Source organism: Phyllobates terribilis, unplaced genomic scaffold, assembly GCF_046119375.1.
Source record: "Phyllobates terribilis strain yellow unplaced genomic scaffold, ASM4611937v1 Scaffold_10__3_contigs__length_209671492, whole genome shotgun sequence".
Classification (NCBI taxonomy): domain Eukaryota; kingdom Metazoa; phylum Chordata; class Amphibia; order Anura; family Dendrobatidae; genus Phyllobates; species Phyllobates terribilis.
In genome coordinates, this window is record NW_027362770.1 from 21,720,616 (window position 1) to 21,792,010 (window position 71,395).

Consider the following 71,395-nt stretch of genomic DNA (forward strand, 5'->3'; position numbering starts at 1 on the left):
TAGGACAACTAGGGTTAGCGTCAGGACAACTAGGGTTAGCGTCAGGACAACTAGGGTTAGCGTCAGGACAACTAGGGTTAGCGTCAGGACAACTAGAGTTAGCGTCAGGACAACTAGGGTTAGCGTCAGGACAACTAGGGTTAGCGTCAGGACAAGTAGGGTTAGCGTCATTACAAGTAGGGTTAGCATCAGGACAACTAGGGTTAGCGTCAGGACAACTAGGGTTAGCGTCAGGACGACTAGGGTTAGCGTCAGGACAGCTAGGGTTAGCGTCAGGACAACTAGGGTTAGCGTCAGGACAACTAGGGTTAGCATCAGGACAACTAGGGTTAGCGTCAGGACAACTAGGGTTAGCGTCAGGACAAGTAGGGTTAGCATCAGGACAACTAGGGTTAGCGTCAGGACAACTAGGGTTAGCGTCAGGACAAGTAGTGTTAGCGTCAGGACAACTAGGGTTAGCGTCAGGACAACTAGGGTTAGCGTCAGGACAACTAGGGTTAGCGTCAGGACAAGTAGGGTTAGCGTCAGAACAAGTAGGGTTAGCGTCAGGACAAGTAGGGTTAGCGTCAGGACAACTAGGGTTAGCGTCAGGACAACTAGGGTTAGCCTCAGGACAAGTAGGGTTAGCATCAGGACAACTAGGGTTAGCGTCAGGACAAGTAGGGTTAGCGTCAGGACATCTAGGGTTAGCGTCAGGACAACTAGGGTTAGCGTCAGGACAACTAGGGTTAGCGTCAGGACAACTAGGGTTAGCGTCAGGACAACTAGGGTTAGCGTCAGGATAACTAGGGTTAGCGTCAGGACAACTAGGGTTAGCGTCAGGACAACTAGGGTTAGCGTCAGGACAACTAGGGTTAGCGTCAGGACGACTAGGGTTAGCGTCAGGACAGCTAGGGCTAGCATCAGGATAACTAGGGTTAGCGTCAGGACAACTAGGGTTAGCATCAGGACAACTAGGGTTAGCGTCAGGACAACTAGGGTTAGCGTCAGGACAAGTAGGGTTAGCATCAGGACAACTAGGGTTAGCGTCAGGACAAGTAGGGTTAGCATCAGGAAAACTAGGGTTAGCGTCAGGACAAGTAGGGTTAGCGTCAGGACAAGTAGGGTTAGCGTCAGGACAAGTAGGGTTAGCGTCAGGACAACTACGGTTAGCGTCAGGACAACTAGTGTTAGCGTCAGGACAAGTAGGGTTAGCGTCAGGACAACTAGGGTTAGCGTCAGGACAACTAGGGTTAGCGTCAGGACAAGTAGGGTTAGCGTCAGGACAAGTAGGGTTAGCGTCAGGACAACTAGGGTTAGCGTCAGGACAAGTAGGGTTAGCGTCAGGACAACTAGGGTAAGCGTCAGGACAGCTAGGGTTAGCGTCAGGACAACTAGGGTTAGCGTCAGGACAACTAGGGTTAGCGTCAGGACAACTAGGGTTAGCGTCAGGACAACTAGTGTTATCGTCAGGACAACTAGGGTTAGCATCAGGCAACTAGAGTTAGCGTCAGGACAACTAGGGTTAGCGTCAGGACAACTCGGGTTAGCGTCAGGACAACTAGGGTTAGCGTCAGGACAACTCGGGTTAGCGTCAGGACAACTCGGGTTAGCGTCAGGACAACTCGGGTTAGCGTCAGGACAACTAGGGTTAGCGTCAGGACAAGTAGGGTTAGCGTCAGGACAAGTAGGGTTAGCGTCAGGACAAGTAGGGTTAGCATCAGGACAAGTAGGGTTAGCGTCTGGACAACTAGGGTTAGCGTCAGGACAACTAGGGTTAGCGTCAGGACAAGTAGGGTTAGCGTCAGGACAAGTAGGGTTAGCGTCAGGACAACTAGGGTTAGCGTCAGGACAACTAGGGTTAGCGTCAGGACAACTAGGGTTAGCGTCAGGACAACTCGGGTTAGCGTCAGGACAACTAGGGTTAGCGTCAGGACAACTCGGGTTAGCGTCAGGACAACTCGTGTTAGCATCAGGACAACTCGGGTTGGCGTCAGGACAACTCGGGTTAGCGTCAGGACAACTCGGGTTAGCGTCAGGACAACTAGGGTTAGCGTCAGGACAACTCGGGTTAGCGTCAGGACAACTCGGGTTAGCGTCAGGACAACTAGGGTTAGCGTCAGGACAACTAGGGTTAGCGTCAGGACAACTCGGGTTAGCGTCAGGACAACTAGGGTTAGCGTCAGGACAACTAGGGTTAGCGTCAGGACAAGTAGGGTTAGCGTCAGGACAACTAGGGTTAGCGTCAGGACAACTAGAGTTAGCGTCAGGACAACTCGGGTTAGCGTCAGGACAACTCGGGTTAGCGTCACGACAACTCGGGTTAGCGTCACGACAACTCGGGTTAGCGTCAGGACAACTCGGGTTAGCGTCTGGACAACTCGGGTTAGCGTCAGGACAACTCGAGTTAGTGTCAGGACAACTTGGGTTAGCGTCAGGACAACTCGGGTTAGCGTCAGGACAACTCGGGTTAGCGTCAGGACAAGTAGGGTTAGCGTCAGGAGAAGTAGGGTTAGCGTCAGGACAACTAGGGTTAGCGTCAGGACAACTAGGGTTAGCGTCAGGACAACTAGGGTTAGCGTCAGGACAACTAGGGTTAGCGACAGGACAACTAGGGTTAGCGTCAGGACAAGTAGGGTTAGCGTCAGGACAAGTAGGGTTAGCGTCAGGACAACTAGGGTTAGCGTCAGGACAAGTAGGGTTAGCGTCAGGACAACTAGGGTTAGCGTCAAGACAACTAGGGTTAGCGTCAGGACAAGTAGGGTTAGCGTCAGGACAACTAGGGTTAGCGTCAGGACAAGTAGGGTTAGCGTCAGGACATCTAGGGTTAGCGTCAAGACAACTAGGGTTAGCGTCAGGACAACTAGGGTTAGCATCAGGACAACTAGGGTTAGCATCAGGACAACTAGGGTTAGCGTCAGGACAACTAGGGTTAGCGTCAGGACAACTAGGGTTAGCGTCAGGACAAGTAGGGTTAGCGTCAGGACAACTAGGGTTAGCTTCAGGACAACTAGGGTTAGCGTCAGGACAAGTAGGGTTAGCGTCAGGACAAGTAGGGTTAGCGTCAGGACAACTAGGGTTAGCGTCAGGACAAGTAGGGTTAGCGTCAGGACAAGTAGGGTTAGCGTCAGGACAACTAGGGTTAGCGTCAGGACAACTCGAGTTAGCGTCAGGACAACTCGGGTTAGCGTCAGGACAACTCGGGTTAGCGTCAGGACAACTCGGGTTAGCGTCAGGACAAGTAGGGTTAGCGTCAGGACAACTAGGGTTAGCGTCAGGACAACTAGGGTTAGTGTCAGGACAACTAGGGTTAGCATCAGGACAACTAGGGTTAGCGTCAGGACAACTAGGGTTAGCGTCAGGACAACTCGGGTTAGCGTCAGGACAACTCGGGTTAGCGTCAGGACAAGTAGGGTTAGCGTCAGGAAAACTAGGGTTAGCGTCAGGACAACTAGGGTTAGCGTCAGGACAAGTAGGGTTAGCGTCAGGACAAGTAGGGTTAGCGTCAGGACAACTAGGGTTAGCGTCAGGACAACTAGGGTTAGCGTCAGGACAAGTAGAGTTAGCGTCAGGACAAGTAGGGTTAGCGTCAGGACAACTAGGGTTAGCGTCAGGACAACTAGGGTTAGCATAAGGACATCTAGGGTTAGCGTCAGGACAACTAGGGTTAGCGTCAGGACAAGTAGGGTTAGCGTCAGGACAACTAGGGTTAGCGTCAGGACAACTAGGGTTAGCGTCAGGACAACTAGGTTTAGCTTCAGGACAAGTAGGGTTAGCGTCAGCACAACTAGGGTTAGCATCAGGACAACTAGGGTTAGCGTTAGGACAACTAGGGTTAGCGTCAGGACAACTAGGGTTAGCGTCAGGACAACTAGGGTTAGCGTCAGGACAACTAGGGTTAGCGTCAGGACAACTAGAGTTAGCGTCAGGACAACTAGGGTTAGCGTCAGGACAACTAGGGTTAGCGTCAGGACAAGTAGGGTTAGCGTCATTACAAGTAGGGTTAGCATCAGGACAACTAGGGTTAGCGTCAGGACAACTAGGGTTAGCGTCAGGACGACTAGGGTTAGCGTCAGGACAGCTAGGGTTAGCGTCAGGACAACTAGGGTTAGCGTCAGGACAACTAGGGTTAGCATCAGGACAACTAGGGTTAGCGTCAGGACAACTAGGGTTAGCGTCAGGACAAGTAGGGTTAGCATCAGGACAACTAGGGTTAGCGTCAGGACAACGAGGGTTAGCATCAGGACAACTAGGGTTAGCGTTAGGACAACTAGGGTTATCGTCAGGACAACTAGGGTTAGCGTCAGGACAACTAGGGTTAGCGTCAGGACAACTGGAGTTAGCGTCAGGACAACTAGGGTTAGCGTCAGGACAACTAGGGTTAGCGTCAGGACAAGTAGGGTTAGCGTCATTACAAGTAGGGTTAGCATCAGGACAACTAGGGTTAGCGTCAGGACAACTAGGGTTAGCGTCAGGACGACTAGGGTTAGCGTCAGGACAGCTAGGGTTAGCGTCAGGACAACTAGGGTTAGCGTCAGGACAACTAGGGTTAGCATCAGGACAACTAGGGTTAGCGTCAGGACAACTAGGGTTAGCGTCAGGACAAGTAGGGTTAGCATCAGGACAACTAGGGTTAGCGTCAGGACAAGTAGGGTTAGCGTCATTACAAGTAGGGTTAGCATCAGGACAACTAGGGTTAGCGTCAGGACAAGTAGTGTTAGCGTCAGGACAACTAGGGTTAGCGTCAGGACAACTAGGGTTAGCGTCAGGACAAGTAGGGTTAGCGTCAGAACAAGTAGGGTTAGCGTCAGGACAAGTAGGGTTAGCGTCAGGACAACTAGGGTTAGCGTCAGGACAACTAGGGTTAGCCTCAGGACAAGAAGGGTTAGCATCAGGACAACTAGGGTTAGCGTCAGGACAAGTAGGGTTAGCGTCAGGACATCTAGGGTTAGCATCAGGACAACTAGGGTTAGCGTCAGGACAACTAGGGTTAGCGTCAGGACAACTAGGGTTAGCGTCAGGACAACTAGGGTTAGCGTCAGGATAACTAGGGTTAGCGTCAGGACAACTAGGGTTAGCGTCAGGACAACTAGGGTTAGCGTCAGGACAACTAGGGTTAGCGTCAGGACGACTAGGGTTAGCGTCAGGACAGCTAGGGCTAGCATCAGGATAACTAGGGTTAGCGTCAGGACAACTAGGGTTAGCATCAGGACAACTAGGGTTAGCGTCAGGACAACTAGGGTTAGCGTCAGGACAAGTAGGGTTAGCATCAGGACAACTAGGGTTAGCGTCAGGACAAGTAGGGTTAGCATCAGGAAAACTAGGGTTAGCGTCAGGACAAGTAGGGTTAGCGTCAGGACAAGTAGGGTTAGCGTCAGGACAAGTAGGGTTAGCGTCAGGACAACTACGGTTAGCGTCAGGACAACTAGTGTTAGCGTCAGGACAAGTAGGGTTAGCGTCAGGACAACTAGGGTTAGCGTCAGGACAACTAGGGTTAGCGTCAGGACAAGTAGGGTTAGCGTCAGGACAAGTAGGGTTAGCGTCAGGACAACTAGGGTTAGCGTCAGGACAAGTAGGGTTAGCGTCAGGACAACTAGGGTAAGCGTCAGGACAGCTAGGGTTAGCGTCAGGACAACTAGGGTTAGCGTCAGGACAACTAGGGTTAGCGTCAGGACAACTAGTGTTATCGTCAGGACAACTAGGGTTAGCATCAGGCAACTAGAGTTAGCGTCAGGACAACTAGGGTTAGCGTCAGGACAACTCGGGTTAGCGTCAGGACAACTAGGGTTAGCGTCAGGACAACTCGGGTTAGCGTCAGGACAACTCGGGTTAGCGTCAGGACAACTCGGGTTAGCGTCAGGACAACTAGGGTTAGCGTCAGGACAAGTAGGGTTAGCGTCAGGACAAGTAGGGTTAGCGTCAGGACAAGTAGGGTTAGCATCAGGACAAGTAGGGTTAGCGTCTGGACAACTAGGGTTAGCGTCAGGACAACTAGGGTTAGCGTCAGGAGAAGTAGGGTTAGCGTCAGGACAAGTAGGGTTAGCGTCAGGACAACTAGGGTTAGCGTCAGGACAACTAGGGTTAGCGTCAGGACAACTAGGGTTAGCGTCAGGACAACTAGGGTTAGCGTCAGGACAACTCGGGTTAGCGTCAGGACAACTAGGGTTAGCGTCAGGACAACTCGGGTTAGCGTCAGGACAACTCGGGTTAGCATCAGGACAACTCGGGTTGGCGTCAGGACAACTCGGGTTAGCGTCAGGACAACTCGGGTTAGCGTCAGGACAACTAGGGTTAGCGTCAGGACAACTCGGGTTAGCGTCAGGACAACTCGGGTTAGCGTCAGGACAACTAGGGTTAGCGTCAGGACAACTAGGGTTAGCGTCAGGACAACTCGGGTTAGCGTCAGGACAACTAGGGTTAGCGTCAGGACAACTAGGGTTAGCGTCAGGACAAGTAGGGTTAGCGTCAGGACAACTAGGGTTAGCGTCAGGACAACTAGAGTTAGCGTCAGGACAACTCGGGTTAGCGTCAGGACAACTCGGGTTAGCGTCACGACAACTCGGGTTAGCGTCAGGACAACTCGGGTTAGCGTCTGGACAACTCGGGTTAGCGTCAGGACAACTCGAGTTAGTGTCAGGACAACTTGGGTTAGCGTCAGGACAACTCGGGTTAGCGTCAGGACAACTCGGGTTAGCGTCAGGACAAGTAGGGTTAGCGTCAGGAGAAGTAGGGTTAGCGTCAGGACAACTAGGGTTAGCGTCAGGACAACTAGGGTTAGCGTCAGGACAACTAGGGTTAGCGTCAGGACAACTAGGGTTAGCGACAGGACAACTAGGGTTAGCGTCAGGACAAGTAGGGTTAGCGTCAGGACAAGTAGGGTTAGCGTCAGGACAACTAGGGTTAGCGTCAGGACAAGTAGGGTTAGCGTCAGGACAACTAGGGTTAGCGTCAAGACAACTAGGGTTAGCGTCAGGACAAGTAGGGTTAGCGTCAGGACAACTAGGGTTAGCGTCAGGACAAGTAGGGTTAGCGTCAGGACATCTAGGGTTAGCGTCAAGACAACTAGGGTTAGCGTCAGGACAACTAGGGTTAGCATCAGGACAACTAGGGTTAGCATCAGGACAACTAGGGTTAGCGTCAGGACAACTAGGGTTAGCGTCAGGACAACTAGGGTTAGCGTCAGGACAACTAGGGTTAGCGTCAGGACAAGTAGGGTTAGCGTCAGGACAACTAGGGTTAGCTTCAGGACAACTAGGGTTAGCGTCAGGACAAGTAGGGTTAGCGTCAGGACAAGTAGGGTTAGCGTCAGGACAACTAGGGTTAGCGTCAGGACAAGTAGGGTTAGCGTCAGGACAAGTAGGGTTAGCGTCAGGACAACTAGGGTTAGCGTCAGGACAACTCGAGTTAGCGTCAGGACAACTCGGGTTAGCGTCAGGACAACTCGGGTTAGCGTCAGGACAACTCAGGTTAGCGTCAGGACAAGTAGGGTTAGCGTCAGGACAACTAGGGTTAGCGTCAGGACAACTAGGGTTAGTGTCAGGACAACTAGGGTTAGCATCAGGACAACTAGGGTTAGCGTCAGGACAACTAGGGTTAGCGTCAGGACAACTCGGGTTAGCGTCAGGACAACTCGGGTTAGCGTCAGGACAAGTAGGGTTAGCGTCAGGAAAACTAGGGTTAGCGTCAGGACAACTAGGGTTAGCATCAGGACAACTAGGGTTAGCGTCAGGACAACTAGGGTTAGCGTCAGGACAACTAGGGTTAGCGTCAGGACAAGTAGGGTTAGCGTCAGGACAAGTAGGGTTAGCGTCAGGACAACTAGGGTTAGCGTCAGGACAACTAGGGTTAGCGTCAGGACAAGTAGAGTTAGCGTCAGGACAAGTAGGGTTAGCGTCAGGACAACTAGGGTTAGCGTCAGGACAACTAGGGTTAGCATAAGGACATCTAGGGTTAGCGTCAGGACAACTAGGGTTAGCGTCAGGACAAGTAGGGTTAGCGTCAGGACAACTAGGGTTAGCGTCAGGACAACTAGGGTTAGCGTCAGGACAACTAGGTTTAGCTTCAGGACAAGTAGGGTTAGCGTCAGGACAACTAGGGTTAGCATCAGGACAACTAGGGTTAGCGTTAGGACAACTAGGGTTAGCGTCAGGACAACTAGGGTTAGCGTCAGGACAACTAGGGTTAGCGTCAGGACAACTAGGGTTAGCGTCAGGACAACTAGAGTTAGCGTCAGGACAACTAGGGTTAGCGTCAGGACAACTAGGGTTAGCGTCAGGACAAGTAGGGTTAGCGTCATTACAAGTAGGGTTAGCATCAGGACAACTAGGGTTAGCGTCAGGACAACTAGGGTTAGCGTCAGGACGACTAGGGTTAGCGTCAGGACAGCTAGGGTTAGCGTCAGGACAACTAGGGTTAGCGTCAGGACAACTAGGGTTAGCATCAGGACAACTAGGGTTAGCGTCAGGACAACTAGGGTTAGCGTCAGGACAAGTAGGGTTAGCATCAGGACAACTAGGGTTAGCGTCAGGACAACGAGGGTTAGCGTCAGGACAAGTAGTGTTAGCGTCAGGACAACTAGGGTTAGCGTCAGGACAACTAGGGTTAGCGTCAGGACAACTAGGGTTAGCGTCAGGACAAGTAGGGTTAGCGTCAGAACAAGTAGGGTTAGCGTCAGGACAAGTAGGGTTAGCGTCAGGACAACTAGGGTTAGCGTCAGGACAACTAGGGTTAGCCTCAGGACAAGTAGGGTTAGCATCAGGACAACTAGGGTTAGCGTCAGGACAAGTAGGGTTAGCGTCAGGACATCTAGGGTTAGCGTCAGGACAACTAGGGTTAGCGTCAGGACAACTAGGGTTAGCGTCAGGACAACTAGGGTTAGCGTCAGGACAACTAGGGTTAGCGTCAGGATAACTAGGGTTAGCGTCAGGACAAGTAGAGTTAGCGTCAGGACAAGTAGGGTTAGCGTCAGGACAACTAGGGTTAGCGTCAGGACAACTAGGGTTAGCATAAGGACATCTAGGGTTAGCGTCAGGACAACTAGGGTTAGCGTCAGGACAAGTAGGGTTAGCGTCAGGACAACTAGGGTTAGCGTCAGGACAACTAGGGTTAGCGTCAGGACAACTAGGTTTAGCTTCAGGACAAGTAGGGTTAGCGTCAGGACAACTAGGGTTAGCATCAGGACAACTAGGGTTAGCGTTAGGACAACTAGGGTTAGCGTCAGGACAACTAGGGTTAGCGTCAGGACAACTAGGGTTAGCGTCAGGACAACTAGGGTTAGCGTCAGGACAACTAGAGTTAGCGTCAGGACAACTAGGGTTAGCGTCAGGACAACTAGGGTTAGCGTCAGGACAAGTAGGGTTAGCGTCATTACAAGTAGGGTTAGCATCAGGACAACTAGGGTTAGCGTCAGGACAACTAGGGTTAGCGTCAGGACGACTAGGGTTAGCGTCAGGACAGCTAGGGTTAGCGTCAGGACAACTAGGGTTAGCGTCAGGACAAGTAGGGTTAGCATCAGGACAACTAGGGTTAGCGTCAGGACAACTAGGGTTAGCGTCAGGACAAGTAGGGTTAGCATCAGGACAACTAGGGTTAGCGTCAGGACAACGAGGGTTAGCGTCAGGACAAGTAGTGTTAGCGTCAGGACAACTAGGGTTAGCGTCAGGACAACTAGGGTTAGCGTCAGGACAACTAGGGTTAGCGTCAGGACAACTAGGTTTAGCTTCAGGACAAGTAGGGTTAGCGTCAGGACAACTAGGGTTAGCATCAGGACAACTAGGGTTAGCGTTAGGACAACTAGGGTTAGCGTCAGGACAACTAGGGTTAGCGTCAGGACAACTAGGGTTAGCGTCAGGACAACTAGGGTTAGCGTCAGGACAACTAGAGTTAGCGTCAGGACAACTAGGGTTAGCGTCAGGACAACTAGGGTTAGCGTCAGGACAAGTAGGGTTAGCGTCATTACAAGTAGGGTTAGCATCAGGACAACTAGGGTTAGCGTCAGGACAACTAGGGTTAGCGTCAGGACGACTAGGGTTAGCGTCAGGACAGCTAGGGCTAGCGTCAGGACAACTAGGGTTAGCGTCAGGACAACTAGGGTTAGCATCAGGACAACTAGGGTTAGCGTCAGGACAACTAGGGTTAGCGTCAGGACAAGTAGGGTTAGCATCAGGACAACTAGGGTTAGCGTCAGGACAACGAGGGTTAGCGTCAGGACAAGTAGTGTTAGCGTCAGGACAACTAGGGTTAGCGTCAGGACAACTAGGGTTAGCGTCAGGACAACTAGGGTTAGCGTCAGGACAAGTAGGGTTAGCGTCAGAACAAGTAGGGTTAGCGTCAGGACAAGTAGGGTTAGCGTCAGGACAACTAGGGTTAGCGTCAGGACAACTAGGGTTAGCCTCAGGACAAGTAGGGTTAGCATCAGGACAACTAGGGTTAGCGTCAGGACAAGTAGGGTTAGCGTCAGGACATCTAGGGTTAGCGTCAGGACAACTAGGGTTAGCGTCAGGACAACTAGGGTTAGCGTCAGGACAACTAGGGTTAGCGTCAGGACAACTAGGGTTAGCGTCAGGACAACTAGGGTTAGCGTCAGGATAACTAGGGTTAGCGTCAGGACAAGTAGAGTTAGCGTCAGGACAAGTAGGGTTAGCGTCAGAACAAGTAGGGTTAGCGTCAGGACAAGTAGGGTTAGCGTCAGGACAACTAGGGTTAGCGTCAGGACAACTAGGGTTAGCCTCAGGACAAGTAGGGTTAGCATCAGGACAACTAGGGTTAGCGTCAGGACAAGTAGGGTTAGCGTCAGGACATCTAGGGTTAGCGTCAGGACAACTAGGGTTAGCGTCAGGACAACTAGGGTTAGCGTCAGGACAACTAGGGTTAGCGTCAGGACAACTAGGGTTAGCGTCAGGATAACTAGGGTTAGCGTCAGGACAAGTAGAGTTAGCGTCAGGACAAGTAGGGTTAGCGTCAGGACAACTAGGGTTAGCGTCAGGACAACTAGGGTTAGCATAAGGACATCTAGGGTTAGCGTCAGGACAACTAGGGTTAGCGTCAGGACAAGTAGGGTTAGCGTCAGGACAACTAGGGTTAGCGTCAGGACAACTAGGGTTAGCGTCAGGACAACTAGGTTTAGCTTCAGGACAAGTAGGGTTAGCGTCAGGACAACTAGGGTTAGCATCAGGACAACTAGGGTTAGCGTTAGGACAACTAGGGTTAGCGTCAGGACAACTAGGGTTAGCGTCAGGACAACTAGGGTTAGCGTCAGGACAACTAGGGTTAGCGTCAGGACAACTAGAGTTAGCGTCAGGACAACTAGGGTTAGCGTCAGGACAACTAGGGTTAGCGTCAGGACAAGTAGGGTTAGCGTCATTACAAGTAGGGTTAGCATCAGGACAACTAGGGTTAGCGTCAGGACAACTAGGGTTAGCGTCAGGACGACTAGGGTTAGCGTCAGGACAGCTAGGGTTAGCGTCAGGACAACTAGGGTTAGCGTCAGGACAAGTAGGGTTAGCATCAGGACAACTAGGGTTAGCGTCAGGACAACTAGGGTTAGCGTCAGGACAAGTAGGGTTAGCATCAGGACAACTAGGGTTAGCGTCAGGACAACGAGGGTTAGCGTCAGGACAAGTAGTGTTAGCGTCAGGACAACTAGGGTTAGCGTCAGGACAACTAGGGTTAGCGTCAGGACAACTAGGGTTAGCGTCAGGACAACTAGGTTTAGCTTCAGGACAAGTAGGGTTAGCGTCAGGACAACTAGGGTTAGCATCAGGACAACTAGGGTTAGCGTTAGGACAACTAGGGTTAGCGTCAGGACAACTAGGGTTAGCGTCAGGACAACTAGGGTTAGCGTCAGGACAACTAGGGTTAGCGTCAGGACAACTAGAGTTAGCGTCAGGACAACTAGGGTTAGCGTCAGGACAACTAGGGTTAGCGTCAGGACAAGTAGGGTTAGCGTCATTACAAGTAGGGTTAGCATCAGGACAACTAGGGTTAGCGTCAGGACAACTAGGGTTAGCGTCAGGACGACTAGGGTTAGCGTCAGGACAGCTAGGGCTAGCGTCAGGACAACTAGGGTTAGCGTCAGGACAACTAGGGTTAGCATCAGGACAACTAGGGTTAGCGTCAGGACAACTAGGGTTAGCGTCAGGACAAGTAGGGTTAGCATCAGGACAACTAGGGTTAGCGTCAGGACAACGAGGGTTAGCGTCAGGACAAGTAGTGTTAGCGTCAGGACAACTAGGGTTAGCGTCAGGACAACTAGGGTTAGCGTCAGGACAACTATGGTTAGCGTCAGGACAAGTAGGGTTAGCGTCAGAACAAGTAGGGTTAGCGTCAGGACAAGTAGGGTTAGCGTCAGGACAACTAGGGTTAGCGTCAGGACAACTAGGGTTAGCCTCAGGACAAGTAGGGTTAGCATCAGGACAACTAGGGTTAGCGTCAGGACAAGTAGGGTTAGCGTCAGGACATCTAGGGTTAGCGTCAGGACAACTAGGGTTAGCGTCAGGACAACTAGGGTTAGCGTCAGGACAACTAGGGTTAGCGTCAGGACAACTAGGGTTAGCGTCAGGACAACTAGGGTTAGCGTCAGGATAACTAGGGTTAGCGTCAGGACAAGTAGAGTTAGCGTCAGGACAAGTAGGGTTAGCGTCAGGACAACTAGGGTTAGCGTCAGGACAACTAGGGTTAGCATAAGGACATCTAGGGTTAGCGTCAGGACAACTAGGGTTAGCGTCAGGACAAGTAGGGTTAGCGTCAGGACAACTAGGGTTAGCGTCAGGACAACTAGGGTTAGCGTCAGGACAACTAGGGTTAGCGTCAGGACAAGTAGGGTTAGCGTCAGGACAAGTAGGGTTAGCGTCAGGACAAGTAGGGTTAGCTTCAGGACAAGTAGGGTTAGCGTCAGGACAACTAGGGTTAGCGTCAGGACAACTAGGGTTAGCATCAGGACAACTAGGGTTAGCGTCAGGACAGCTAGGGTTAGCATCAGGACAACTAGGGTTAGCGTCAGGACAACTAGGGTTAGCGTCAGGACAAGTAGGGTTAGCGTCAGGACAACTAGGGTTAGCGTCAGGACAAGTAGGGTTAGCGTCAGGACAACTAGGTTTAGCATCAGGACAACTAGGGTTAGCGTCAGGACAACTAGGGTTAGCGTCAGGACAACTAGGGTTAGCATCAGGACAAGTAGGGTTAGCGTCAGGACAACTAGGGTTAGCGTCAGGACAACTAGGGTTAGCGTCAGGACAAGTAGGGTTAGCGTCAGGACAACTAGGGTTAGCGTCAGGACAAGTAGGGTTAGCATCAGGACAAGTAGGGTTAGCGTCAGGACAACTAGGGTTAGCGTCAGGTCAACTAGGGTTAGCGTCAGGACAACTAGGGTTAGCGTCAGGACAACTAGGGTTAGCATCAGGACAACTAGGGTTAGAGTCAGGACAACTAGGGTTACCATCAGGACAACTAGGATTAGCGTCAGGACAACTAGGGTTAGCGTCAGGACAACTAGGGTTAGCGTCAGGACAACTAGGGTTATCATCAGGACAACTAGGGTTAGCGTCAGGTCAACTAGGGTTAGCGTCAGGACAACTAGGGTTAGCGTCAGGACAACTAGGGTTAGCATCAGGACAACTAGGGTTAGAGTCAGGACAACTAGGGTTACCATCAGGACAACTAGGATTAGCGTCAGGACAACTAGGGTTAGCGTCAGGACAACTAGGGTTAGCGTCAGGACAACTAGGGTTATCATCAGGACAACTAGGGTTAGCGTCAGGACAAGTAGGGTTAAAGTCAGGACAACTAGGGTTAGCATCAGGACAACTAGGGTTAGCGTCAGGACAAGTAGGGTTAGAGTCAGGACAACTAGGGTTAGCGTCAGGACAACTAGGGTTAGCGTCAGGACAAATAGGGTTAGCGTCAGGACAACTAGGGTTAGCATCAGGACAACTAGGGTTAGCGTCAGGACTAGTAGGGTTAGCGTCAGAACAAGTAGGGTTAGCGTCAGGACAAGTAGGGTTAGCGTCAGGACAAGTAGGGTTAGCGTCAGGACAACTAGGGTTAGCGTCAGGACAAGTAGGGTTAGCATCAGGACAACTTGGGTTAGCGTCAGGACAACTAGGATTAGCGTCAGGACAACTAGGGTTAGCGTCAGGACAACTAGGGTTAGCATCAGGACAACTAGGGTTAGCGTCAGGACAAGTAGGGTTAGAGTCAGGACAACTAGGGTTAGCGTCAGGACAACTAGGGTTAGCGTCAGGACAAATAGGGTTAGCGTCAGGACAACTAGGGTTAGCATCAGGACAACTAGGGTTAGCGTCAGGACTAGTAGGGTTAGCGTCAGAACAAGTAGGGTTAGCGTCAGGACAAGTAGGGTTAGCGTCAGGACAAGTAGGGTTAGCGTCAGGACAACTAGGGTTAGCGTCAGGACAACTAGGGTTAGCGTCAGGACAACTAGGGTTAGCGTCAGGACAAGTTGGGTTAGCGTCATGACAACTAGGGTTAGCGTCAGGACAACTAGGGTTAGCGTCAGGACAAGTCGGGTTAGCGTCAGGACAACTAGGGTTAGGGTCAGGACAACTAGGGTTAGCGTCAGGACAACTAGGGTTAGCGTCAGGGCAACTAGGGTTAGCATCAGGACAAGTAGGGTTAGCATCAGGACAACTAGGGTTAGCGTCAGGACAACTAGGGTTAGCGTCAGGATAACTAGGGTTAGCGTCAGGACAACTAGGGTTAGCGTCAGGACAAGTAGGGTTAGCGTCAGGACAACTAGGGTTAGCATCAGGACAAGTAATGTTAGCGTCAGGACAACTAGGGTTAGCGTCAGGACAACTAGGGTAAGCGTCAGGACAAGTAGGGTTAGCGTCAGGACAACTAGGGTTAGCGTCAGGAAAACTAGGGTTAGCGTCAGGACAAGTAGAGTAAGCGTCAGGACAAGTAGGGTTAGCGTCAGGACAAGTAGGGTTAGCGTCAGGACAACTAGGGTTAGCGTCAGGACAACTAGGGTTAGCGTCAGGACAACTAGGGTTAGCGTCAGGACAACTAGGGTTAGCATCAGGACAACTAGGGTTAGCGTCAGGACAACTAGGGTTAGCGTCAGGACAACTAGGGTTAGCGTCAGGACAAGTAGGGTTAGCGTCAGGACAAGTAGGGTTAGCGTCAGGACAAGTAGGGTTAGCTTCAGGACAAGTAGGGTTAGCGTCAGGACAACTAGGGTTAGCGTCAGGACAACTAGGGTTAGCATCAGGACAACTAGGGTTAGCGTCAGGACAGCTAGGGTTAGCATCAGGACAACTAGGGTTAGCGTCAGGACAACTAGGGTTAGCGTCAGGACAAGTAGGGTTAGCGTCAGGACAACTAGGGTTAGCGTCAGGACAAGTAGGGTTAGCGTCAGGACAACTAGGTTTAGCATCAGGACAACTAGGGTTAGCGTCAGGACAACTAGGGTTAGCATCAGGACAAGTAGGGTTAGCGTCAGGACAACTAGGGTTAGCGTCAGGACAACTAGGGTTAGCGTCAGGACAAGTAGGGTTAGCGTCAGGACAACTAGGGTTAGCGTCAGGACAAGTAGGGTTAGCATCAGGACAAGTAGGGTTAGCGTCAGGACAACTAGGGTTAGCGTCAGGTCAACTAGGGTTAGCGTCAGGACAACTAGGGTTAGCGTCAGGACAACTAGGGTTAGCATCAGGACAACTAGGGTTAGAGTCAGGACAACTAGGGTTACCATCAGGACAACTAGGATTAGCGTCAGGACAACTAGGGTTAGCGTCAGGACAACTAGGGTTAGCGTCAGGACAACTAGGGTTATCATCAGGACAACTAGGGTTAGCGTCAGGTCAACTAGGGTTAGCGTCAGGACAACTAGGGTTAGCGTCAGGACAACTAGGGTTAGCATCAGGACAACTAGGGTTAGAGTCAGGACAACTAGGGTTACCATCAGGACAACTAGGATTAGCGTCAGGACAACTAGGGTTAGCGTCAGGACAACTAGGGTTAGCGTCAGGACAACTAGGGTTATCATCAGGACAACTAGGGTTAGCGTCAGGACAAGTAGGGTTAAAGTCAGGACAACTAGGGTTAGCATCAGGACAACTAGGGTTAGCGTCAGGACAAGTAGGGTTAGAGTCAGGACAACTAGGGTTAGCGTCAGGACAACTAGGGTTAGCGTCAGGACAAATAGGGTTAGCGTCAGGACAACTAGGGTTAGCATCAGGACAACTAGGGTTAGCGTCAGGACTAGTAGGGTTAGCGTCAGAACAAGTAGGGTTAGCGTCAGGACAAGTAGGGTTAGCGTCAGGACAAGTAGGGTTAGCGTCAGGACAAGTAGGGTTAGCGTCAGGACAACTAGGGTTAGCGTCAGGACAACTAGGGTTAGCGTCAGGACAACTAGGGTTAGCGTCAGGACAACTAGGGTTAGCGTCAGGACAAGTTGGGTTAGCGTCAGGACAACTAGGGTTAGCGTCAGGACAACTAGGGTTAGCGTCAGGACAAGTAGGGTTAGCGTCAGGACAACTAGGGTTAGGGTCAGGACAACTAGGGTTAGCGTCAGGACAACTAGGGTTAGCGTCAGGGCAACTAGGGTTAGCATCAGGACAAGTAGGGTTAGCGTCAGGACAACTAGGGTTAGCGTCAGGACAACTAGGGTTAGCATCAGGATAACTAGGGTTAGCGTCAGGACAACTAGGGTTAGCGTCAGGACAAGTAGGGTTAGCGTCAGGACAACTAGGGTTAGCGTCAGGACAACTAGGGTTAGCATCAGGACAAGTAATGTTAGCGTCAGGACAACTAGGGTTAGCGTCAGGACAACTAGGGTAAGCGTCAGGACAAGTAGGGTTAGCGTCAGGACAACTAGGGTTAGCGTCAGGAAAACTAGGGTTAGCGTCAGGACAAGTAGAGTAAGCGTCAGGACAAGTAGGGTTAGCGTCAGGACAAGTAGGGTTAGCGTCAGGACAACTAGGGTTAGCGTCAGGACAACTAGGGTTAGCGTCAGGACAACTAGGGTTAGCGTCAGGACAACTAGGGTTAGCATCAGGACAACTAGGGTTAGCGTCAGGACAACTAGGGTTAGCGTCAGGACAACTAGGGTTAGCGTCAGGACAAGTAGGGTTAGCGTCAGGACAACTAGGGTTAGCGTCAGGACAACTAGGGTTAGCGTCAGGACAACTCGTGTTAGCGTCAGGACAAGTAGGGTTAGCGTCAGGACAACTAGGGTTAGCGTCAGGACAACAAGGGTTAGCATCAGGATAAGTAGGGTTAGCGTCAGGACAACTAGGATTAGAGTCAGGACAAGTAGGGTTAGCGTCAGGACAACTAGGGTTAGCGTCAGGACAACTAGGGTTAGCGTCAGGACAAGTAGGGTTAGCGTCAGGACAACTAGGGTTAGCGTCAGGACAACTAGGGTTAGCGTTAGGACAACTAGGGTTAGCGTCAGGACAACTAGGGTTAGCGTCAGGACAACTATGGTTAGCGTCAGGACACATAGGGTTAGCGTCAGGACAACTAGGGTTAGCGTCAGGACAACTAGGGTTAGCGTCAGGACAACTAGGGTTAGCGTCAGGATAACTAGGGTTAGCGTCAGGACAACTAGGGTTAGCGTCAGGACAACTAGGGTTAGCGTCAGGACAACTCGGGTTAGCGTCAGGACAAGTAGGGTTAGCGTCAGGACAACTAGGGTTAGCGTCAGGACAACTAGGGTTAGCGTCAGGATAAGTAGGGTTAGCGTCAGGACAACTAGGGTTAGCGTCAGGACAAGTAGGGTTAGCATCAGGACAACTAGGGTTAGCGTCAGGACAACTAGGATTAGCGTCAGGACAACTAGGGTTAGCGTCAGGACAACTAGGGTTAGCATCAGGACAACTAGGGTTAGCGTCAGGACAAGTAGGGTTAGAGTCAGGACAACTAGGGTTAGCGTCAGGACAACTAGGGTTAGCGTCAGGACAAATAGGGTTAGCGTCAGGACAACTAGGGTTAGCATCAGGACAACTAGGGTTAGCGTCAGGACTAGTAGGGTTAGCGTCAGAACAAGTAGGGTTAGCGTCAGGACAAGTAGGGTTAGCGTCAGGACAAGTAGGGTTAGCATCAGGACAACTAGGGTTAGCGTCAGGACAACTAGGGTTAGCGTCAGGACAACTAGGGTTAGCGTCAGGACAACTATGGTTAGCGTCAGGACAAGTTGGGTTAGCGTCAGGACAACTAGGGTTAGCGTCAGGACAACTAGGGTTAGCGTCAGGACAAGTAGGGTTAGCGTCAGGACAACTAGGGTTAGGGTCAGGACAACTAGGGTTAGCGTCAGGACAACTAGGGTTAGCGTCAGGGCAACTAGGGTTAGCATCAGGACAAGTAGGGTTAGCGTCAGGACAACTAGGGTTAGCGTCAGGACAACTAGGGTTAGCGTCAGGATAACTAGGGTTAGCGTCAGGACAACTAGGGTTAGCGTCAGGACAAGTAGGGTTAGCGTCAGGACAACTAGGGTTAGCGTCAGGACAACTAGGGTTAGCATCAGGACAAGTAATGTTAGCGTCAGGACAACTAGGGTTAGCGTCAGGACAACTAGGGTAAGCGTCAGGACAAGTAGGGTTAGCGTCAGGACAACTAGGGTTAGCGTCAGGAAAACTAGGGTTAGCGTCAGGACAAGTAGAGTAAGCGTCAGGACAAGTAGGGTTAGCGTCAGGACAAGTAGGGTTAGCGTCAGGACAACTAGGGTTAGCGTCAGGACAACTAGGGTTAGCGTCAGGACAACTAGGGTTAGCGTCAGGACAACTAGGGTTAGCATCAGGACAACTAGGGTTAGCGTCAGGACAACTAGGGTTAGCGTCAGGACAACTAGGGTTAGCGTCAGGACAAGTAGGGTTAGCGTCAGGACAAGTAGGGTTAGCTTCAGGACAAGTAGGGTTAGCGTCAGGACAACTAGGGTTAGCGTCAGGACAACTAGGGTTAGCATCAGGACAACTAGGGTTAGCGTCAGGACAGCTAGGGTTAGCATCAGGACAACTAGGGTTAGCGTCAGGACAACTAGGGTTAGCGTCAGGACAAGTAGGGTTAGCGTCAGGACAACTAGGGTTAGCATCAGGACAAGTAGGGTTAGCGTCAGGACAACTAGGTTTAGCATCAGGACAACTAGGGTTAGCGTCAGGACAACTAGGGTTAGCGTCAGGACAACTAGGGTTAGCATCAGGACAAGTAGGGTTAGCGTCAGGACAACTAGGGTTAGCGTCAGGACAACTAGGGTTAGCGTCAGGACAAGTAGGGTTAGCGTCAGGACAACTAGGGTTAGCGTCAGGACAAGTAGGGTTAGCATCAGGACAAGTAGGGTTAGCGTCAGGACAACTAGGGTTAGCGTCAGGTCAACTAGGGTTAGCGTCAGGACAACTAGGGTTAGCGTCAGGACAACTAGGGTTAGCATCAGGACAACTAGGGTTAGAGTCAGGACAACTAGGGTTACCATCAGGACAACTAGGATTAGCGTCAGGACAACTAGGGTTAGCGTCAGGACAACTAGGGTTAGCGTCAGGACAACTAGGGTTATCATCAGGACAACTAGGGTTAGCGTCAGGTCAACTAGGGTTAGCGTCAGGACAACTAGGGTTAGCGTCAGGACAACTAGGGTTAGCATCAGGAAAACTAGGGTTAGAGTCAGGACAACTAGGGTTACCATCAGGACAACTAGGATTAGCGTCAGGACAACTAGGGTTAGAGTCAGGACAACTAGGGTTAGCATCAGGACAACTAGGGTTAGCGTCAGGACAAGTAGGGTTAGAGTCAGGACAACTAGGGTTAGCGTCAGGACAACTAGGGTTAGCGTCAGGACAAATAGGGTTAGCGTCAGGACAACTAGGGTTAGCATCAGGACAACTAGGGTTAGCGTCAGGACTAGTAGGGTTAGCGTCAGAACAAGTAGGGTTAGCGTCAGGACAAGTAGGGTTAGCGTCAGGACAAGTAGGGTTAGCATCAGGACAACTAGGGTTAGCGTCAGGACAACTAGGGTTAGCGTCAGGACAACTAGGGTTAGCGTCAGGACAACTAGGGTTAGCGTCAGGACAAGTTGGGTTAGCGTCAGGACAACTAGGGTTAGCGTCAGGACAACTAGGGTTAGCGTCAGGACAACTAGGGTTAGGGTCAGGACAACTAGGGTTAGCGTCAGGACAACTAGGGTTAGCGTCAGGGCAACTAGGGTTAGCATCAGGACAAGTAGGGTTAGCGTCAGGACAACTAGGGTTAGCGTCAGGACAACTAGGGTTAGCGTCAGGATAACTAGGGTTAGCGTCAGGACAACTAGGGTTAGCGTCAGGACAAGTAGGGTTAGCGTCAGGACAACTAGGGTTAGCGTCAGGACAACTAGGGTTAGCATCAGGACAAGTAATGTTAGCGTCAGGACAACTAGGGTTAGCGTCAGGACAACTAGGGTAAGCGTCAGGACAAGTAGGGTTAGCGTCAGGACAACTAGGGTTAGCGTCAGGAAAACTAGGGTTAGCGTCAGGACAAGTAGAGTAAGCGTCAGGACAAGTAGGGTTAGCGTCAGGACAAGTAGGGTTAGCGTCAGGACAACTAGGGTTAGCGTCAGGACAACTAGGGTTAGCGTCAGGACAACTAGGGTTAGCGTAAGGACAACTAGGGTTAGCATCAGGACAACTAGGGTTAGCGTCAGGACAACTAGGGTTAGCGTCAGGACAACTAGGGTTAGCGTCAGGACAAGTAGGGTTAGCGTCAGGACAAGTAGGGTTAGCGTCAGGACAAGTAGGGTTAGCTTCAGGACAAGTAGGGTTAGCGTCAGGACAACTAGGGTTAGCGTCAGGACAACTAGGGTTAGCGTCAGAACAACTAGGGTTAGCGTCAGGACAGCTAGGGTTAGCATCAGGACAACTAGGGTTAGCGTCAGGACAACTAGGGTTAGCGTCAGGACAAGTAGGGTTAGCGTCAGGACAACTAGGGTTAGCGTCAGGACAAGTAGGGTTAGCGTCAGGACAACTAGGTTTAGCATCAGGACAACTAGGGTTAGCGTCAGGACAACTAGGGTTAGCGTCAGGACAACTAGGGTTAGCATCAGGACAAGTAGGGTTAGCGTCAGGACAACTAGGGTTAGCGTCAGGACAACTAGGGTTAGCGTCAGGACAAGTAGGGTTAGCGTCAGGACAACTAGGGTTAGCGTCAGGACAAGTAGGGTTAGCATCAGGACAAGTAGGGTTAGCGTCAGGACAACTAGGGTTAGCGTCAGGTCAACTAGGGTTAGCGTCAGGACAACTAGGGTTAGCGTCAGGACAACTAGGGTTAGCATCAGGACAACTAGGGTTAGCATCAGGACAACTAGGGTTAGAGTCAGGACAACTAGGGTTACCATCAGGACAACTAGGATTAGCGTCAGGACAACTAGGGTTAGCGTCAGGACAACTAGGGTATGCGTCAGGACAACTAGGGTTATCATCAGGACAACTAGGGTTAGCGTCAGGTCAACTAGGGTTAGCGTCAGGACAACTAGGGTTAGCGTCAGGACAACTAGGGTTAGCATCAGGACAACTAGGGTTAGAGTCAGGACAACTAGGGTTACCATCAGGACAACTAGGATTAGCGTCAGGACAACTAGGGTTAGCGTCAGGACAACTAGGGTTAGCGTCAGGACAACTAGGGTTATCATCAGGACAACTAGGGTTAGCGTCAGGACAACTAGGGTTAGCGTCAGGACAACTAGGGTTAGCGTCAGGACAACTAGGGTTAGCATCAGGACAACTAGGGTTAGCGTCAGGACAACTAGGGTTAGGGTCAGGACAACTAGGGTTAGCGTCAGGACAACTAGGGTTAGCGTCAGGACAACTAGGGTTAGCGTCAGGACAAGTAGGGTTAGCATCAGGACAAGCAGGGTTAGCGTCAGGACAAGTAGGGTTAGCGTCAGGACAACTAGGGTTAGAGTCAGGACAACTAGGGTTAGCGTCAGGACAAGCAGGGTTAGCGTCAGGACAAGTAGGGTTAGCGTCAGGACTACTAGGTTTAGCGTCAGGACAACTAGGGTTAGCGTCAGGACAACTAGGGTTAGCATCAGGACAACTAGGGTTAGAGTCAGGACAACTAGGGTTAGCGTCAGGACAAGCAGGGTTAGCGTCAGGACAAGTATGGTTAGCGTCAGGACAACTAGGGTTAGCGTCAGGACAAGTAGGGTTAGCGTCAGGACAACTAGGGTTAGCGTCAGGACAAGTAGGGTTAGCGTCAGGACAACTAGGGTTAGCGTCAGGACAAATAGGGTTAGCCTCAGGACAACTAGGGTTAGCGTCAGGACAAGTAGGGTTAGCGTCAGGACAAGTAGGGTTAGCGTCAGGACAAGTAGGGTTAGCGTCAGGACATCTAGGGTTAGCGTCAGGACAAGTAGGGTTAGCGTCAGGACAAGTAGGGATAGCGTCAGGACAACTAGGGTTAGCGTCAGGACAACTAGGGTTAGCGTCAGGACAAGTAGGGTTAGCGTCAGGACAAGTAGGGTTAGCGTCAGGACAACTAGGGTTAGCGTCAGGACAACTAGGGTTAGCGTCAGGACAAGTAGGGTTAGCGTCAGGACAACTAAGGTTAGCGTCAGGACAACTAGGGTTAGCGTCAGGACAAGTAGGGTTAGCGTCAGGACAACTAGGGTTAGCGTCAGGACAAGTAGGGTTAGCGTCAGGACAACTAGGGTTAGCGTCAGGACAACTAGGGTTAGCGTCAGGACAACTAGGGTTAGCGTCAGGACAACTAGGGTTAAAGTCAGGACAACTAGGGTTAGCGTCAGGACAACTAGGGTTAGCGTCAGGACAACTAGGTTTAGCGTCATTACAACTAGGGTTAGCGTCAGGACAACTAGGGTTAGCATCAGGACAACTAGGGTTAGCGTCAGGACAACTAGGGTTAGCGTCAGGACAAGTAGGTTTAGCGTCAGGACAAGTAGGGTTAGCGTCAGGACAAGTAGGGTTAGCGTCAGGACAACTAGGGTTAGCATCAGGACAACTAGGGTTAGCGTCAGGACAACGAGGGTTAGAGTCAGGACAACTAGGGTTAGCGTCAGGACAACGAGGGTTAGCGTCAGGACAAGTAGGGTTAGCGTCAGGACAACTAGGGTTAGCGTCAGGACAAGTAGGGTTAGCGTCAGGACAACTAGGTTTAGCGTCATTACAACTAGGGTTAGCGTCAGGACAAGTAGGGTTAGCATCAGAACAACTAGGGTTAGCATCAGGACTACTAGGTTTAGCGTCAGGGCAACTAGGGTTAGCTTCAGGACAACTAGGGTTAGCGTCAGGACAACTAGGGTTAGCGTCAGGACAAGTAGGGTTAGCGTCAGGACAAGTAGGGTTAGCGTCAGGAGAACTAGGGTTAGCGTCAGGACAACTAGGGTTAGCGTCAGGACAACTAGGGTTAGCGTCAGGACAAGTAGGGTTAGCGTCAGGACAACTAGGGTTAGCGTCAGGACAACTAGGGTTAGCGTCAGGACAACTAGGGTTTGCATCAGGACAACTAGGGTTAGCGTCAGGACAAGTAGGGTTAGCGTCAGGACAACTAGGGTTAGCGTCACGACAACTAGGGTTAGCGTCAGGACAAGTAGGGTTAGCGTCAGGACAAGTAGGGTTAGCGTCAGGACAAGTAGGGTTAGCGTCAGGACAACTAGGGTTAGCGTCAGGGCAAGTAGGGTTAGCGTCAGGGCAAGTAGGGTTAGCGTCAGGACAAGTAGGGTTAGCGTCAGGACAAGTAGGGTTAGCATCAGGACAACTAGGGTTAGCGTCAGGACAACTAGGGTTAGCATCAGGACAACTAGGGTTAGCGTCAGGACAACTACGGTTAGCATCAGGACAACTAGGGTTAGCGTCAGGACAACTAGTGTTAGCGTCACGACAACTAGGGTTAAAGTCAGGACAACTAGGGTTAGCGTCAGGACAACTAGGGTTAGCGTCAGGACAACTAGGGTTAGCGTCAGGACAACTAGGTTTAGCGTCATTACAACTAGGGTTAGCGTCAGGACAACTAGGGTTAGCGTCAGGACAACTAGGGTTAGCGTCAGGACAACTAGGGTTAGCGTCAGGACAAGTAGGGTTAGCGTCAGGACAAGTAGGGTTAGCGTCAGGACAAGTAGGGTTAGCGTCAGGACAACTAGGGTTAGCATCAGGACAACTAGGGCTAGCGTCAGGACAACGAGGGTTAGAGTCAGGACAACTAGGGTTAGCGTCAGGACAACTAGGGTTAGCGTCAGGACAAGTAGGGTTAGCGTCAGGACAACTAGGGTTAGCGTCAGGACAAGTAGGGTTAGCGTCAGGACAAGTAGGGTTAGCGTCAGTACAACTAGGGTTAGCATCAGAACTAGGGTTAGCGTCAGGACTACTAGGTTTAGCATCAGGACAACTAGGGTTAGCGTCAGGACAACTAGGGTTAGCGTCAGGACAAGTAGGGTTAGCGTCAGGACAAGTAGGGTTAGCGTCAGGACAAGTAGGGTTAGCGTCAGGACAACTAGGGTTAGCGTCAGGACAACTAGGGTTAGCGTCAGGACAAGTAGGGTTAGCGTCAGGACAACTAGGGTTAGCGTCAGGACAACTAGGGTTAGCGTCAGGACAACTAGGGTTAGCGTCAGGACAAGTAGAGTTAGCGTCAGGACAACTAGGGTTAGCGTCACGACAACTAGGGTTAGCGTCAGGACAAGTAGGGTTAGCGTCAGGACAAGTAGGGTTAGCGTCAGGACAAGTAGGGTTAGCGTCAGGACAAGTAGGGTTAGCGTCAGGGCAAGTAGGGTTAGCGTCAGGACAAGTAGGGTTAGCGTCAGGACAAGTAGGGTTAGCGTCAGGACAACTAGGGTTAGCGTCAGGACAACTAGGGTTAGCGTCAGGACAACTAGGGTTAGCGTCAGGACAACTAGGGTTAGCGTCAGGACAACTAGGGTTAGCGTCAGGACAACTAGTGTTAGCGTCAGGACAACTAGGGTTAGCGTCAGGACAACTAGGGTTAGCGTCAGGACAAGTAGCGTTAGCGTCAGGACAACTAGGGTTAGCGTCAGAACAACTAGGGTTAGCGTCAGGACAAGTAGGGTTAGCGTCAGGACAAGTAGGGCTAGCGTCAGGACAACTAGGGTTAGCGTCAGGACAAGTAGGGTTAGCGTCAGGACAAGTAGGGTTAGCGTCAGGACAACTAGGGTTAGCGTCAGGACAAGTAGGGTTAGCGTCAGGACAACTTGGGTTAGCGTCAGGACAACTAGGGTTAGCGTCAGGACAACTAGGGTTAGCATCAGGACAACTAGGGTTAGCGTCAGGACAACTTGGGTTAGCGTCAGGACAACTAGGGTTAGCGTCAGGACAACTAGGGTTAGCATCAGGACAACGAGGGTTAGCGTCAGGACAACTAGGGTTAGCGTCAGGACAACTAGGGTTAGCGTCAGGACAGCTAGGGTTAGCGTCAGGACAACTAGGGTTAGCATCAGGACAACTAGGGTTAGCGTCAGGACAACTAGGGTTAGCGTCAGGACAACTAGGGTTAGCTTCAGGACAACTAGGGTTAGCGTCAAGACAACTAGGGTTAGCGTCAGAAAAAAATAGGGTTAGCGTCAGGACAACTAGGGTTAGCGTCAGGACAACTAGGGTTAGCGTCAGGACAACTAGGGTTAGCGTCAGGACAACTAGGGTTAGCGTCAGGACTAGAGATGAGCGTTGTTCTACTCGAACTGTTCGCCAATCTCAAATTCGAGCTGTTTTGGGCGGTGTTCGAGCCGTTCGGCAAACACGAACAATTTGAGAAAACTTCGGCTGTTCGAGGTTATGTTCGATAACTGTTCGTGCACCAAAATCATAACTGGATTCTTTCTCAGTAATGATGAAAATTAATGTTAATACGCAGTTTGAGTGTACAGCGGGGTGGGGGAGGGGCAGGGGATGGATCTCTGCAGGAACAATGAAGATCTCCATTTTTTTTTCTCTTTCCCGCATTTGCAGTGGGGAGGTGCAATCTGTCAGCCTATCAGCAGCGCACACACGGAGCGAAGTGCTTTTTTTCACACAAGCAAGGGCATGTGTCATTGGCAGTGTATGTCACATGTCCTTGCCCTATAAGACCAAGCCATTTTCCCCGTCGCCACCATTTTCTCACTGCTGCAGCTGCGTGTCAGACGGCACTGCTGTTGCTGTGTGCGCTATACCTTGTTAATTTCAAGCCAATTTTCGCACAAATATACAGATAGCTTGGGAGTAGGGAATAGTTGTGATTGCAGTCCTTTTAAGGACTAGGTTACAGCATTTCCTACGACTTTTATCAGGGAGGTCTGTGCTCTTAAATAGATAGATTGTGGGAGTAAAGACTAAATGTAATTGGAGTCCTTTTCAGGACTAGGTTACATCAGTTCCTATCAGTTTTTGCCAGGCAGGTCTGTGCCAGTGCTGTGCAAGTTTTTTTCACAGCATTTGGCTGAATCTAGGAAAGCTAATCCTTTTTGGCCTATTGCAGAGTGTGTTAGTCAGTGGAGTAGCCTATCTGTGTATAGAATACCAATTTTTTTACTGCACCTAGTGAAGGAAAATCTTTTGGGCATAGCATCATTCTATTAGTCCATCTATACTGACCTCCATCAGGTTGCAAACTGAATATATTTTTTTCTGCATCTACCTCTGAAAAAATATTGGGCTTCTAGCTGTGTGTGGGTCTTGTTCTATTAATCCATCTATACAGACCTCCATCAGGTTGCAAACTGAATATAATTTTTTTCTGCATCTAGCTCTGAAAAAATATTTGGCCTTCTAGTAGTGTGTGGGACTTTCTCTGTTAGTCCATCTATACTGACCTCCATCAGGTTGCAAACTGAATATAATTTTTTTCTGCATCTAGCTCTGAAAAAATATTTGGCCTTCTAGTAGTGTGTGGGACTTGTTCTATTAGTCCACCTATACTGACCTCCATCAGGTTGCAAATTCAAAATAATTTTTTGTATGCATCTAGCTCTGAAAAAATATTTGGCCTTCTAGTAGTGTGTGGGACTTTCTCTGTTAGTCCATCTATACTGACCTCCATCAGGTTGCAAACTGAATATAATTTTTTTCTGCATCTAGCTCTGAAAAAATATTTGGCCTTCTAGCAGTGTGTCGGACTTTCTCTATTAGTCCATCTATACTGACCTCCATCAGGTTGCAAATTAAAAATAATTTTTATCTGCATCTACAGTACCTCTGAAAAAATATTTGGGCTTCTAGCTGTGTGTGGGACTTGTTGTATTAGTCCATCTATACTGACCTCCATCAGGTTGCAAACTGAATATATTTTTTTCTGCATCTACCTCTGAAAAAATATTGGGCTTCTAGCTGTGTGTGGGACTTGTTGTATTAGTCCATCTATACTGACCTCCATCAGGTTGCAAACTGAATATATTTTTTTCTGCATCTACCTCTGAAAAAATATTGGGCTTCTAGCTGTGTGTGGGTCTTGTTCTATTAATCCATCTATACAGACCTCCATCAGGTTGCAAACTGAATATAATTTTTTTCTGCATCTAGCTCTGAAAAAATATTTGGCCTTCTAGCAGTGTGTGGGACTTGTTCTATTAGTCCACCTATACTGACCTCCATCAGGTTGCAAATTCAAAATAATTTTTTGCATGCATCTAGCTCTGAAAAAATATTTGGCCTTCTAGTAGTGTGTGGGACTTTCTCTGTTAGTCCATCTATACTGACCTCCATCAGGTTGCAAACTGAATATAATTTTTTTCTGCATCTAGCTCTGAAAAAATATTTGGCCTTCTAGCAGTGTGTCGGACTTTCTCTATTAGTCCATCTATACTGACCTCCATCAGGTTGCAAATTAAAAATAATTTTTATCTGCATCTACAGTACCTCTGAAAAAATATTTGGGCTTCTAGCTGTGTGTGGGACTTGTTGTATTAGTCCATCTATACTGACCTCCATCAGGTTGCAAATTGAATATAATTTTTTTCTGCATCTAACCCAGCTAATAGTTTTGGCCTAATACCACAGTTTGGCCACTCAGCTCTGCTCGGTTACCATCCATTGTTTTTTTGTGCAAACAACTCCAGAGTTGTGAATTAGTTAACCACCAAAATGAGTGGAAAAAGGCCTGCTGCTGGTGGAAAGGGGAATAGGCGTGTTGGGAAGGGGAAAAAAGGTTGTGTCCGTGGGGTAGGTGTTAAAGCAACAGTAACATCTGCAGAAGAAAGACCATCTTCCAGCCAAACTAAAATGTCTACTTCTTTTAGCGGACAATGTGATAAGATCCCTTTCTTACGGCCACGCCAATCGCTACAAATTCCAGATGAGGCACAAAAACAGCAGGTGCTTCAATGGATATCAAGTGCTCCTTTAAGTGGGCTCTCCTCCACATCAACTTCAACATCACAAATACTCCAGTCCTCAAAGGTGTCACCCCAATCGCACTTGCTTCCTCACAGCTCCCAAATCTCCAGCTGCCCGTCTGAGTATGAGGTAGAACAGATGGTTGAGTCTGCAGAGCTGTTTACTCATACTATAGCCTGCGAATCAGAGGTCGACTCCAGCGCTTCTGTGAATCCAGATGAGGAAATGATCTGCACTGATGCCCAGAATCTTTATGAGTCGGATCCAGGGCCAGACGCAGAAGGTTCTGACCATAATGTAGACCCTCATTCCCAAACTGTAACTCCTGTTGGTGGAGACAATGAGGAAGACGATGATAAGACTCAAATACCTGATTGGAGCGACAACTTTAGTTTTGTGTCAGGGCAGGAACAGGTTGGCTCTGAGGACGACGGGTGTGATAACGCACAGGGTGATGATGATGAGGTTGGAGATCCCACTTACTGTCAACCCACAGTCAGCCAAGAGATGAGGTCAGCAGAGGTGGTGGAGGAAGATGCTAGTGACGACGAGGTCAGGTTGCACCTTCCTGGACAGAGACGTAGTACTGGAAGCACGTCAACAACTGCATCCTGAAACACAACTCTGCCTCTCACCACAAGTCGTGGTGGCTCTTCAGGTCGCATGGGTGCTAAGCCTTGCATAGCCTGGGCATTTTTTCAGATCGATAAAGATGACCCAACTCGTGTTATCTGTAACATTTGTCAGCAAAAGCTAAGTAGAGGCCAAAAAATACATAGTTTGAGTACTTCATGCATGAACCGGCACATGGACATGAAGCATAAGTTGCAGTGGGAAGCTCAGTGTGCTACAATGCGGCCTAGCCGGCCGGGCCAACCACCGTCTGCCATATCTTGTGCATCCGCGGCCTCTTCATCCTCTGTGACTGGGGGGACAGCAGTCACACCTGTTTTGGGGCGCAGACCTGCCACCTCTTTACCCGCAACAGCCAGCGTGATGGGCAGGTCATCATTTTCTTTGGAGGTGGTAACACCAGCTGGTGTAGAGCGCTGTCTGACATCGATAGCACCACCTTTGGATCAAGGCAACCTAACATGTCCGCCTGCATCTTCCTCACAGACCGTCAGTTTGCCGGGGACACCCTTATCAACCCCGTCTAAGCACAATAGCCAGCCCTCGGTCCCTCAGATGTGGACAAGTAAAAGACCATTTCCTCCTAGCCATGAGAAAGCTAAGAGGTTGAATTTCACCATCTGCAAGCTCTTGGCTACAGAAATGCTGCCTTTACGCCTGGTGGACACAGAGGATTTTCGAGACCTTATGTCCGTCGCAGTGCCCCAGCACCAGATGCCCAGTCGGCACTACTTCTCAAAGAAAGGTGTGCCTGCACTCCACCAGCATGTTGCACACAACATCACCGCTTCTTTGAGAAACTCTGTGTGTGACAGGGTGCATTTCACCACAGACACTTGGACGAGTAGGCATGGACAGGGGCGTTACATGTCGCTGACTGGGCACTGGGTAACTATGGTGACAGCAGGACAAGGGGCTGCTGTCCAAGTCTTGCCGTCCCCACGAGTTGTGCGTCAATCCTCTTTATGTCAAAGTTCCTCCACTGCTTCTGCCTCCTCAACCTCCTCTCGGTCTTCCACCTGCACCCAAAGCCTGTCTGGTCATGCCATAAGCTTTCTAACTGCGCAGAAGGGATCCTGCACACCTCCTTACTATGCTGGCAGTAGGGCTCAACGTCATCAGGCGGTTTTTACATTGAAATGTCTGGGAAATGTGAGTCACACAGCTGAGGAGTTGTGGTCAGCTCTGGAGAACCAATTTCATGAATGGTTGTCTCCACTGGACCTGAAACCAGGGAAGGCCGTGTGCAACAATGCTGCAAACCTGGGTGCGGCCCTTCGCCGGGGCAATGTCACACACGTGCCTTGTATGGCTCACGTGTTGAACCTGGTTGTCCAGCAATTTTTAGCCCACTATCCCAGACTAGATGGCCTTCTGCAGAGGGCACGGTCGCTGTGTGCTCATTTCCGCCATTCGCATCCCGCAGCTCAGCGACTTACATCTCTACAGAAGTCGTTGGGCCTGCCACTTCACCGGCTAAAATGCGATGTGCCTACCCGGTGGAATTCAACTCTGCACATGTTGCAGCGACTGTGGCAGCACCGACAAGCCCTGGTGCAATACGTTCTGACGTATAGCCTGGGCCAACGAGATTCAGAGGTGGGGCAAATCACGCTGGAGGAGTGGTCTCAGATCAGGGACCTATGCACCCTTCTGCACAGTTTTGAAATGGCGACGAAGATGTTTAGTGCTGATGATGCCATTATCAGCATGACTATTCCGGTGATTTACATGCTGGAGCACATGTTAAACAGAATTCGGAGTCAGGTGGTGGCACAAGAGGAGGTGGAGGAAGTAGAGGAGGAGGAGTTGTATGCGGAAGGGCTAACATCTGCAAGGTCCAGACGGTCGGCAGCACCAAGGCGGCAGGCATGTGAGGGTGGGGGAGATGGTTTTACCAGGGCACATGGTAGCAGCCAAACTAGTGAGGAAGGTGCAGGAGCCCAGGAAGAAGTGGAGGACGAACTGATGGAAGACTCATCAGATGAGGGAGACCTTGATCACATTTCTGTTGTGCGAGGTTGGGGGGAGAGGACAGAGGAAGGAAGCATGATTGTTACCTCGCCACCAACACAACAGGGACTTGGTGCTCCTGGATGCGCAACACACATGAGTGCCTTCTTGCTGCACTACCTGCAACATGACCCTCGAATTGTGAGAATTAGAAATAATCCTGACTACTGGGTTGCCACACTGTTAGATCCCCGGTACAAAAGTAAATTTGCAGAAATTATTCCTGCCATAGAAAGGGATGCACACATGCAGGAGTATCAGCAGAGACTGTTGCAGAATCTTACATGTGCTTTTCCACAAAATACCAGTGGTGCACGTAGTGAATCTCACAGTTCCAACTTGCCAACCGTGGGACCGTCAAGTGTTCAGCACTCAAACCGTAACAGAACCACAGTATCTGCTGGTAACATCAATTTTGCGGAATCATTTCACCACTTTTTTAGCCCATCCTTTGCAAGGCCACAGGAGACAAGAAGTCTGACACATAGTCAACACCTAGAGACGATGGTACAGGAGTATCTCCAAGTAAACATTGAAGCCACGACTGTGTCACTGGACCCTTGCTCTTTTTGGGCTTCCAATCTGGATAAATGGCCGGAGCTAGCCACTTACGCCTTGGAGATCTTGTCATGCCCCGCAGCCAGCATTCTTTCTGAACGTGTGTTCAGCGCTGCTGGTGGTGTGCTGACAGATAAGCGCACGCGGCTCTCCACTGATAATGTAGACAGACTCACGTTCATAAAGATGAACAAATCATGGATCCGAAACGACTTTTCTACCCCTGTGTCATCCTGGGGAGAGTAAAAGCTTGATGATTGGTTAAAATCACCCTACCAACCGTTTTAAGCTTTCAAATTACTAATCATGTTTATCTGTATCTTGACTGGAAAATAATTTGGGCTTTGTAGCAGTGTGCAGCACTGATCCTATTAGGCCATCTATACTAAAGCTTCACCAGATTTAAAATTAAAAATAATTTTTAGCTGCATCTAGCCCGGAAAATAATTTTGGGGCTCCGAGATGCGCAAGACACATAAGTGCCTTCTTGCTGCACTACCTGCAGCATGACCCTCATATTGTCAGAATTCGAAGTAATCATGACTACTAGGTTGCCACACTCTTAGATCCCCCAAACTTTTCGATCAACCTTTTCATTTTAATAAAGACCAAAAAAATGGTCATTTTTGAAATTATAAGCATTAGCAGGTTGTTAGAAACTGAAATCAAACAGTTTTCAACTCAAAACTTTGTTCTAGGTGATGTTATATTTTCACATAGGACCCCTTGTTCGAAAGGAGCTTCTGAACTCTCTCGTCCATTGAATTTGTCAGGTTTTGGATGGTTTCTGCTTCAATTGTTTTGCATGAGGACAGAATACCCTCCCAGAGCTGTTGCTTAGATGTGAACTGCCTCCCGCCATCATAGACACTCCTTTTAATGATGCTCCAAAGGTTCTGAATGGGGTAGAGGTCAGGGGAGCATGGGGGTCACACCATAAGTTTGTCCCCTTTTATGCCCATATCAGCCAGAGATGCAGATGTTTTATGTGCAGCATGAGATGGTGCATTATCATGCAGAAAAATGATCTTGCTGTGAAATACACGGTTCTTCTTCTTGAACCATGGCAGGAAGTGCTGTTTGAGAAAATCCACATACATTATGGAGTTCATCTTTAGCGCCTTCAGGGATCCTAAAGGGGCCGACAATCTCTCTCCCCATGATTCCAGCCCAAAACATTACTCCACCTCCTCCTTGTTGGCGCTGTAGCCGTGTTTGCGTGGGGTGTCCATCAACCAGCCATCCTCCACTCCATCCATCTGGACCATCGAGCGCTGCACGGCACTCATCCGTGAACAAAACAGTTTTGAAATCAGTCTTCATGTAATGTTTGGCCCACTGGAGCCATTTCTGCTTGTGTGAAGTGGATAGAGGAGGTCGACAGGATGGCGTATGCACAGCTGCAAACCTCTGAAGGACCCTGCATCTTGTTGTTCGGGGGACGTTGGAGGCACAAGCAGCTTCAAAAACTTGTCTGCTGCTATGACAAGGCTTTTTTGCCGCTGCTCTTTCAACCTGACGTAATTGCCTGTAGGAAAGAGTCCTCAATTTGCCCTTATCAGCACGCACAAGTGTGTACTGTGAATCAGCTACATACTTCTTGATTGCCAAGACACTTCATCCTGATCATCGCACAATGTTGATTGTAGTCATGCCTTGACCTAAACACTCCACAATTTGTTGCTTCTCAGCAGCCGACACATCCTTTTTCTTTCCCATTTTGGCAGAAAATGTAGGCTGCTTAATAATGTGAGAGAGCCTTCTTAAGTAGTCTTGCCTTTCATTGGACACACCTGCCAAACTAATTAGCACAGGTGTCTGCAATTGCTTACAGTGATATAAAGAGCCCTGACACACATCACCATCAATGAGTTTAACTGAAAAACAAACAAATTCTTCCCTTATCACTCCTAAACACTTTTTGCATAATAATTTGGAACGCAGTGTATATGTGCTTTTCCACAAAACACCAGTGGTTCACGTAGTGAATCTTACAGTTCTAACTTGCCAACCGTGGTCTGTATGGAGTTGTTCAATAAAGGGCCCAAAATTAAGATAACATAGATGGGAGAGGTCTCTATGAATAGGAATTCCTAAGTATTTGATACCCTGTGAGGGCCAGGCAAAGGGAAAGTTGGACTGGATGGAATCCTATATGGATTTAGGGAGGGAGACATCGAGGGCCTCAGACTTCGCTGCATTGATTTTAAAATTTTACCATGTAACAAAGTGATCTATTTCAGCCATAACAGCATGGATGGATATATGTGATTGAGTGATATATACTAGGACATGATCAGCAAATAGAGAGCACTTGTACTCGGTGCCTCCCACCTCAATCCACCTAATATTGGGGTTATGGCGAATTGATGAGAGCAGGTGCTCCGTCACTAGGATGTATAAGAGAGGGGACAGAGGACATCCCTGCCTTGTCCCATTAGTGATTGTGAAAGGTGATGAAAATGTTCTGACGCACCCCCTGGGCCTTGGGACACCCGGAGCCGGACCCTTTTTGGTGGATGCTGGTGGTTGTAGTCTTCGTGGCGGCGACCCGGTTCCGTGGCTCAGGGCGGTCAAACCAGTGGCGGAACTATTTATGTGGTTTTGATGTTTAAATGTCCGACTACGCCACCCGTGGATTGCGGTCAGAGTGATCCGCCGCTACAGGGCAGACCGCTGAGGCTGGTGTTGTGGGTGCAGCAGAGCGTAGCATAACTCCCCACGGGAGGAGTATAGCCTCAGGGCAGTGTATGCGGAGGATGGGGGTGATGGTGCAGGGCAGCAGCAGTAACGACACGGAGTCAGTGATGCAGTTCAGGGCCTTTACTCACAGTTCTTATTATCCAGACCACGTCTGCAGGTAACGGCTGCCCACGTCGTACTGTGTTCACCAGGTGAGGGGCTCAGACAACTCCCAGATAACTTGGGAGCACTTCACAGGACCCCCTTTGTGTGTCCTTTGTCTGGCCTTTCTTACCAACTCTTCTGTCCGGCTGCCTCGGGCCTCCTCTTGGTAAACTTGCCGCCAGTTTCCCTGACCCTATGTGGTGCCTTCCTAGCGGGTGTAGCGAGGGGCTGCGCCACATAAAATGTCAGAGCCTCCGGTTTCTAGCTGAGGGTCGTTTCCTGCCTCCACTAGTTCGGGGACCGGTCTCCCCCTTTGGCCTGACCCCTCCACGCAGGTGGATTCGGGCGTGCGGTGGCGACTCGCCCATCCGCACCCCTGGGATCCCTTCATTCCTCGTTCCTGGAGCCTTCTCCGCTCCTCTTCCTTCCTTCTCCCTCTTCCAGGCCTGGGCCTCTGTTACTAGGCCCGCCTCCGGAGCAGAGCTCATGCAGAGCCCCTGCTCCCTGCCACTTCTGCTCAGACTTCTCTGCACTAAACTAAGATGGTGCCCACCTTTTATACTCCCTTCTCAATGCACCCAGGAACTGCTTCCTCCCTGCTCCTGCACTACAGGGTTCCCCTTCCTCAGTGTTCCCTCCCCCCACTCCAGCCAGGGACAGGGACTGTCGTGCCCATCTCAGGGGCATATTGGTCGCCCTGCCCCACGGCAATGTGGTGTAATGCATGCAGGTGTCGGGTCCTGATCCACACTCCATCCTTACCTGAGAGTGAGATATCACACCTCTGGGTGAGGTGCAATACCTCTGTAGCAACCGAGCCCTCAGGGTGCTACAGTTCCATTTATCTTCAGCCTAGGTGACGTATTGTGATACAGGGCCGTGATTTTGGCTATAAAAGGGTCCCCTAGACCCCTACCCCAAGCTTTTTAAGAGAATCATATATGGCGTGCCAGGAGACTCTATGGAATGCTTTCTCAGCATCCAACGAGAGTATCTAATTACAAATTTTTAACTGCATCTAGCCCAGGAAATACTTTGTGCCTAGTAGCAGTGTCTGCTAGTCAGCGGATTATCCCGGCTGTTAAGCAAGCTACACCACCTGTAGTTTAGACACTTAATTTTTTCAAAGGAAATGCTTCGGGACCATGGGATACTTAGTGAAGAGCATCAGGAGGCACCCCAAGGCATAGGGGCTGGGACTGGCAGTAGGATGCCTTGCGGTGGACAGCCGAGCTCGATCCTTATAAAAGCTTTTTAACTGCAGCAGCTTTAGTGGACGCTACTGGAGCTGGAATTACACGGCTGCTGGCATGAGACTTGCCCTCCAATAGATCCTTGTAAATGGATTTAAAGTGTATTCATTCAAATTAGACAGACAATTTAAATTAAAAAGCTTAGAGCTGCCTCCACCACAGGGGGGCTCGCTCGACCCACCAGCGGACAGGCACCAGTATTGGGAGAGGGGGGCTGGCCATCAGGGTTCACCGCGGCTCTGGCACAAACCCGGCGACACGGAGGTGGCACGGGCAGGAGCGGACTGGCCGTGTCGGCTTCTCACTTTTTGGATTTTAGAAGGGCATGACATGCCTATATCTGTGTCTCCCCCTCCTTTTACTCCTCCACCTCTTTTTTTTTCGCATGACTATATGTACTTGTCACTTTTCCATGTGTTAGTTATGTCTTCTGAGCAGTTTTTCAGCTTTTGGACACCTTTGAAGGTGTTTTCTATGTGTTTCTATGTGTTTTTGTTTGCCTGCCATTGGTTTTAACAGTGTTCGAAGGTGTTCGACGAACAGTTCGACGAACAGTTCGGCGAACACACGGGTGTTCGACGAACCGAACCGAACTCGAACACTACGGGGGTGGCTCAACACTAGTCAGGACAACTAGGGTTAGCGTCAGGACAACTAGGGTTAGCGTCAGGACAACTAGGGTTAGCGTCAGGACAACTAGGGTTAGCGTCAGGACAACTAGGGTTAGCGTCAGGACAACTAGGGTTAGCGTCAGGACTTGTGTTGAGCGATACCTTCCGATAACAGGAAATATCGTATCGGATTGAATCGGGCCGATACCCAAAAAGTATCGGATATCGCCGATTCCGATACCGGAAACCAATGCAAGTCAATGGGACACAAATATCGGAATGAAAATAAACCCTTTCTTTCCTTGTAGGTTAATTCTACATGAAGTAAAACAACTAAGAATAATGTAGAATGACATGAAAAGCCGGCAATTCAGCAGCGGCATACACCGGTACCCGACAATTTACAACAGAAAGAATAGAGCTTCACACATAGATTAGATAGATACAACCATGTCAGTCACATATATATGAAGTACAGTGACAGTGTTGCTTACAGAACTTGTCATTTAGTGTAAAGGATTTATTTAAAAAAATATTAGTGTTTTCATGCACCGTCTCTTTAAAAAAGCCGGCTGGCAATTCAGCATCTGTACCCGACAATTTATAACAGACAGAATAGAGCTTCACACATAGATTAGATAGATAGAAACATGTCAGTCACATATCTATGAAGTACAGTGACAGTGTTGCTTACTGTACTTGTCATTTAGTGTAAAGGATTTATTTAAAAAAATATTAGTGTTTTCATGCACCGTTCTTTAAGAAAGCCGGCCGGCAATTCAGCAGCGGTACCCGACAATTTATAACAGACAGAATAGAGCTTCACACATAGATTAGATACATAGAAACATGTCAGTCACATATATATGAAGTACAGTGATAGTGTTGGTTACTGTACTTGTCATTTAGTGTTAAAATAAAGGATTTATTTAAAAAAAGATTGGCGTGGGGTTCCCCTTAATTTTAGGCTCTAGCGGAGGTTAAGCAGACAGCTGGGGCAAATGTTTGAAGCCTGGGAAGGGGGTAATACCCACGGAGCTTCCCAGGCTACTAATATCAGCCCACAGCTGAATACCTAGCCTTTACTAGCTAATAAAATGGGGGAACCCCCCCAAAAAAATAACGTGGGGTCCCCCCTAATTTAATAGCTAGCAAAGGCTAGGCAGACAGCTGGGGGCTGATTTTAATAGCCCAAGAAGGGTGCCATGAATATTGGCCCCCTCCCAGGCTAGAAACACCAGCCGTCAGCCGCCCCAGAAATGGCGCATCCATAGGATGCGCCAATTCTGGCACTTAGCCTCGCTCTTCCCACTGCCCTGTAGCGATGGCAGTGGGGTAATAGGGCTGGGGTTGATGTCAGCTTATAATGCCAGCTGACATCAAGCCCAGATTAGTAATGGAGAGGCGTCTATAAGACACCCCCATTACTAACCCCATAGTCAAAGTTAAAGAAAAACACAAACACCCAGAATAAAGTCCTTTAATTGAAATAAACACACAATTCTTTATTGTTGTAAATTAAACCATACTTACAGTCACGCCCATTCCAGCTGAAGCCAACGATCTCCTGCAATAAAAGTAAAATAATAAAGCAACATCATCCTTACCTTTCCATGGTTCCCACGACAGCTTCAGCTCTGCTACATCGAGATGACAGGCTGGACCGCAGCAGAACGCTGCCATCCAGCCTGTCATCCCGCAGACACTGAGAAGCGCAGGCATGCTTGCGCTCCTCAGTGTCTGGCTGTGACGGCATAAAGATGAGCCGAGGTCATGTCCAATGAACTCAGCTCACTTCATGTACGTCACTGACAGCGTGGGAGAATTCTCACGCTGAAGCGCTGAGTGCAGGAGAATTTTCCCACGCTGTCAGTGACGTGCATGAGGTGAGCTGAGTTCATTGGACATGACCTCACCTCATGTATGTTACTGACAGCGTGGGAGAATTCTCACGCTGAAGCGCTGAGTGCAGGAGAATTTTCCCACGGTGTCAGTGACGTGCATGAGGTGAGCTTCCCCGCCCGGGTCCTTCGCTCCTTGGTGCTGCGCTCCCCGCCCGGTCCTAATTTACAATTGGGATTGGAGGTGGCGAGGGGAGCGGAGGATCGAGGTGGGAGGCTGCGGGGAAGCAGTATGGGGCTGTGTGATTGTTTAAAAGCCGGCGGCTTTTTACCGCGCGCCGGCTTTTAAACAATCAGGAGAATTCTCCCCCGCTGGGATAGCATTCTGATGACAGGCTGGATCGCGCTGCCATCCAACTTGTCATCCTTCAGAGACAATGCAGAGCTCAGGCATTATGGGAACTTCCGATTCCGGTATTCGATATTGTAAAAGTATCGGAATTAAGTATCGGAATTCCGATACCGCGAATATCGGCCGATACCCGATATTTCAGTATCGGAATGCTCAACACTAGTCAGGACAACTAGGGTTAGCGCCAGGACAACTAGGGTTAGCGCCAGGACAACTAGGGTTAGCGCCAGGACAACTAGGGTTAGCGCCAGGACAACTAGGGTTAGCGCCAGGACAACTACGGTTAGCGCCAGGACAACTAGGGTTAGCGCCAGGACAACTAGGGTTAGCGCCAGGACAACTAGGGTTAGCGCCAGGACAACTAGGGTTAGCGCCAGGACAACTAGGGTTAGCGCCAGGACAACTAGGGTTAGCGCCAGGACAACTAGGGTTAGCGCCAGGACAACTAGGGTTAGCGCCAGGACAACTAGGGTTAGCGCCAGGACAACTAGGGTTAGCGCCAGGACAACTAGGGTTAGCGTCAGGACAACTAGGGTTAGCGTCAGGACAACTAGGGTTAGCGCCAGGACAACTAGGGTTAGCGTCAGGACAACTAGGGTTAGCGTCAGGACAACTAGGGTTAGCGCCAGGACAACTAGGGTTAGCGCCAGGACAGCTAGGGATAGCGTCTGGACAACTAGGGTTAGCGTCAGGACAACTAGTGTTAGCGTCAGGACAACTAGGGTTAGCGTCAGGACAACTAGGGTTAGCGCCAGGACAACTAGGGTTAGCGCCAGGACAACTAGGGTTAGCGCCAGGACAACTAGGGTTAGCGCCATTACAACTAGGGTTAGCGCCAGGACAACTAGGGTTAGCGCCAGGACAACTAGGGTTAGCGCCAGGACAACTAGGGTTAGCGCCAGGACAACTAGGGTTAGCGCCAGGACAACTAGGGTTAGCGCCAGGACAACTAGGGTTAGCGCCAGGACAACTAGAGTTAGCGCCAGGACAACTAGGGTTAGCGCCAGGACAACTAGGGTTAGCGCCAGGACAACTAGGGTTAGCGCCAGGACAACTAGGGTTAGCATCAGGACAACTAGGGTTAGCGCCAGGACAACTAGGGTTAGAGCCAGGACAACTAGGGTTAGCGCCAGGACAACTAGGGTTAGCGCCAGGACAACTAGGGTTAGCGCCAGGACAACTAGGGTTAGCGCCACGACAACTAGGGTTAGCGCCAGGACAACTAGGGTTAGCGTCAGGACAACTAGGGTTAGCGCCAGGACAACTAGGGTTAGCGTCAGGACAACTAGGGTTAGCGTCAGGACAACTAGGGTTAGCGCCAGGACAACTAGGGTTAGCGCCAGGACAGCTAGGGTTAGCGTCAGGACAACTAGGGTTAGCGTCAGGACAACTAGGGTTAGCGTCAGGACAGCTAGGGTTAGCGTCAGGACAGCTAGGGTTAGCGTCAGGACAACTAGGGTTAGCGCCAGGACAACTAGGGTTAGCGTCAGGACAACTAGGGTTTGCGTCAGGACAACTAGGGTTAGCGTCAGGACAACTAGGGTTAGCGTCAGGACAACTAGGGTTAGAATCAGGACAACTAGGGTAAGCGTCAGGACAACTAGGGTTAGCGTCAGGACAACTAAGGTTAGCGTCAGGACAACTAGGGTTAGCGTCAGGACAACTAGGGTTAGCGTCAGGACAACTAGGGTTAGCGTCAGGACGACTGGGGTTAGCGTCAGGACAACTGGGGTTAGCGTCTGGACAACTAGGGTTAGCGTCAGGACAACTAGTGTTAGCGTCAGGACAACTAGGGTTAGCGTCAGGACAACTAGGGTTAGCGCCAGGACAACTAGGGTTAGCGCCAGGACAACTAGGGTTAGCGCCAGGACAACTAGGGTTAGCGCCATTACAACTAGGGTTAGCGCCAGGACAACTAGGGTTAGCGCCAGGACAACTAGGGTTAGCGCCAGGACAACTAGGGTTAGCGCCAGAACAACTAGGGTTAGCGTCAGGACAACTAGGGTAAGCGTCAGGACAACTAGGGTTAGCGTCAGGACAACTAGGGTTAGCGTCAGGACAACTAGGGTTAGCGTCATTACAACTAGGGTTAGCGTTAGGACAACTAGGGTTAGCGTCAGGACAACTAGGGCTAGCGTCAGGACAACTAGGGTTAGCGTCAGGACAACTAGGTTTAGCGTCAGGACAACTAGGGTTAGCGTCAGGACAACTAGGGTTAGCGCCAGGACAACTAGGGTTAGCGCCAGGACAACTAGGGTTAGCGCCAGGACAACTAGGGTTAGCGCCAGGACAACTAGGGTTAGCGCCAGGACAACTAGGGTTAGCGCCAGGACAACTAGGGTTAGCGTCAGGACAACTAGGGTTAGCGCCAGGACAACTAGGGTTAGCGTCAGGACAACTAGGGTTAGCGTCAGGACAACTAGGGATAGCGCCAGGACAACTAGGGTTAGCGCCAGGACAGCTAGGGTTAGCGTCAGGACAACTAGGGTTAGCGTCAGGACAACTAGGGTTAGCGTCAGGACAACTAGGGTTAGCGCCAGGACAGCTAGGGTTAGCGTCAGGACAACTAGGGTTAGCGTCAGGACAACTAGGGTTAGCGTCAGGACAACTAGGGTTAGCGTCAGGACAACTAGGGTTTGCGTCAGGACAACTAGCGTTAGCGTCAGGACAACTAGGGTTAGCGTCAGGACAACTAGGGTAAGCGTCAGGACAACTAGGGTAAGCGTCAGGACAACTAGGGTTAGCGTCAGGACAAGTAGGGTTAGCGTCAGGACAACTAGGGTTAGCGTCAGGACAACTGGGGTTAGCGTCAGGACAACTGGGGTTAGCGTCAGGACAACTTTGGTTAGCGTCTGGACAACTAGGGTTAGCGTCAGGACAACTAGGGTTAGCGTCAGGACAACTAGGGTTAGCGTCAGGACAACTAGGGTTAGCGCCAGGACAACTAGGGTTAGCGCCAGGACAACTAGGGTTAGCGCCAGGACAACTAGGGTTAGCGCCAGGACAACTAGGGTTAGCGCCAGGACAACTAGGGTTAGCGCCAGGACAACTAGGGTTAGCGCCAGGACAACTAGGGTTAGCGCCAGGACAACTAGGGTTAGCGTCAGGACAACTGGGGTTAGCGCCAGGACAACTAGGGCTAGAGCCAGGACAACTAGGGTTAGAGCCAGGACAACTAGGGTTAGCGCCAGGACAACTAGGGTTAGCGCCAGGACTACTAGGGTTAGCGCCAGGACAACTAGGGTTAGCGCCAGGACAACTAGGGTTAGCGTCAGGACAACTAGGGTTAGCGCCAGGACAACTAGGGTTAGCATCAGGACAACTAGGGTTAGCGTCAGGACAACTAGGGTTAGCGCCAGGACAGCTAGGGTTAGCGCCAGGACAGCTAGGGTTAGCGTCAGGACAACTAGGGTTAGCGTCAGGACAACTAGGGTTAGCGTCAGGACAGCTAGGGTTAGCGTCAGGACAGCTAGGGTTTGCGTCAGGACAACTAGGGTTAGCGTCAGGACAACTAGGGTTAGCGTCAGGACAACTAGCGTTAGCGTCAGGACAACTAGGGTTTGCGTCAGGACAACTAGGGTTAGCGTCAGGACAACTAGGGTTAGCGTCAGGACAACTAGGGTTAGCGTCAGGACAACTAGGGTAAGCGTCAGGACAACTAGGGTTAGCGTCAGGACAACTGGGGTTAGCGTTAGGACAACTGGGGTTAGCGTCAGGACAACTTTGGTTAGCGTCTGGACAACTAGGGTTAGCGTCAGGACAACTAGGGTAAGCGTCAGGACAACTAGGGTTAGCGTCAGGACAACTAGGGTTAGCGTCAGGACAAGTAGGGTTAGCGTCAGGACAACTAGGGTTAGCGTCAGGACAACTTTGGTTAGCGTCTGGACAACTAGGGTTAGCGTCAGGACAACTAGTGTTAGCGTCAGGACAACTAGGGTTAGCGTCAGGACAACTAGGGTTAGCGCCAGGACAACTAGGGTTAGCGCCAGGACAACTAGGGTTAGTGCCAGGACAACTAGGGTTAGCGCCAGGACAACTAGGGTTAGCGCCATTACAACTAGGGTTAGCGCCAGGACAACTAGGGTTAGCGCCAGGACAACTAGGGTTAGCGCCAGGACAACTAGGGTTAGCGCCAGGACAACTAGGGTTAGCGCCAGGACAACTAGGCTTAGTGCCAGGACAACTAGGGTTAGCGCCAGGACAACTAGAGTTAGCGCCAGGACAACTAGGGTTAGCGCCAGGACAACTAGGGTTAGCGCCAGGACAACTAGGGTTAGCGTCAGGACAACTGGGGTTAGCGCCAGGACAACTAGGGCTAGCGCCAGGACAACTAGGGTTAGAGCCAGGACAACTAGGGTTAGCGCCAGGACAACTAGGGTTAGCGCCAGGACAACTAGGGTTAGCGCCAGGACAACTAGGGTTAGCGCCAGGACAACTAGGGTTAGCGTCAGGACAACTAGTGTTAGCGCCAGGACAACTAGGGTTAGCATCAGGACAACTAGGGTTAGCGTCAGGACAACTAGGGTTAGCGCCAGGACAACTAGGGTTAGCGCCAGGACAGCTAGGGTTAGCGTCAGGACAACTAGGGTTAGCGTCAGGACAACTAGGGTTAGCGTCAGGACAGCTAGGGTTAGCGTCAGGACAGCTAGGGTTAGCGTCAGGACAACTAGGGTTAGCGTCAGGACAACTAGGGTTAGCGTCAGGACAACTAGGGTTAGCGTCAGGACAACTAGGGTTTGCATCAGGACAACTAGGGTTAGCGTCAGGACAACTGGGGTTAGCGTCAGGACAACTAGGGTTAGCGTCAGGACAACTAGGGTAAGCGTCAGGACAACTAGGGTTAGCGTCAGGACAACTTGGGTTAGCGTCAGGACAACTAGGGTTAGCGTTAGGACAACTGGGGTTAGCGTCAGGACAACTTTGGTTAGCGTCTGGACAACTAGGGTTAGCGTCAGGACAACTAGTGTTAGCGTCAGGACAACTAGGGTTAGAGTCAGGACAACTATTGTTAGCGCCAGGACAACTAGGGTTATCGCCAGGACAACTAGGGTTAGCGCCAGGACAACTAGGGTTAGCGCCATTACAACTAGGGTTAGCGCCAGGACAACTAGGGTTAGCGCCAGGACAACTAGGGTTAGCGCCAGGACAGCTAGGGTTAGCGTCAGGACAACTAGGGTTAGCGTCAGGACAGCTAGGGTTAGCGTCAGGACAGCTAGGGTTAGCGTCAGGACAGCTAGGGTTAGCGTCAGGACAACTAGGGTTAGCGTCAGGACAACTAGGGTTAGCGTCAGGACAACTAGGGTTTGCGTCAGGACAACTAGGGTTAGCGTCAGGACAACTAGGGTTAGCGTCAGGACAACTAGGGTTAGCGTCAGGACAACTAGGGTAAGCGTCAGGACAACTAGGGTTAGCGTCAGGACAACTAAGGTTAGCGTCAGGACAACTAGGGTTAGCGTCAGGACAACTAGGGTTAGCGTCAGGACAACTGGGGTTAGCGTCAGGACAACTGGGGTTAGCGTCTGGACAACTAGGGTTAGCGTCAGGACAACTAGTGTTAGCGTCAGGACAACTAGGGTTAGCGTCAGGACAACTAGGGTTAGCGCCAGGACAACTAGGGTTAGCGCCAGGACAACTAGGGTTAGCGCCAGGACAACTAGGGTTAGCGCCAGGACAACTAGGGTTAGCGCCATTACAACTAGGGTTAGCGCCAGGACAACTAGGGTTAGCGCCAGGACAACTAGGGATAGCGCCAGGACAACTAGGGTTAGCGCCAGGAAAACTAGGGTTAGCGCCAGGACAACTAGGGTTAGCGCCAGGACAACTAGAGTTAGCGCCAGGACAACTAGGGTTAGCGCCAAGACAACTAGGGTTAGCGCCAGGACAACTAGGTTTAGCGCCAGGACAACTAGGGTTAGCGCCAGGACAACTAGGGTTAGCGCCAGGACAACTAGGGTTAGCGTCAGGACAACTAGGGTTAGCGCCAGGACAACTAGGGTTAGCGCCAGGACAACAAGAGTTAGCGTCAGGACAACTAGGGTTAGCGTCAGGACAAATAGGGTTAGCGTCAGGACAACTAGGGTTAGCGTCAGGACAACTAGGGTTAGCGTCAGGACAACTAGGGTTAGCGTCAGGACAACTAGGGTTAGCGTCAGGACAACTAGGGTAAGCGTCAGGACAACTAGGGTTAGCGCCAGGACAACTAGGGTTAGCGCCACGACAACTAGGGTTAGCGCCATTACAACTAGGGTTAGCGCCAGGACAACTAGGGTTAGCGCCAGGACAACTAGGGTTAGCGCCAGGACAACTAGGGTTAGCGCCAGGACAACTAGTGTTAGCGCCAGGACAACTAGGTTTAGCGCCAGGACAATTAGGGTTAGCGCCAGGACAACTAGGGTTAGCGCCAGGACAACTAGGGTTAGTGTCAGGACAACTAGGGTTAGCGCCAGGACAACTAGGGTTAGCGCCAGGACAACTAGGGTTAGTGCCAGGACAACTAGGGTTAGCGTCAGGACAACTAGGGTTAGCGTCAGGACAACTAGGGTTAGCGTCACGACAACTAGGGTTAGCGTCAGGACAACTAGGGTTAGCGTCAGGACAACTAGGGTTAGCGTCACAACTAGGGTTAGCGTCAGGAGAACTAGGGTTAGCGACACAACAACTAGGGTTAGCGTCAGGACAACTAGGGTTAGCGTCAGGACAACTAGGGTTAGCGTCAGGACAACTAGGGTTAGCGTCAGGACAACTAGGGTTAGCGTCAGAACAACTAGGGTTAGCGTCAGGACAACTAGGGTTAGCGTCAGGACAACTAGGGTTAGAGTCAGGACAACTAGGGTTAGCGTCAGGACAACTAGGGTTAGCGTCAGGACAACTAGGGTGAGCGCCAGGACAACTAGGGTTAGCGCCATTACAACTAGGGTTAGCGCCAGGACAACTAGGGTTAGCGCCAGGACAACTAGGGTTAGCGCCAGGACAACTAGGGTTAGCGCCAGGACAACTAGGGTTAGCGTCAGGACAACTAGGGTTAGCGTCATTACAACTAGGGTTAGCGTCAGGACAAGTAGGGTTAGCGTCAGGACAAGTAGGGTTAGCGTCATGACAACTAGGTTTAGCGTCAGGACAACTAGGGTTAGCGTGAGGACAACTAGGGTTAGCGCCAGGACAACTAGGATTAGCGTCAGTACAACTAGGGTTAGAGCCAGGACAACTAGGGTTAGCGCCAGGACAACTAGGATTAGCGCCAGGACAACTAGGGTTAGCGCCAGGACAACTAGGGTTAGCGCCAGGACAACTAGGGTTAGCGTCAGGACAACTAGGGTTAGCGCCAGGACAACTAGGGTTAGCATCAGGACAACTAGGGTTAGCGTCAGGACAACTAGGGTTAGCGCCAGGACAACTAGGGTTAGCGCCAGGACAGCTAGGGTTAGCGTCAGGACAACTAGGGTTAGCGTCAGGACAACTAGGGTTAGCGTCAGGACAGCTAGGGTTAGCGTCAGGACAGCTAGGGTTTGCGTCAGGACAACTAGGGTTTGCGTCAGGACAACTAGGGTTAGCGTCAGGACAACTAGGGTTAGCGTCAGGACAACTAGGGTTTGCGTCAGGACAACTAGGGTTAGCGTCAGGACAACTAGGGTTAGCGTCAGGACAACTAGGGTTAGCGTCAGGACAACTAGGGTAAGCGTCAGGACAACTAGGGTTAGCGTCAGGACAACTAGGGTTAGCGTTAGGACAACTGGGGTTAGCGTCAGGACAACTTTGGTTAGCGTCTGGACAACTAGGGTTAGCGTCAGGACAACTAGGGTAAGCGTCAGGACAACTAGGGTTAGCGTCAGGACAACTAGGGTTAGCGTCAGGACAAGTAGGGTTAGCGTCAGGACAACTAGGGTTAGCGTCAGGACAACTTTGGTTAGCGTCTGGACAACTAGGGTTAGCGTCAGGACAACTAGTGTTAGCGTCAGGACAACTAGGGTTAGCGTCAGGACAACTAGGGTTAGCGCCAGGACAACTAGGGTTAGCGCCAGGACAACTAGGGTTAGCGCCAGGACAACTAGGGTTAGCGCCAGGACAACTAGGGTTAGCGCCATTACAACTAGGGTTAGCGCCAGGACAACTAGGGTTAGCGCCAGGACAACTAGGCTTAGTGCCAGGACAACTAGGGTTAGCGCCAGGACAACTAGAGTTAGCGCCAGGACAACTAGTGTTAGCGCCAGGACAACTAGGGTTAGCGCCAGGACAACTAGGGTTAGCGTCAGGACAACTGGGGTTAGCGCCAGGACAACTAGGGCTAGCGCCAGGACAACTAGGGTTAGAGCCAGGACAACTAGGGTTAGCGCCAGGACAACTAGGGTTAGCGCCAGGACAACTAGGGTTAGCGCCAGGACAACTAGGGTTAGCGCCAGGACAACTAGGGTTAGCGTCAGGACAACTAGGGTTAGCGCCAGGACAACTAGGGTTTGCATCAGGACAACTAGGGTTAGCGTCAGGACAACTAGGGTTAGCGCCAGGACAACTAGGGTTAGCGCCAGGACAGCTAGGGTTAGCATCAGGACAACTAGGGTTAGCGTCAGGACAACTAGGGTTAGCGTCAGGACAGCTAGGGTTAGCGTCAGGACAGCTAGGGTTAGCGTCAGGACAACTAGGGTTAGCGTCAGGACAACTAGGGTTAGCGTCAGGACAACTAGGGTTAGCGTCAGGACAACTAGGGTTTGCATCAGGACAACTAGGGTTAGCGTCAGGACAACTGGGGTTAGCGTCAGGACAACTAGGGTTAGCGTCAGGACAACTAGGGTAAGCGTCAGGACAACTAGGGTTAGCGTCAGGACAACTTGGGTTAGCGTCAGGACAACTAGGGTTAGCGTTAGGACAACTGGGGTTAGCGTCAGGACAACTTTGGTTAGCGTCTGGACAACTAGGGTTAGCGTCAGGACAACTAGTGTTAGCGTCAGGACAACTAGGGTTAGAGTCAGGACAACTATTGTTAGCGCCAGGACAACTAGGGTTATCGCCAGGACAACTAGGGTTAGCGCCAGGACAACTAGGGTTAGCGCCATTACAACTAGGGTTAGCGTCAGGACAACTAGGGTTAGCGCCAGGACAACTAGGGTTAGCGCCAGGACAGCTAGGGTTAGCGTCAGGACAACTAGGGTTAGCGTCAGGACAGCTAGGGTTAGCGTCAGGACAGCTAGGGTTAGCGTCAGGACAGCTAGGGTTAGCGTCAGGACAACTAGGGTTAGCGTCAGGACAACTAGGGTTAGCGTCAGGACAACTAGGGTTTGCGTCAGGACAACTAGGGTTAGCGTCAGGACAACTAGGGTTAGCGTCAGGACAACTAGGGTTAGCGTCAGGACAACTAGGGTAAGCGTCAGGACAACTAGGGTTAGCGTCAGGACAACTAAGGTTAGCGTCAGGACAACTAGGGTTAGCGTCAGGACAACTAGGGTTAGCGTCAGGACAACTGGGGTTAGCGTCAGGACAACTGGGGTTAGCGTCTGGACAACTAGGGTTAGCGTCAGGACAACTAGTGTTAGCGTCAGGACAACTAGGGTTAGCGTCAGGACAACTAGGGTTAGCGCCAGGACAACTAGGGTTAGCGCCAGGACAACTAGGGTTAGCGCCAGGACAACTAGGGTTAGCGCCAGGACAACTAGGGTTAGCGCCATTACAACTAGGGTTAGCGCCAGGACAACTAGGGTTAGCGCCAGGACAACTAGGGATAGCGCCAGGACAACTAGGGTTAGCGCCAGGAAAACTAGGGTTAGCGCCAGGACAACTAGGGTTAGCGCCAGGACAACTAGAGTTAGCGCCAGGACAACTAGGGTTAGCGCCAAGACAACTAGGGTTAGCGCCAGGACAACTAGGTTTAGCGCCAGGACAACTAGGGTTAGCGCCAGGACAACTAGGGTTAGCGCCAGGACAACTAGGGTTAGAGTCAGGACAACTAGGGTTAGCGCCAGGACAACTAGGGTTAGCGCCAGGACAACAAGAGTTAGCGTCAGGACAACTAGGGTTAGCGTCAGGACAAATAGGGTTAGCGTCAGGACAACTAGGGTTAGCGTCAGGACAACTAGGGTTAGCGTCAGGACAACTAGGGTTAGCGTCAGGACAACTAGGGTTAGCGTCAGGACAACTAGGGTAAGCGTCAGGACAACTAGGGTTAACGCCAGGACAACTAGGGTTAGCGCCACGACAACTAGGGTTAGCGCCATTACAACTAGGTTTAGCGCCAGGACAACTAGGGTTAGCGCCAGGACAACTAGGGTTAGCGCCAGGACAACTAGGGTTAGCGCCAGGACAACTAGTGTTAGCGCCAGGACAACTAGGGTTAGCGCCAGGACAATTAGGGTTAGCGCCAGGACAACTAGGGTTAGCGCCAGGACAACTAGGGTTAGTGTCAGGACAACTAGGGTTAGCGCCAGGACAACTAGGGTTAGCGCCAGGACAACTAGGGTTAGTGCCAGGACAACTAGGGTTAGCGTCAGGACAACTAGGGTTAGCGTCAGGACAACTAGGGTTAGCGTCACGACAACTAGGGTTAGCGTCAGGACAACTAGGGTTAGCGTCAGGACAACTAGGGTTAGCGTCACAACTAGGGTTAGCGTCAGGAGAACTAGGGTTAGCGACACAACAACTAGGGTTAGCGTCAGGACAACTAGGGTTAGCGTCAGGACAACTAGGGTTAGCGTCAGGACAACTAGGGTTAGCGTCAGGACAACTAGGGTTAGCGTCAGAACAACTAGGGTTAGCGTCAGGACAACTAGGGTTAGCGTCAGGACAACTAGGGTTAGAGTCAGGACAACTAGGGTTAGCGTCAGGACAACTAGGGTTAGCGTCAGGACAACTAGGGTGAGCGCCAGGACAACTAGGGTTAGCGCCATTACAACTAGGGTTAGCGCCAGGACAACTAGGGTTAGCGCCAGGACAACTAGGGTTAGCGCCAGGACAACTAGGGTTAGCGCCAGGACAACTAGGGTTAGCGTCAGGACAACTAGGGTTAGCGTCATTACAACTAGGGTTAGCGTCAGGACAAGTAGGGTTAGCGTCAGGACAAGTAGGGTTAGCGTCATGACAACTAGGTTTAGCGTCAGGACAACTAGGGTTAGCGTGAGGACAACTAGGGTTAGCGCCAGGACAACTAGGATTAGCGTCAGTACAACTAGGGTTAGCGTCAGGACAACTAGGGTTAGCGTCAGGACAACTAGGATTAGCGTCAGGACAACTAGGGTTAGCATCAGGACAACTAGGGTTAGCGTCAGGACAAGTACGGTTAGCGTCAGGACAACTAGAGTTAGCATCAGGACAACTAGGGTTAGCCTCAGGACAAGTAGGGTTAGCGTCAGGACAACTAGGCTTAGCGTCAAGACAACTAGGGTTAGCGTCAGGACAACTAGGGTTAGCTTCAGGACAACTAGGGTTAGCGTCAGGACAACTAGGGTTAGCGTCAGGACAAGTAGGTTTAGCGTCAGGACAACTAGGGTTAGCGTCAGGACAACTAGGGTTAGCGTCAGGACAACTAGGGTTAGCGTCAGGAAAACTAGGGTTAGCGTCAGGACAACTAGGGTTAGCGTCAGGTTAAGTAGGGTTAGCGTCAGGACAACTAGGGTTAGCGTCATGACAACTAGGGTTAGCGTCAGGACAACTAGGATTAGCGTCAGGACAACTAGGTTTAGCGTCATTACAACTAGGGTTAGCGTCAGGACAACTAGGGTTAGCGTCAGGACAACTAGGGTTAGCGTCAGGACAACTAGGGTTAGCGTCAGGACAACTAGGATTAGCGCCAGGACAACTAGGGTTAGCGCCAGGACAACTAGGGTTAGCGTCAGGACAACTAGGGTTAGCTTCAGGACAACTAGGGTTAGCGTCAGGACAACTAGGGTTAGCGTCAGGACAAGTAGGGTTAGCGTCAGGACAACTAGGGTTAGCGTCAGGACAACTAGGTTTAGCGTCATTACAACTAGGGTTAGCGTCAGGACAACTAGGGTTAGCGTCAGGACAACTAGGGTTAGTGTCAGGACAACTAGGGTTAGCGTCAGGACAACTAGGATTAGCGCCAGGACAACTAGGGTTAGCGCCAGGACAACTAGGGTTAGCGCCAGGACAACTAGGGTTAGCGCCAGGACAATTAGGGTTAGCGCCAGGACGACTAGGATTAGCGCCAGGACAACTAGGGTTAGCGCCAGGACAACTAGGGTTAGCGCCAGGACAACTAGGGTTATCGCCAGGACAACTAGTGTTAGCGCCAGGACAACTAGGGTTAGCGTCAGAACAACTAGGGTTAGCGTCAGGACAACTAGGGTTAGCGTTCGAACAACTAGGGTTAGCGTCAGGACAACTAGGGTTAGCGTCAGGACAACTAGGGTTAGCGTCAGGACAACTAGGGTTAGCGTCAGGACAACTAGGGTTAGCGTCAGGACAAGTAGGGTTAGCAGCAGGACAACTAGGGTTAGCGTCAGGACAACTAGGGTTAGCGTCACGACAACTAGGGTTAGCGTCAGGACAACTAGGGTTAGCGTCAGGACAACTAGGGTTAGCGTCAGGACAACTAGGGTTAGCGTCAGGACAACTAGGGTTAGCGTCAGGAGAACTAGGGTTAGCGTCAGGACAACTAGGGTTAGCGTCAGGACAACTAGGGTTAGCGTCACGACAACTAGGGTTAGCGTCAGGACAACTAGGGTTAGCGTCAGGACAACTAGGGTTAGCGTCACGACAACTAGGGTTAGCGTCAGGACAACTAGGGTTAGCGTCAGGACAACTAGGGTTAGCGTCAGGACAACTAGGGTTAGCGTCAGGACAATAGGGTTACCGTCAGGACAACTAGGGTTAGCGTCAGGACAACTAGGGTTAGCGTCAGGACAACTAGGGTTAGCGTCAGGACAACTAGGGTTAGCGTCAGGACAACTAGGGTTAGCGTCAGGACAACTAGGGTTAGCGTCAGGACAACTAGGGTTAGCGTCACGACAACTAGGGTTAGCGTCACGACAACTAGGGTTAGCGTCAGGACAACTAGGGTTAGCGTCAGGACAACTAGGGTTAGCGTCAGGACAACTAGGGTTAGCGTCACGACAACTAGGGTTAGCGTCACGACAACTAGGGTTAGCGTCACGACAACTAGGGTTAGCGTCAGGACAACTAGGGTTAGCGTCAGGACAACTAGGGTTAGCGTCAGGACAACTAGGGTTAGCGTCAGGACAACTAGGGTTAGCGTCAGGACAACTAGGGTTAGCGTCACGACAACTAGGGTTAGCGTCACGACAACTAGGGTTAGCGTCACGACAACTAGGGTTAGCGTCAGGACAACTAGGGTTAGCGTCACGACAACTAGGGTTAGCGTCAGGGCAACTAGGGTTAGCGTCAGGACAACTAGGGTTAGCGTCAGGACAACTAGGGTTAGCGTCAGGTCAACTAGGGTTAGCGTCAGGACAACTAGGGTTAGCGTCAGGACAAGTAGGGTTAGCGTCAGGACAACTAGGGTTAGCGTCAGGACAACTACGGTTAGCGTCAGGACAAGTAGGGTTAGCGTCAGGACAACTAGGGTTAGCGTCAGGACAACTAGGGTTAGCGTCAGGTCAACTAGGGTTAGCATCAGGACAAGTAGGGTTAGCGTCAGGACAAGTAGGGTTAGCGCCAGGACAATTAGGGTTAGCGCCAGGACAACTAGGGTTAGCGCCAGGACAACTAGGGTTAGTGCCAGGACAACTAGGGTTAGCGCCAGGACAACTAGGGTTAGCGAGAGGACAACTAGGGTTAGCGCCAGGACAACTAGGGTTAGAGTCAGGACAACTAGGGTTAGAGTCAGGACAACTAGGGTTAGCGTCAGGACAACTAGGGTTAGCGTCAGGACAACTAGGGTTAGCGTCAGGACAACTAGGGTTAGCGTCAGGACAAGTAGGGTTAGCAGCAGGACAACTAGGGTTAGCGTCAGGACAACTAGGGTTAGCGTCACGACAACTAGGGTTAGCGTCAGGACAACTAGGGTTAGCGTCAGGACAACTAGGGTTAGCGTCAGGACAACTAGGGTTAGCGTCACGACAACTAGGGTTAGCGTCAGGACAACTAGGGTTAGCATCAGGACAACTAGGGTTAGCGTCACGACAACTAGGGTTAGCGTCACGACAACTAGGGTTAGCGTCACGACAACTAGGGTTAGCGTCACGACAACTAGGGTTAGCGTCAGGACAACTAGGGTTAGCGTCACGACAACTAGGGTTAGCGTCAGGGCAACTAGGGTTAGCGTCAGGACAACTAGGGTTAGTGTCACGACAACTAGGGTTAGTGTCAGGACAACTAGGGTTAGCGTCAGGACAACTAGGGTTAGCGTCAGGACAAGTAGGGTTAGCGTCAGGACAACTAGGGTTAGCGTCAGGACAACTACGGTTAGCGTCAGGACAACTAGGGTTAGCGTCAGGACAACTAGGGTTAGCGTCAGGACAACTAGGGTTAGCGTCAGGACAACTAGGGTTAGCGTCAGGACAACTAGGGTTAGAGTCAGGACAACTAGGGTTAGCGTCAGGACAACTAGGGTTAGCGTCAGGACAACTAGGGTTAGCGTCAGGACAACTAGGGTTAGCGTCAGGTTAAGTAGGGTTAGCGTCAGGACAACTAGGGTTAGCGTCATGACAACTAGGGTTAGCGTCAGGACAACTAGGATTAGCGTCAGGACAACTAGGTTTAGCGTCATTACAACTAGGGTTAGCGTCAGGACAACTAGGGTTAGCGTCAGGACAACTAGGGTTAGCGTCAGGACAACTAGGGTTAGCGTCAGGACAACTAGGATTAGCGCCAGGACAACTAGGGTTAGCGCCAGGACAACTAGGGTTAGCGTCAGGACAACTAGGGTTAGCTTCAGGACAACTAGGGTTAGCGTCAGGACAACTAGGGTTAGCGTCAGGACAAGTAGGGTTAGCGTCAGGACAACTAGGGTTAGCGTCAGGACAACTAGGTTTAGCGTCATTACAACTAGGGTTAGCGTCAGGACAACTAGGGTTAGCGTCAGGACAACTAGGGTTAGTGTCAGGACAACTAGGGTTAGCGTCAGGACAACTAGGATTAGCGCCAGGACAACTAGGGTTAGCGCCAGGACAACTAGGGTTAGCGCCAGGACAACTAGGGTTAGCGCCAGGACAACTAGGGTTAGCGCCAGGACGACTAGGATTAGCGCCAGGACAACTAGGGTTAGCGCCAGGACAACTAGGGTTAGCGGCAGGACAACTAGGGTTATCGCCAGGACAACTAGTGTTAGCGCCAGGACAACTAGGGTTAGCGTCAGGACAACTAGGGTTAGCGTCAGGACAACTAGGGTTAGCGTTCGAACAACTAGGGTTAGCGTCACGACAACTAGGGTTAGCGTCAGGACAACTAGGGTTAGCGTCAGGACAACTAGGGTTAGCGTCAGGACAACTAGGGTTAGCGTCAGGACAACTAGGGTTGCGTCAGGACAACTAGGGTTAGCGTCACGACAACTAGGGTTAGCGTCACGACAACTAGGGTTAGCGTCACGACAACTAGGGTTAGCGTCAGGACAACTAGGGTTAGCGTCAGGACAACTAGGGTTAGCGTCAGGACAACTAGGGTTAGCGTCAGGACAACTAGGGTTAGCGTCAGGACAACTAGGGTTAGCGTCACGACAACTAGGGTTAGCGTCACGACAACTAGGGTTAGCGTCACGACAACTAGGGTTAGCGTCAGGACAACTAGGGTTAGCGTCACGACAACTAGGGTTAGCGTCAGGGCAACTAGGGTTAGCGTCAGGACAACTAGGGTTAGCGTCAGGACAACTAGGGTTAGCGTCAGGTCAACTAGGGTTAGCGTCAGGACAACTAGGGTTAGCGTCAGGACAAGTAGGGTTAGCGTCAGGACAACTAGGGTTAGCGTCAGGACAACTACGGTTAGCGTCAGGACAAGTAGGGTTAGCGTCAGGACAACTAGGGTTAGCGTCAGGACAACTAGGGTTAGCGTCAGGACAAGTAGGGTTAGCATCAGGACAACTAGGGTTAGCGTCAGGACAACTAGGGTTAGAGTCAGGACAACTAGGGTTAGCGTCAGGACAACTAGGGTTAGCGTCAGGACAACTAGGGTTAGCGTCAGGACAACTAGGGTTAGCGTCAGGTCAACTAGGGTTAGCATCAGGACAAGTAGGGTTAGCGTCAGGACAAGTAGGGTTAGCGCCAGGACAATTAGGGTTAGCGCCAGGACAACTAGGGTTAGCGCCAGGACAACTAGGGTTAGTGCCAGGACAACTAGGGTTAGCGCCAGGACAACTAGGGTTAGCGAGAGGACAACTAGGGTTAGCGCCAGGACAACTAGGGTTAGAGTCAGGACAACTAGGGTTAGAGTCAGGACAACTAGGGTTAGCGTCAGGACAACTAGGGTTAGCGTCAGGACAACTAGGGTTAGCGTCAGGACAACTAGGGTTAGCGTCAGGACAAGTAGGGTTAGCAGCAGGACAACTAGGGTTAGCGTCAGGACAACTAGGGTTAGCGTCACGACAACTAGGGTTAGCGTCAGGACAACTAGGGTTAGCGTCAGGACAACTAGGGTTAGCGTCAGGACAACTAGGGTTAGCGTCACGACAACTAGGGTTAGCGTCAGGACAACTAGGGTTAGCATCAGGACAACTAGGGTTAGCGTCACGACAACTAGGGTTAGCGTCACGACAACTAGGGTTAGCGTCACGACAACTAGGGTTAGCGTCACGACAACTAGGGTTAGCGTCAGGACAACTAGGGTTAGCGTCACGACAACTAGGGTTAGCGTCAGGGCAACTAGGGTTAGCGTCAGGACAACTAGGGTTAGCGTCACGACAACTAGGGTTAGCGTCAGGACAACTAGGGTTAGCGTCAGGACAACTAGGGTTAGCGTCAGGACAAGTAGGGTTAGCGTCAGGACAACTAGGGTTAGCGTCAGGACAACTACGGTTAGCGTCAGGACAACTAGGGTTAGCGTCAGGACAACTAGGGTTAGCGTCAGGACAACTAGGGTTAGCGTCAGGACAACTAGGGTTAGCGTCAGGACAACTAGGGTTAGAGTCAGGACAACTAGGGTTAGCGTCAGGACAACTAGGGTTAGCGTCAGGACAACTAGGGTTAGCGTCAGGACAACTAGGGTTAGCATCAGGACAAGTAGGGTTAGCGTCAGGACAAGTAGGGTTAGCGTCAGGACAAGTAGGGTTAGCGTCAGGACAAGTAATGTTAGCGTCACGACAACTAGGGTTAGCGTCAGGACAAGTAGGGATAGCATCAGGACAACTAGGGTTAGCGTCAGGACAACAAGGGTTAGCGTCAGGACAACTAGGGTTAGCGTCAGGACAACTAGGGTTAGCGTCAGGACAACTAGGGTTAGCGTCAGGACAAGTAGGGTTAGCATCAGGACAACTAGGGTAAGCGTCAGGACAACTAGGGTTAGCATCAGGACAACTAGGGTTAGCGTCAGGACAAGTAGAGTTAGCGTCAGGACAAGTAGGGTTAGCGTCAGGACAAGTAGGGTTAGCGTCAGGACAACTAGGGTTAGCGTCAGGACAACTAGGGTTAGCATGAGGACAACTAGGGTTAGCGTCAGGACAACTAGGGTTAGCGTCAGTACAACTAGGGTTAGCGTCAGGACAACTAGGGTTAGCGTCAGGACAAGTAGGGTTAGCGTCAGGACAAGTAGGGTTAGCGTCAGGACAACTAGGGTTAGCGTCAGGACAAGTAGGGTTAGCATCAGGACAACTAGGGTTAGCGTCAGGACAACTAGGGTTAGCGTCAGGACAACTAGGGTTAGCGTCAGGACAAGTAGGGTTAGCGTCAGGACAACTAGGGTTAGCGTCAGGACAAGTAGGGGTAGCGTCAGGACAACTAGGGTTAGCGTCAGGACAACTAGGGTTAGCGTCAGGACAACTAGGGTTAGCGTCAGGACAACTAGGGTTAGCGTCAGGACAAGTAGGGTTAGCGTCAGGACAAGTAGGGTTAGCGTCAGGACAAGTAGGGTTAGCGTCAGGACAACTAGGGTTAGCGTCAGGACAACTAGGGTTAGCGGCAGGACAAGTAGGGTTAGCATCAGGACAACTAGGGTTAGCGTCAGGACAACTAGGGTTAGCGTCAGGACAACTAGGGTTAGAGTCAGGACAACTAGGGTTAGCGTCAGGACAACTAGGGTTAGCGTCAGGACAACTAGGGTTAGCGTCAGGACAACTAGGGTTAGCGTCAGGACAATTAGGGTTAGCGTCAGGACAACTAGGGTTAGCATCAGGACAAGTAGGGTTAGCGTCAGGACAAGTAGGGTTAGCGTCAGGACAAGTAGGGTTAGCGTCAGGACAAGTAATGTTAGCGTCAGGACAACTAGGGTTAGCGTCAGGACAACTAGGGTTAGCGTCAGGACAACTAGGGTTAGCGTCAGGACAAGTAGGGTTAGCATCAGGACAACTAGGGTTAGCGTCAGGACAACTAGGGTTAGAGTCAGGACAACTAGGGTTAGCGCCATTACAACTAGGGTTAGCGCCAGGACAACTAGGGTTAGCGCCAGGACAACTAGGGTTAGCGCCAGGACAACTAGGGTTAGCGCCAGGACAACTAGGGTTAGCGCCAGGACAATTAGGGTTAGCGCCAGGACAACTAGGGTTAGCGCCAGGACAACTAGGGTTAGCGTCAGGACAAGTAGGGTTAGCGTCAGGACAAGTAGGGTTAGCATCAGGACAAGTAGGGTTAGCGTCAGGACAAGTAATGTTAGCGTCAGGACAACTAGGGTTAGCGTCAGGACAACTAGGGATAGCGTCAGGACAACTAGGGATAGCGTCAGGACAACTAGGGTTAGCGTCAGGACAACAAGGGTTAGCGTCAGGACAACTAGGGTTAGCGTCAGGACAACTAGGGTTAGCGTCAGGACAAGTAGGGTTAGCATCAGGACAACTAGGGTTAGCGTCAGGACAACTAGGGTTAGCATCAGGACAACTAGGGTTAGCGTCAGGACAAGTAGAGTTAGCGTCAGGACAAGTAGGGTTAGCGTCAGGACAAGTAGGGTTAGCGTCAGGACAACTAGGGTTAGCGTCAGGACAACTAGGGTTAGCATGAGGACAACTAGGGTTAGCGTCAGGACAACTAGGGTTAGCGTCAGTACAACTAGGGTTAGCGTCAGGACAACTAGGGTTAGCGTCAGGACAAGTAGGGTTAGCGTCAGGACAAGTAGGGTTAGCGTCAGGACAACTAGGGTTAGCGTCAGGACAAGTAGGGTTAGCATCAGGACAACTAGGGTTAGCGTCAGGACAACTAGGGTTAGCGTCAGGACAACTAGGGTTAGCGTCAGGACAAGTAGGGTTAGCGTCAGGACAACTAGGGTTAGCGTCAGGACAAGTAGGGTTAGCGTCAGGACAACTAGGGTTAGCGTCAGGACAACTAGGGTTAGCGTCAGGACAACTAGGGTTAGCGTCAGGACAACTAGGGTTAGCGTCAGGACAAGTAGGGTTAGCGTCAGGACAAGTAGGGTTAGCGTCAGGACAACTAGGGTTAGCGTCAGGACAACTAGGGTTAGCGGCAGGACAAGTAGGGTTAGCATCAGGACAACTAGGGTTAGCGTCAGGACAACTAGGGTTAGCGTCAGGACAACTAGGGTTAGAGTCAGGACAACTAGGGTTAGCGTCAGGACAACTAGTGTTAGCGTCAGGACAACTAGGGTTAGCGTCAGGACAACTAGGGTTAGCGTCAGGACAACTAGGGTTAGCGTCAGGACAAGTAGGGTTAGCGTCAGGACAAGTAGGGTTAGCGTCAGGACAAGTAGGGTTAGCGTCAGGACAAGTAATGTTAGCGTCAGGACAACTAGGGTTAGAGTCAGGACAACTAGGGTTAGCGTCAGGACAACTAGGGTTAGCGTCAGGACAAGTAGGGTTAGCATCAGGACAACTAGGGTTAGCGTCAGGACAACTAGGGTTAGAGTCAGGACAACTAGGGTTAGCGCCATTACAACTAGGGTTAGCGCCAGGACAACTAGGGTTAGCGCCAGGACAACTAGGGTTAGCGCCAGGACAACTAGGGTTAGCGCCAGGACAACTAGCGTTAGCGCCAGGACAATTAGGGTTAGCGCCAGGACAACTAGGGTTAGCGCCAGGACAACTAGGGTTAGTGCCAGGACAACTAGGGTTAGCGCCAGGACAACTAGGGTTAGCGAGAGGACAACTAGGGTTAGCGCCAGGACAACTAGGGTTAGCGCCAGGACAACTAGGGTTAGCTCCAGGACAACTAGGGTTAGCGTCAGGACAACTAGGGTTAGCGTCAGAACAACTAGGGTTAGCGTCAGGACAACTAGGGTTAGCGTCAGGACAATTAGGGTTAGCGTCAGGACAATTAGGGTTAGCGTCAGGACAACTAGGGTTAGCGTCAGGACAACTAGGGTTAGCGTCAGGACAACTAGGGTTAGCGTCAGGACAAGTAGGGTTAGCGTCAGGACAACTAGGGTTAGCGTCAGAACAACTAGGGTTAGCGTCAGGACAAGTAGGGTTAGCGTCAGGACAAGTAGGGTTAGCGTCTGGACAACTAGGGTTAGCGTCAGGACAAGTAGGGTTAGCGTCAGGACAAGTAGGGTTAGCGTCAGGACAAGTAGGGTTAGCGTCAGGACAACTAGGGTTAGCGTCAGGACAACTAGGGTTAGCGTCATTACAACTAGGGTTAGCGTCAGGACAACTAGGGTTAGCGTCAGGACAACTAGGGCTAGCGTCAGGACAACTAGGGTTAGCGTCAGGACAACTAGGGTTAGCGTCAGGACAACTAGGTTTAGCGTCAGGACAACTAGGGTTAGCGTGAGGACAACTCGGGTTAGCGCCAGGACAACTAGGATTAGCGTCAGTACAACTAGGGTTAGCGTCAGGACAACTAGGGTTAGCGTCAGGACAACTAGGGTTAGCGTCAGGACAACTAGGGTTAGCATCAGGACAACTAGCGTTAGCGTCAGGACAAGTACGGTTAGCGTCAGGACAACTAGAGTTAGCATCAGGACAACTAGGGTTAGCCTCAGGACAAGTAGGGTTAGCGTCAGGACAACTAGGCTTAGCGTCAGGACAACTAGGGTTAGCGTCAGGACAACTAGGGTTAGCTTCAGGACAACTAGGGTTAGCGTCAGGACAACTAGGGTTAGCGTCAGGACAAGTAGGTTTAGCGTCAGGACAACTAGGGTTAGCGTCAGGACAACTAGGGTTAGCGTCAGGACAACTAGGGTTAGCGTCAGGAAAACTAGGGTTAGCGTCAGGACAACTAGGGTTAGCGTCAGGTTAAGTAGGGTTAGCGTCAGGACAACTAGGGTTAGCGTCATGACAACTAGGGTTAGCGTCAGGACAACTAGGGTTAGCGTCAGGACAAGTAGGGTTAGCGTCAGGACAACTAGGGTTAGCGTCAGGACAACTACGGTTAGCGTCAGGACAACTACGGTTAGCGTCAGGACAACTAGGGTTAGCGTCAGGACAACTAGGGTTAGCGTCAGGACAAGTAGGGTTAGCATCAGGACAACTAGGGTTAGCGTCAGAACAACTAGGGTTAGAGTCAGGACAACTAGGGTTAGCGTCAGGACAACTAGGGTTAGCGTCAGGACAACTAGGGTTAGCGTCAGGACAACTAGGGTTAGCGTCAGGTCAACTAGGGTTAGCATCAGGACAAGTAGGGTTAGCGTCAGAACAAGTAGGGTTAGCGCCAGGACAATTAGGGTTAGCGCCAGGACAACTAGGGTTAGTGCCAGGACAACTAGGGTTAGCGCCAGGACAACTAGGGTTAGCGAGAGGACAACTAGGGTTAGCGCCAGGACAACTAGGGTTAGAGTCAGGACAACTAGGGTTAGAGTCAGGACAACTAGGGTTAGCGTCAGGACAACTAGGGTTAGCGTCAGGACAACTAGGGTTAGCGTCAGGACAACTAGGGTTAGCGTCAGGACAAGTAGGGTTAGCAGCAGGACAACTAGGGTTAGCGTCAGGACAACTAGGGTTAGCGTCACGACAACTAGGGTTAGCGTCAGGACAACTAGGGTTAGCGTCAGGACAACTAGGGTTAGCGTCAGGACAACTAGGGTTAGCGTCACGACAACTAGGGTTAGCGTCAGGACAACTAGGGTTAGCATCAGGACAACTAGGGTTAGCGTCACGACAACTAGGGTTAGCGTCACGACAACTAGGGTTAGCGTCACGACAACTAGGGTTAGCGTCACGACAACTAGGGTTAGCGTCAGGACAACTAGGGTTAGCGTCACGACAACTAGGGTTAGCGTCAGGGCAACTAGGGTTAGCGTCAGGACAACTAGGGTTAGCGTCACGACAACTAGGGTTAGCGTCAGGACAACTAGGGTTAGCGTCAGGACAACTAGGGTTAGCGTCAGGACAAGTAGGGTTAGCGTCAGGACAACTAGGGTTAGCGTCAGGACAACTACGGTTAGCGTCAGGACAACTAGGGTTAGCGTCAGGACAACTAGGGTTAGCGTCAGGACAACTAGGGTTAGCGTCAGGACAACTAGGGTTAGCGTCAGGACAACTAGGGTTAGCGTCAGGACAACTAGGGTTAGAGTCAGGACAACTAGGGTTAGCGTCAGGACAACTAGGGTTAGCGTCAGGACAACTAGGGTTAGCGTCAGGACAACTAGGGTTAGCATCAGGACAAGTAGGGTTAGCGTCAGGACAAGTAGGGTTAGCGTCAGGACAAGTAGGGTTAGCATCAGGACAAGTAATGTTAGCGTCAGGACAACTAGGGTTAGCGTCAGGACAAGTAGGGATAGCATCAGGACAACTAGGGTTAGCGTCAGGACAACAAGGGTTAGCGTCAGGACAACTAGGGTTAGCGTCAGGACAACTAGGGTTAGCGTCAGGACAACTAGGGTTAGCGTCAGGACAAGTAGGGTTAGCATCAGGACAACTAGGGTAAGCGTCAGGACAACTAGGGTTAGCATCAGGACAACTAGGGTTAGCGTCAGGACAAGTAGAGTTAGCGTCAGGACAAGTAGGGTTAGCGTCAGGACAAGTAGGGTTAGCGTCAGGACAACTAGGGTTAGCGTCAGGACAACTAGGGTTAGCATGAGGACAACTAGGGTTAGCGTCAGGACAACTAGGGTTAGCGTCAGTACAACTAGGGTTAGCGTCAGGACAACTAGGGTTAGCGTCAGGACAAGTAGGGTTAGCGTCAGGACAAGTAGGGTTAGCGTCAGGACAACTAGGGTTAGCGTCAGGACAAGTAGGGTTAGCATCAGGACAACTAGGGTTAGCGTCAGGACAACTAGGGTTAGCGTCAGGACAACTAGGGTTAGCGTCAGGACAAGTAGGGTTAGCGTCAGGACAACTAGGGTTAGCGTCAGGACAAGTAGGGGTAGCGTCAGGACAACTAGGGTTAGCGTCAGGACAACTAGGGTTAGCGTCAGGACAACTAGGGTTAGCGTCAGGACAACTAGGGTTAGCGTCAGAACAAGTAGGGTTAGCGTCAGGACAAGTAGGGTTAGCGTCAGGACAAGTAGGGTTAGCGTCAGGACAACTAGGGTTAGCGTCAGGACAACTAGGGTTAGCGGCAGGACAAGTAGGGTTAGCATCAGGACAACTAGGGTTAGCGTCAGGACAACTAGGGTTAGCGTCAGGACAACTAGGGTTAGAGTCAGGACAACTAGGGTTAGCATCAGGACAAGTAGGGTTAGCGTCAGGACAAGTAGGGTTAGCGTCAGGACAAGTAGGGTTAGCGTCAGGACAAGTAATGTTAGCGTCAGGACAACTAGGGTTAGCGTCAGGACAACTAGGGTTAGCGTCAGGACAACTAGGGTTAGCGTCAGGACAAGTAGGGTTAGCATCAGGACAACTAGGGTTAGCGTCAGGACAACTAGGGTTAGAGTCAGGACAACTAGGGTTAGCGCCATTACAACTAGGGTTAGCGCCAGGACAACTAGGGTTAGCGCCAGGACAACTAGGGTTAGCGCCAGGACAACTAGGGTTAGCGCCAGGACAACTAGGGTTAGCGCCAGGACAATTAGGGTTAGCGCCAGGACAACTAGGGTTAGCGCCAGGACAACTAGGGTTAGCGTCAGGACAAGTAGGGTTAGCGTCAGGACAAGTAGGGTTAGCATCAGGACAAGTAGGGTTAGCGTCAGGACAAGTAATGTTAGCGTCAGGACAACTAGGGTTAGCGTCAGGACAACTAGGGATAGCGTCAGGACAACTAGGGTTAGCGTCAGGACAACAAGGGTTAGCGTCAGGACAACTAGGGTTAGCGTCAGGACAACTAGGGTTAGCGTCAGGACAACTAGGGTTAGCGTCAGGACAAGTAGGGTTAGCATCAGGACAACTAGGGTTAGCGTCAGGACAACTAGGGTTAGCATCAGGACAACTAGGGTTAGCGTCAGGACAAGTAGAGTTAGCGTCAGGACAAGTAGGGTTAGCGTCAGGACAAGTAGGGTTAGCGTCAGGACAACTAGGGTTAGCGTCAGGACAACTAGGGTTAGCATGAGGACAACTAGGGTTAGCGTCAGGACAACTAGGGTTAGCGTCAGTACAACTAGGGTTAGCGTCAGGACAACTAGGGTTAGCGTCAGGACAAGTAGGGTTAGCGTCAGGACAAGTAGGGTTAGCGTCAGGACAACTAGGGTTAGCGTCAGGACAAGTAGGGTTAGCATCAGGACAACTAGGGTTAGCGTCAGGACAACTAGGGTTAGCGTCAGGACAACTAGGGTTAGCGTCAGGACAACTAGGGTTAGCGTCAGGACAAGTAGGGTTAGCGTCAGGACAACTAGGGTTAGCGTCAGGACAAGTAGGGTTAGCGTCAGGACAACTAGGGTTAGCGTCAGGACAACTAGGGTTAGCGTCAGGACAACTAGGGTTAGCGTCAGGACAACTAGGGTTAGCGTCAGGACAAGTAGGGTTAGCGTCAGGACAAGTAGGGTTAGCGTCAGGACAACTAGGGTTAGCGTCAGGACAACTAGGGTTAGCGGCAGGACAAGTAGGGTTAGCATCAGGACAACTAGGGTTAGCGTCAGGACAACTAGGGTTAGCGTCAGGACAACTAGGGTTAGAGTCAGGACAACTAGGGTTAGCGTCAGGACAACTAGTGTTAGCGTCAGGACAACTAGGGTTAGCGTCAGGACAACTAGGGTTAGCGTCAGGACAAGTAGGGTTAGCGTCAGGACAAGTAGGGTTAGCGTCAGGACAAGTAGGGTTAGCGTCAGGACAAGTAATGTTAGCGTCAGGACAACTAGGGTTAGAGTCAGGACAACTAGGGTTAGCGTCAGGACAACTAGGGTTAGCGTCAGGACAAGTAGGGTTAGCATCAGGACAACTAGGGTTAGCGTCAGCACAAGTAGGGTTAGCATCAGGACAACTAGGGTTAGCGTCAGGACAACTAGGGTTAGCATCAGGACAACTAGGGTTAGCGTCAGGACAAGTAGAGTTAGCGTCAGGACAAGTAGGGTTAGCGTCAGGACAAGTAGGGTTAGCGTCAGGACAACTAGGGTTAGCGTCAGGACAACTAGGGTTAGCATGAGGACAACTAGGGTTAGCGTCAGGACAACTAGGGTTAGCGTCAGTACAACTAGGGTTAGCGTCAGGACAACTAGGGTTAGCGTCAGGACAACTAGGGTTAGCGTCAGGACAACTAGGGTTAGCGTCAGGACAAGTAGGGTTAGCATCAGGACAACTAGGGTTAGCGTCAGGACAACTAGGGTTAGCATCAGGACAACTAGGGTTAGCGTCAGGACAAGTAGAGTTAGCGTCAGGACAAGTAGGGTTAGCGTCAGGACAAGTAGGGTTAGCGTCAGGACAACTAGGGTTAGCGTCAGGACAACTAGGGTTAGCATGAGGACAACTAGGGTTAGCGTCAGGACAACTAGGGTTAGCGTCAGTACAACTAGGGTTAGCGTCAGGACAACTAGGGTTAGCGTCAGGACAAGTAGGGTTAGCGTCAGGACAAGTAGGGTTAGCGTCAGGACAACTAGGGTTAGCGTCAGGACAAGTAGGGTTAGCATCAGGACAACTAGGGTTAGCGTCAGGACAACTAGGGTTAGCGTCAGGACAACTAGGGTTAGCGTCAGGACAAGTAGGGTTAGCGTCAGGACAACTAGGGTTAGCGTCAGGACAAGTAGGGTTAGCGTCAGGACAACTAGGGTTAGCGTCAGGACAACTAGGGTTAGCGTCAGGACAACTAGGGTTAGCGTCAGGACAACTAGGGTTAGCGTCAGGACAAGTAGGGTTAGCGTCAGGACAAGTAGGGTTAGCGTCAGGACAACTAGGGTTAGCGTCAGGACAACTAGGGTTAGCGGCAGGACAAGTAGGGTTAGCATCAGGACAACTAGGGTTAGCGTCAGGACAACTAGGGTTAGCGTCAGGACAACTAGGGTTAGAGTCAGGACAACTAGGGTTAGCGTCAGGACAACTAGTGTTAGCGTCAGGACAACTAGGGTTAGCGTCAGGACAACTAGGGTTAGCGTCAGGACAACTAGGGTTAGCGTCAGGACAAGTAGGGTTAGCGTCAGGACAAGTAGGGTTAGCGTCAGGACAAGTAGGGTTAGCGTCAGGACAAGTAATGTTAGCGTCAGGACAACTAGGGTTAGAGTCAGGACAACTAGGGTTAGCGTCAGGACAACTAGGGTTAGCGTCAGGACAAGTAGGGTTAGCATCAGGACAACTAGGGTTAGCGTCAGGACAACTAGGGTTAGAGTCAGGACAACTAGGGTTAGCGCCATTACAACTAGGGTTAGCGCCAGGACAACTAGGGTTAGCGCCAGGACAACTAGGGTTAGCGCCAGGACAACTAGGGTTAGCGCCAGGACAACTAGCGTTAGCGCCAGGACAATTAGGGTTAGCGCCAGGACAACTAGGGTTAGCGCCAGGACAACTAGGGTTAGTGCCAGGACAACTAGGGTTAGCGCCAGGACAACTAGGGTTAGCGAGAGGACAACTAGGGTTAGCGCCAGGACAACTAGGGTTAGCGCCAGGACAACTAGGGTTAGCTCCAGGACAACTAGGGTTAGCGTCAGGACAACTAGGGTTAGCGTCAGAACAACTAGGGTTAGCGTCAGGACAACTAGGGTTAGCGTCAGGACAATTAGGGTTAGCGTCAGGACAATTAGGGTTAGCGTCAGGACAACTAGGGTTAGCGTCAGGACAACTAGGGTTAGCGTCAGGACAACTAGGGTTAGCGTCAGGACAAGTAGGGTTAGCGTCAGGACAACTAGGGTTAGCGTCAGAACAACTAGGGTTAGCGTCAGGACAAGTAGGGTTAGCGTCAGGACAAGTAGGGTTAGCGTCAGGACAACTAGGGTTAGCGTCAGGACAAGTAGGGTTAGCGTCAGGACAAGTAGGGTTAGCGTCAGGACAAGTAGGGTTAGCGTCAGGACAACTAGGGTTAGCGTCAGGACAACTAGGGTTAGCGTCATTACAACTAGGGTTAGCGTCAGGACATCTAGGGTTAGCGTCAGGACAACTAGGGCTAGCGTCAGGACAACTAGGGTTAGCGTCAGGACAACTAGGGTTAGCGTCAGTACAACTAGGTTTAGCGTCAGGACAACTAGGGTTAGCGTGAGGACAACTCGGGTTAGCGCCAGGACAACTAGGATTAGCGTCAGTACAACTAGGGTTAGCGTCAGGACAACTAGGGTTAGCGTCAGGACAACTAGGGTTAGCGTCAGGACAACTAGGGTTAGCATCAGGACAACTAGCGTTAGCGTCAGGACAAGTACGGTTAGCGTCAGGACAACTAGAGTTAGCATCAGGACAACTAGGGTTAGCCTCAGGACAAGTAGGGTTAGCGTCAGGACAACTAGGCTTAGCGTCAGGACAACTAGGGTTAGCGTCAGGACAACTAGGGTTAGCTTCAGGACAACTAGGGTTAGCGTCAGGACAACTAGGGTTAGCGTCAGGACAAGTAGGTTTAGCGTCAGGACAACTAGGGTTAGCGTCAGGACAACTAGGGTTAGCGTCAGGACAACTAGGGTTAGCGTCAGGAAAACTAGGGTTAGCGTCAGGACAACTAGGGTTAGCGTCAGGTTAAGTAGGGTTAGCGTCAGGACAACTAGGGTTAGCGTCATGACAACTAGGGTTAGCGTCAGGACAACTAGGGTTAGCGTCAGGACAAGTAGGGTTAGCGTCAGGACAACTAGGGTTAGCGTCAGGACAACTACGGTTAGCGTCAGGACAACTACGGTTAGCGTCAGGACAACTAGGGTTAGCGTCAGGACAACTAGGGTTAGCGTCAGGACAAGTAGGGTTAGCATCAGGACAACTAGGGTTAGCGTCAGGACAACTAGGGTTAGAGTCAGGACAACTAGGGTTAGCGTCAGGACAACTAGGGTTAGCGTCAGGACAACTAGGGTTAGCGTCAGGTCAACTAGGGTTAGCATCAGGACAAGTAGGGTTAGCGTCAGAACAAGTAGGGTTAGCGCCAGGACAATTAGGGTTAGCGCCAGGACAACTAGGGTTAGTGCCAGGACAACTAGGGTTAGCGCCAGGACAACTAGGGTTAGCGAGAGGACAACTAGGGTTAGCGCCAGGACAACTAGGGTTAGAGTCAGGACAACTAGGGTTAGAGTCAGGACAACTAGGGTTAGCGTCAGGACAACTAGGGTTAGCGTCAGGACAACTAGGGTTAGCGTCAGGACAACTAGGGTTAGCGTCAGGACAAGTAGGGTTAGCAGCAGGACAACTAGGGTTAGCGTCAGGACAACTAGGGTTAGCGTCACGACAACTAGGGTTAGCGTCAGGACAACTAGGGTTAGCGTCAGGACAACTAGGGTTAGCGTCAGGACAACTAGGGTTAGCGTCACGACAACTAGGGTTAGCGTCAGGACAACTAGGGTTAGCATCAGGACAACTAGGGTTAGCGTCACGACAACTAGGGTTAGCGTCACGACAACTAGGGTTAGCGTCACGACAACTAGGGTTAGCGTCACGACAACTAGGGTTAGCGTCAGGACAACTAGGGTTAGCGTCACGACAACTAGGGTTAGCGTCAGGGCAACTAGGGTTAGCGTCAGGACAACTAGGGTTAGCGTCACGACAACTAGGGTTAGCGTCAGGACAACTAGGGTTAGCGTCAGGACAACTAGGGTTAGCGTCAGGACAAGTAGGGTTAGCGTCAGGACAACTAGGGTTAGCGTCAGGACAACTACGGTTAGCGTCAGGACAACTAGGGTTAGCGTCAGGACAACTAGGGTTAGCGTCAGGACAACTAGGGTTAGCGTCAGGACAACTAGGGTTAGCGTCAGGACAACTAGGGTTAGCGTCAGGACAACTAGGGTTAGAGTCAGGACAACTAGGGTTAGCGTCAGGACAACTAGGGTTAGCGTCAGGACAACTAGGGTTAGCGTCAGGACAACTAGGGTTAGCGTCAGGACAAGTAGGGTTAGCGTCAGGACAAGTAGGGTTAGCGTCAGGACAAGTAGGGTTAGCGTCAGGACAAGTAATGTTAGCGTCAGGACAACTAGGGTTAGCGTCAGGACAAGTAGGGATAGCATCAGGACAACTAGGGTTAGCGTCAGGACAACAAGGGTTAGCGTCAGGACAACTAGGGTTAGCGTCAGGACAACTAGGGTTAGCGTCAGGACAACTAGGGTTAGCGTCAGGACAAGTAGGGTTAGCATCAGGACAACTAGGGTAAGCGTCAGGACAACTAGGGTTAGCATCAGGACAACTAGGGTTAGCGTCAGGACAAGTAGAGTTAGCGTCAGGACAAGTAGGGTTAGCGTCAGGACAAGTAGGGTTAGCGTCAGGACAACTAGGGTTAGCGTCAGGACAACTAGGGTTAGCATGAGGACAACTAGGGTTAGCGTCAGGACAACTAGGGTTAGCGTCAGGACAACTAGGGTTAGCGTCAGGACAACTAGGGTTAGCGTCAGGACAAGTAGGGTTAGCGTCAGGACAAGTAGGGTTAGCGTCAGGACAACTAGGGTTAGCGTCAGGACAAGTAGGGTTAGCATCAGGACAACTAGGGTTAGCGTCAGGACAACTAGGGTTAGCGTCAGGACAAGTAGGGTTAGCGTCAGGACAACTAGGGTTAGCGTCAGGACAAGTAGGGGTAGCGTCAGGACAACTAGGGTTAGCGTCAGGACAACTAGGGTTAGCGTCAGGACAACTAGGGTTAGCGTCAGGACAACTAGGGTTAGCGTCAGGACAAGTAGGGTTAGCGTCAGGACAAGTAGGGTTAGCGTCAGGACAAGTAGGGTTAGCGTCAGGACAACTAGGGTTAGCGTCAGGACAACTAGGGTTAGCGGCAGGACAAGTAGGGTTAGCATCAGGACAACTAGGGTTAGCGTCAGGACAACTAGGGTTAGCGTCAGGACAACTAGGGTTAGAGTCAGGACAACTAGGGTTAGCGTCAGGACAACTAGGGTTAGCGTCAGGACAACTAGGGTTAGCGTCAGGACAACTAGGGTTAGCGTCAGGACAACTAGGGTTAGCATCAGGACAAGTAGGGTTAGCGTCAGGACAAGTAGGGTTAGCGTCAGGACAAGTAGGGTTAGCGTCAGGACAAGTAATGTTAGCGTCAGGACAACTAGGGTTAGCGTCAGGACAACTAGGGTTAGCGTCAGGACAACTAGGGTTAGCGTCAGGACAAGTAGGGTTAGCATCAGGACAACTAGGGTTAGCGTCAGGACAACTAGGGTTAGAGTCAGGACAACTAGGGTTAGCGCCATTACAACTAGGGTTAGCGCCAGGACAACTAGGGTTAGCGCCAGGACAACTAGGGTTAGCGCCAGGACAACTAGGGTTAGCGCCAGGACAACTAGGGTTAGCGCCAGGACAATTAGGGTTAGCGCCAGGACAACTAGGGTTAGCGCCAGGACAACTAGGGTTAGCGTCAGGACAAGTAGGGTTAGCGTCAGGACAAGTAGGGTTAGCATCAGGACAAGTAGGGTTAGCGTCAGGACAAGTAATGTTAGCGTCAGGACAACTAGGGTTAGCGTCAGGACAACTAGGGATAGCGTCAGGACAACTAGGGTTAGCGTCAGGACAACAAGGGTTAGCGTCAGGACAACTAGGGTTAGCGTCAGGACAACTAGGGTTAGCGTCAGGACAACTAGGGTTAGCGTCAGGACAAGTAGGGTTAGCATCAGGACAACTAGGGTTAGCGTCAGGACAACTAGGGTTAGCATCAGGACAACTAGGGTTAGCGTCAGGACAAGTAGAGTTAGCGTCAGGACAAGTAGGGTTAGCGTCAGGACAAGTAGGGTTAGCGTCAGGACAACTAGGGTTAGCGTCAGGACAACTAGGGTTAGCATGAGGACAACTAGGGTTAGCGTCAGGACAACTAGGGTTAGCGTCAGTACAACTAGGGTTAGCGTCAGGACAACTAGGGTTAGCGTCAGGACAAGTAGGGTTAGCGTCAGGACAAGTAGGGTTAGCGTCAGGACAAGTAGGGTTAGCGTCAGGACAACTAGGGTTAGCGTCAGGACAAGTAGGGTTAGCATCAGGACAACTAGGGTTAGCGTCAGGACAACTAGGGTTAGCGTCAGGACAACTAGGGTTAGCGTCAGGACAAGTAGGGTTAGCGTCAGGACAACTAGGGTTAGCGTCAGGACAAGTAGGGTTAGCGTCAGGACAACTAGGGTTAGCGTCAGGACAACTAGGGTTAGCGTCAGGACAACTAGGGTTAGCGTCAGGACAACTAGGGTTAGCGTCAGGACAAGTAGGGTTAGCGTCAGGACAAGTAGGGTTAGCGTCAGGACAAGTAGGGTTAGCGTCAGGACAACTAGGGTTAGCGTCAGGACAAGTAGGGTTAGCATCAGGACAACTAGGGTTAGCGTCAGGACAACTAGGGTTAGCGTCAGGACAACTAGGGTTAGCGTCAGGACAAGTAGGGTTAGCAGCAGGACAACTAGGGTTAGCGTCAGGACAACTAGGGTTAGCGTCACGACAACTAGGGTTAGCGTCAGGACAACTAGGGTTAGCGTCAGGACAACTAGGGTTAGCGTCACGACAACTAGGGTTAGCGTCAGGACAACTAGGGTTAGCATCAGGACAACTAGGGTTAGCGTCACGACAACTAGGGTTAGCGTCACGACAACTAGGGTTAGCGTCACGACAACTAGGGTTAGCGTCACGACAACTAGGGTTAGCGTCAGGACAACTAGGGTTAGCGTCACGACAACTAGGGTTAGCGTCAGGGCAACTAGGGTTAGCGTCAGGACAACTAGGGTTAGCGTCACGACAACTAGGGTTAGCGTCAGGACAACTAGGGTTAGCGTCAGGACAACTAGGGTTAGCGTCAGGACAAGTAGGGTTAGCGTCAGGACAACTAGGGTTAGCGTCAGGACAACTACGGTTAGCGTCAGGACAACTAGGGTTAGCGTCAGGACAACTAGGGTTAGCGTCAGGACAACTAGGGTTAGCGTCAGGACAACTAGGGTTAGCGTCAGGACAACTAGGGTTAGCGTCAGGACAACTAGGGTTAGAGTCAGGACAACTAGGGTTAGCGTCAGGACAACTAGGGTTAGCGTCAGGACAACTAGGGTTAGCGTCAGGACAACTAGGGTTAGCGTCAGGACAAGTAGGGTTAGCGTCAGGACAAGTAGGGTTAGCGTCAGGACAAGTAGGGTTAGCGTCAGGACAAGTAATGTTAGCGTCAGGACAACTAGGGTTAGCGTCAGGACAAGTAGGGATAGCATCAGGACAACTAGGGTTAGCGTCAGGACAACAAGGGTTAGCGTCAGGACAACTAGGGTTAGCGTCAGGACAACTAGGGTTAGCGTCAGGACAACTAGGGTTAGCGTCAGGACAAGTAGGGTTAGCATCAGGACAACTAGGGTAAGCGTCAGGACAACTAGGGTTAGCATCAGGACAACTAGGGTTAGCGTCAGGACAAGTAGAGTTAGCGTCAGGACAAGTAGGGTTAGCGTCAGGACAAGTAGGGTTAGCGTCAGGACAACTAGGGTTAGCGTCAGGACAACTAGGGTTAGCATGAGGACAACTAGGGTTAGCGTCAGGACAACTAGGGTTAGCGTCAGGACAACTAGGGTTAGCGTCAGGACAACTAGGGTTAGCGTCAGGACAAGTAGGGTTAGCGTCAGGACAAGTAGGGTTAGCGTCAGGACAACTAGG